Source organism: Cervus elaphus, chromosome 17 (assembly GCF_910594005.1).
Source record: "Cervus elaphus chromosome 17, mCerEla1.1, whole genome shotgun sequence".
NCBI lineage: Eukaryota > Metazoa > Chordata > Mammalia > Artiodactyla > Cervidae > Cervus > Cervus elaphus.
The window spans coordinates 5,586,957-5,659,045 of NC_057831.1; positions in this window are offsets into that span (position 1 = coordinate 5,586,957).

Consider the following 72,089-nt stretch of genomic DNA (forward strand, 5'->3'; position numbering starts at 1 on the left):
TTGCCTGAAATTGGACAAGTTAACTGTTTCTCTCTTTTTTTTTTAATTTAGAAATTTTAACATTAGAAACAGTTCCTCTTTTAGAATTATTTCTTCTCTATTAAGGAATGCACTCACAGAACGACTTACCAATTATCTTATGCTGTGAGTAAAGTTACTACTTTTCTCTTACTATGGTATTGAATAAATGAAGAAATAATGAAAATAATAAATTATTATGACATAGAAGTTGGACAGAGTTCCATTTTCTAAGCTCCCACCACCCAAGGGTCAAAAATAAAGACAATTTGGGGGAAAAAAAAAGACTTTCCCCTAATTTGATTGTTGAATCTTCATAAGGTAAAAGTTACGTTGAAAAACTTTTAAAGAAAGGTTGCTTTAATTAGTTTGTTTTTAAATAGCCCCTGGTTCTTTTTGCTTTCTTAAAATGAAAACACAATTAGGAAAGAATGTGAAATCAGTCAATAAAATTTTTCAGTGTGTTTCTGACTTAAATCCAGAGAAAGTTTTCAATGGATGCACTAGACATCATTACACCATTAGAAACCACAAAAACTGGAAGGAAAAGATTAGTCACTTCTCACATTTAGTGTGTTCACTCACATAATACATTCAGAGGGGCACCGTTTCCCAAGTTTTAAAAAATTCATAGATACTTTTAGAAAACCCCAAATTACCATAATTGCAAACTGAAGTAAACTAAACCTTCAGTTTCTTTCATTGGTTTCAAAATGAATAGACTTTCCAAAATTTATTCAAATTACAAGACCTAATTTCCCCCCTTCCAGTCCTTAGTTGTACTAGCAAAAGGTACAAAAAGCTTTTGTTCCTAGAATTCACCAACAACATGGATCACACATCTTTTCTTGCTTCAAGATTATACTTAGTTTGATCATGTATAAATTTATGTCCTTGTTAATTTTGTCCCTGAATTATCTTTCTTCTTATTTTGAATTACCATTGTGTGCAGACATGTTAACTGGAGATTTAATTTCTGGCTCTCAGAAATGCCTTGTTTATGTATGGGTATGAATATTCCTGAATTTGGGGGGAAGGGAAAGACCTTAATCTGGAGTGGTGTCCATAACAGGCATTGAAATATGGTGGGTTCATCAGGGGTCAACTTGCATAAGAGACTGCAAAGCCTGCTGAAGAGGACTTTTCCTATGAGAGAACAAAGGCAGGCAGGTGGAAGTCAGAAAGATGGACTCTGCTTCACTGAAAAATGATGACAAGGAATCTGCTCATAGCCGACTTCCTCGGGAACTCACGTGTGAGTCTTTTGGTGATGATATTAACTGCAGACTAAAATATAAGCAAAGTTTTATTTTTTTAAAGAGAGGCACTGTGGAAAGCAGCCCTGCTTTGATACCTTTGTGATTTGTGTAACATGAAAGAAGAAACAGGGAAGCACTTATAAATGGACTTGGTTCCAAGGTATAAAGAATATTACAAAGCACAGAACAGAAGTAATAGCCTGAGAGAGAAACATCATTATTTACTGGAGGCAGTGGTGCTCTGCTAAGGAGATGCTGGGTCAGAGTTCTTGATGCCTGATGGGAAGGTTAGGTAACTGTGGGCATACTTGGGACTGTGGGAAGTTTTCAGGTCATGTCTTTATACATACAATATATTTCCTCATGGAAGGCTATGGTAACCAACACACTTACTCATATGTACACCTGAGACATGTCCAGGACATCTCAGAAATAAGAGAGGAGGTGGGAGACCTTTGGGTGGACTATAAATCCTACCACAACTTATTAGTAGGACGTCATTCTAAGCCTGAGGCTGGTATAAACTTAGGAAACATTTCATTCTATATTATATGTAACTGAAGAGCCTCGTCATGAGAGTGGAAGAGGAGAGTGAAAAGCTGGCTTGAAACCCAATATTCAAAAAACTATATCATGACATCCAGTCCCATCACTTCATGGCAAATAGATGGGGGAAAGTAGAAAGAGAGACAAATTTTATTTTTGTGGGCTCCAAAATCATTGCCGATGGTGAGTACAGCCATGAAATTAAAGATGATGCTTCTTGGAAGGAAATCTATGACAAACACAGACAGCATATTAAGAAGCAGAGACATCATTTTGCCAACAAAAGCTCTTATAGTCAAAGCTTTATTTTTTCCACTAGTCATGTAAGGATGTGAGAGTTGGACCATAAAGAAGGCTGAGTGCTAAAGAATCGATATTTTTGAATTGTGGTACTGAAGAAGACTCGAGAGTCTCTTGGACAGCAAGGAAATCAAACCAGCCAATCTTAAAGGAAATCAACACTGAACATTCATTCATGCTGGAGCTGAAGTTCCAAAACTTGGGCCACCAGATGCAAAGAGCCAACTCACTGGAAAAGACCCTGATGCTGGGAAAGCTTGAGGGCAGGAAGAGATGGGGGTCACAGAGGATGAGATGGTTGGATGGCATCACCAACTCAATGGACATGAGTTTGACCAAGCTCCGGGAGATAGTGAAGGACGGGGAAGACTTACATGCTGCTATCCGTGGTGTCACAGAGTCGGACATGACTTAGTGACCGAACAAGAATCCCTCCTAAAGTGAATGTGACAAAACATTAACAACTCGTGAATCTAAGTGAAGGATGTGAAGGTGAATATGATACTCTTCACTCAACTTTTCTATAGATTTGAAAATTCCCCAAATAAAATACTCAAAGAACAAAGAGATGTATTTTCAAATAACTGTTTACATGGAAGACAACAGGTATCTAATCAGTAAGATATTTGTCTTGGTATATCTCTGCTCCTGCCCATTAAGAGCTATGTGCAAGTATCATGCACTCCTTATTCGTAAGATCCTAAACAGACACTTACAACAGTACAGGGATACCTTGTTCTGTTTTGCTTAATAGGCATTGCATTTTTTAGAAATTGAAGGTTTGTGGCAACCCCCCAAGAAACAAGTCTACTGGTACCATTTTTCCAACAGCATTGCTCCCACCACACATCAACCTAACAACATCTTAAGGTACTACCATGAGAAGTGGCCAATATCAGAAGATGAAGATCTGCTTGTTTTGTAAATGGATGGCCAGAGAATCTGAAGTACATAAAGTTTTCATCATTGAGAGATCTGAGCAGTTCCCCGAGGACAGAACCAGGAATAGCTGAGTCGCAAAAATGTCACATCTTTGTGAAGGAAAAAGAGATGGTAGCCTTTCCTTTTTTCCTAAGGAAAGAGATGGCAGCCACCTAAAGAACAGTGAGAAAGACAAAGGAAATCATGTGGAGTAAGAAGAAAGAGCTGAGAGCAAGAAGAGAGATTCCCAGATGGCAGCAGGCCTGAAATTTGAATTGATGTGGAATGTAGAGAGACGGTATGGGGGAAATATGTCTATTCATATTAGCATTTAAATTTATACAGTAAATGTTTAAACATATGTATACATATGTTTCTAAATGTTTTATTGTCTTCTCTATTTCACAATATATAAATAATCATCTAATTATTTTTCTTCCTGGTAATAGATGTTACCTACATACCTTCCAAGATATCACAGACATAAATTCAGGAACACATCAATACCAATATTATTGATTTGACATTTTTATTGTTTTTAAAAGAAACATCTTTTTTCTTATGGAAAATAAAGTTAAATTAATTTGACTTAAAAGTGTTACAATACCAAAGATACATCCCTTAAAAATTCAGATAGAATGGTTTCTAAGATATTGAAAACTTACCAATTAGTTCATAGTGTTTGTAATATGCTATACATTTATAAAAATATAGAAAACTTATTTAAATACTAATTGTTCATTTGGGATTTTTTTATAAATATATTTCCAAAACTCATTACTAAAGAGTTATTTTCACATAAGTCAGACATTGGTTAGAATTTGAATCAAGATACTTTGTGAAATCTTTGAATCAGAATTGTCAAAAACATGATCTTTTTGTTTAGACACAAAGAAAATTTCAATTTTTAATAACTAGAAATAACCACATTTCAACCCCTTCATCCAGATTCTTCTAGTTGATTTCCTTTCCCTAGTTCCCATCTCAAGGTTTAGTTCATGGGTATTCTGGACATAACCAGCCATCTTTCTAATATTTTAGGCACAAATGAAAAACTAAGGTTGAGAATCATAATAATGCAGTAAGTGCCCTACACATGAACCTTCAAGTTGTGAACTTGCAGAGATGCAAACGTAGGTTCTCATGTCCAGTCACCTCAGTGAGTGCCCGTGTCTGACACACACGGAAAACGTGTCACACTCTGCCGGCGGCTGTGTTCCGCGGTACTTTACCGTACAGTACTTGTTAGAGTTCACGGCACAGAATCTTTATCTGAAGCCCAGGATACCTGCGAGCAGGTGTAAGCAGTGGTGATGTAGCTGGTACTTCTAAAGTACCAGTTGTTGTACTGTTCTGCTGTACCACCCAAGGCATTCACTGCAAGATTAAAAATGTTTTGTTTTTGTGTCTATTTTTTATGTATTATTTGTGTGAAAAGTATTGTAAACCTATTACAGTACAGTACTATATAGCCAATTGTGTTAGTTGGGTACCTAGGCTAACTTCGATGGACTTCACTGGACTTCTTAACATGCTCTTGGAATGAAACTCATTTGCGTGTAGGGTACTGACTTACTGTAGCTATTCTTACTGAATTCCTTCTACGATCCAGGCGCAAGGCTGAGCAGTGTGTATATGTTATCTCGTCTAGCCCTCACAGCTCTATTAACTCACTGCCATCACTATGCCCATTTTACAGCTGAAGAATAAGAATAACGGAGAGGTTAAGTAACTTTCCTAAGGTTCCAGTTAATAAATAATGCAGCTGAAATATGACCCTAAACCATCTGAATCCAGAGCTTGCACTCTGAATCACTCTGCTGTTCTAAAAAAGAAAATCATTTCAATTGGTTTTAGTAAATTAATTAAAACATTTAATGATTCGTTAATGTTACTTTACTAGCAGATCAATAAACCAGTGAAAACATTCATAAAAAATTCATAGTCCAAGATATACTTTCCAGCTTTTTATGTGACACTACAAACTGTGCTCATTTCAAGCAAAAATGTTACTGTAAGTTAGAAAACACTGCACTATTTTAGTCAACCTCTATTTAACGGAGTTGCCAGTGATAACTAAATAGTGGAGGTTCTCTGTTTCCCAGTGAATTATATTATTGCTGCTCGATTAGTCACTTCAGCCGTGTCTGACTCTGTGTGACCCCATGGACTGCAGCCTGCCAGGCTCCTCTGTCCACGGGATTCTTTAGACAAGAGTACTTAGAGTGGGTTGCCGTCCCTCCTCCAGGGGATCTTCTTGGCACAGGGATCAAGCCCAGGTCTCCTGCATTGCAGGCAGATTCTTTACTGCTGAGCCACCAGGAAAGCCCATACTGTTGCTCCTCATAGGACATTGGACTTCCCAGGAGGCACAGTGGTAAAGAATCTGTCTGCCAATGCAGAAGATGCAGGTTCGATTCCTGGATTGGGAAGATCCCCTGAAGAAGGAAATGGCAACCTACTCCAGTATTCATGCCTGGGAAATCCCATGGACAGAGGACCAACCCTGGCAGGCTACACAGTTCATGGGGTTACAAAGAGTTGGACACTACTGAGCATGCATGCACATAGGATAGTAACTGTTCGTAATTAATAATCAACTTTGCAGTATATGTGTGACCATTAGCAAGTACCAGTTGAATTGTAAGCTCACTAATAATTGTTGTCAATTCCGTTTGAGTATTTTTATTATAATTATTAAATTTAATCAAGAATAATACAAAGTTATGAGTGAATGAAAACATGCGGCTGTTTCTATGAAAATTAAGTTGAAATCTTTGGAAAGATTCAATAAACTCCAATTTCTTAAAAAAATGAAAAATGTAGTTGAATTAAATATGATTAATATTGCTATAAAATAATGAAAAAATAATAAAGCAGCAAAAGAACTCTGAATTAAATTGCTGCACAATCTGTTCCACCTGGTCCTACATCATTCAACTAATGAACAAACTACATACATATAAATTTTAAATATGTATGTACCACTTTCAAAAACAGTTCTTCATTTATACACCTTTTCAGTTTCTTGCAAAATACTGGGGTGTAGTTTCAGCTTCTACTGTACTTTTCAATTAAAATTAATTTGGAACAACAGTGTTGTTCTATCTCTGACAACTGAGATAGAAAAAAGTAAGAGTTACTAAAACACTATTTATTTTGGATTGGCTATAGAGACATAAAAGTCAGTGGAAACATTTAACCAGTATCAATAAAAAAAACAAAAACACTCAAAAAGCTTCCATGACCTGAATTTGTTCACCTAACATAGAGAAGAAAACTGAGCGTGCCCCATAAAGTGATAAAATACATTCTCTCACATCAAACATTGATACAAACAAAAGAAATCTACAGCTGCTCCAAATTGTGCTAATATAAATATCGTCACTAGTCTGGAAGAAGGAAGGATCTGGGTGAGGACATGTGTGCCAGACTGTCATTACTGAGGCTGACCAGTTACAGAGACCTATACAGTCATGGAAACTATGAGCTAAGGGGTGTTTCCAGGACTGATGGAAACTTTGCTCTGCAAATTTATTTTTCACTAGCCATTGTTTGTTAATGAAATTACATGTTTATAAAAACAAAGGCTAAAAATATTTTCATAATCATAACTCTGCTAACCATTGCCAGCTTTTTATGCAACAGTTAGTCTACTCCCCAAACACAGTTTTACTGCCACACCTGGTCCTTCCTGACTTTCAGAGAGTTTTAGAAACTACACCACATTGCTTACTAGTCTGCACTTTTATTTCACTAACTCCTCTTCTTACGAGTATTTTTATGGGTCCATTCTTCTGCTTTCACACTATCTAGACCACTGTATTATTGCTTCCTGTAATTAAAATGAAAGATATCTTCCTTCAAAGGAAGGTTATTAAGTCCTGATAAAGAAAAGTGTTTGGAGTGAAGGACTAGGATAAATAAATGTCTGCAGACACTTAGGGGATCATGAGTTCTTCAGCGTGCCTAAAGTGCTGGGTGGATAAGAATAGGATGTGGAAGGATAAGGGACTTTGGGGCCCACTTATGGGAGAGTGTTAAAACAAATCCAACTCTAATGAGAAGTTTGCTAAGTGTATACTCTTTAAAAATGCCAAAATTGTACCTGCATCAAAAATTATGCTCCTTGATATATACAAATAAGTGTTTTTTTAAATAGCTAAGAGTTAAAAATTAACAATGGGAGTGAAAAAAAAATCTGATTTTAGGTAAATATAACTTAGGTCAAGCTCCAAGAAAAATAAAATCAACTTATCTAACTTGTAAGTTACAATATTCTCTCTTCTCAGTAGTTTTTGTTGCCTCTTACATTTTAAAGGAGACCTGGCTCTGTACATGGATATCTTCTTTTTTGTTTGTTTCCATCTGCACAACATGGGGTCTGGGCATTTTTCTTCATGATTTAAGACAGAAACTCTAAGAAAATGAGTGATTAGTAGATCTAAAAAAATAATGATTTCATATTTTTTAAATCCAGTATCATTTAGCTCCAATCTAAAATGGACCAGCTAGAACCATATTCAATATCTTGTAATAATCTATGATGAAAAAGGATCTGAAATATATATATATATATATATAAAACTGAATCACTTTGTGTACACCTGAAGCTCACACAACATTGCAAATTAACTATACTTCAATTTAAGAATAAATTAATTTAATTAAAACAATCAGCTATTAATTTCCACAAAATCTTAAAACCAGTGATTCTTGTGCTTAGTCATGTCTGAAACTTTGTGACCCTTTGGACTGTTGCCTGCCAGGCTGCTCTGTCCATGGGATTTTTCAGGCAAAAATCCTGGAGTAGGTTACCATTTTTCTCCTCCAAGGCATCTTCCCAACCCAGGGACTGAACCCATGTGCCCTGTATGTCCTGCATTGCAGGCAGATTCTTTACCCACTGAGCCATCGGGGAAGCTCCCAGACCAGTGTATATATTCTCAGAAAGAATTCTGAGCATCTCTTGGACTTTGTAAGGAACATGACTTCATGGAGACAGAACTCAGAAACCAATCAATTAAGGTGATTTACATATATATCATGTAGGTCAGAGACCCCAGGTAAATGGCCTGAGTTTCTTTCTTTGGTATATGCACATAACAGACTATCATTTTAAAACCTTGACTGACAACTGTTTTTATTGTGAAAAAAGGAGAAGAGAGTTGGCTTGAGTTTTAAATTTTGGTTTCTCAGCCTATCTCTGTTTGATTCCATTTCATCATTCTTTCTAATTCAACAATCACAGAAATCCAGAAAGAGGCCTTGGAAGATGGATAAATAGGGTACAAGCCTGCTCATCATACACATGTTCAAGTCTCTTCTGGCTTTCAGTCTTCAGTTTGAGGTAATGACCAACTTCTTTGTGGAGTTCAGGTCAAATGTCACTTTCTCAGAGAAACTTTCCCCAACCTGACTAGCCACACAACCCACCCCGACTTTATTCACTCTCTAACTCCTTGTTACTTCAATTTTCTTCACAGCATTGTGTCCATACAAAATAATATTTTACATTTACTCATTTATTTATAATAAGAGCTAACTTACTGAGCTCCCAATAGGAGTCAAGTACTCTTTTCAATGCTTTACAAGAACGGTACTAAATCATTTGACCCGTATATACTCCGATGAAGTTGAAACGAATGTTCTCTTCTTTATACAGAAACAAGCGCTGGATGTTAAATAGCCGGCCCGAGGTCACACAGGCAGAGCCCGGGTACCTCCAGGAAGTCTGACTGCAGAGCCTGGCTCCCCACAGAAGGATTATCCAACCTCCAAAGGGGCAGGGACTTTATTAATTTTCTCCACGGATGTGTTCCTGAGGCCAAAACTGTACCTAGGACAGAGAGGTTACTCCATCAATTCTGTATTTATAAATGCATGTATGAGTGAATAAGTGAATGAATAAGGGGGTGAAAGTTAAAGCATAGAAGAATTAGGAAACAAGTTAATTTCATAAAGAATGTCAATCCTGGATCAGCAGCATTCCAGAAAATTCAAATTAGCAAAGACAGCTAGGGTCAGGATGTGGGTAATTAGTTAACCTTAACAGGGGCACCGACTGTTCTCAACTTTTAAAATCGTTTTACTCATTCTGATCTACAAAGACTTCTGTGGTGAATACCTTCTTCCTTAGGTAGGGAATATGTAAAATCTTTTTTGAGTCTTTTTGATAAAATGAATGTTCTAAGCTCATAAATAGTTTGTATTTTTCAGTATTGTCTTTTAAAATCACAGAGGAGAAAGTCTGCATCAATATTCTGTTTCTCATATGAAGTAGTATGATTACTGTGTCAGAAAGATCTAGGTAAATGTTTGATTAAAATACTAGGAGAGATGCTGTCAGTGAAAACTGCTAAACCATAGCATGCTGTGTTAAGAGACACTATTCTTAGGAGGTGGTACAATTTCCATTTTAAAATTATTGGAGGTAGTTTATGTGCATAATTTGGAGGGCAAGATAAAGGACAAAGCAAGCAAGTTTTGGGAGAAAATGAACCTGCATAAATTGAAGTTACACAACTGGTTTAAAGGGAAATGGGAAGCTAAAAATGAGAGTTTATGCTACAATTTTCTGTTATGAAGAACAGCTTGTTGATTGGTGTTTAAATGAATTTGAGTTAATGACATTTTTTAAACTACAATCTTTAAAGTAGTGGTTTTCAAATTTTCACATAACCTTGTGTATTTGAGGGACTGATCATTGGTTGGAAGACTGATATAATTTCAGGGTTCACACTGATTTCAGGGTTTATAAACATTACTTCTATTAGAAAAAACCTTGTAAAACATACCCAAGTAAAACTTCAGTTAGCCCACTTAGGAAAATCAGAGCTAATCAGACTGAAGTCAGAAGGGGAACCAAACACTCCATTTGCTCTCTCCCTCTCCCCTTTGTGGCCGCCACAGGACTTGAAGACACCATAAACATAGGCATCTCTGCCCTGGCTGGATAAAACTAGCCACAGTTTTTAATATGGAGAAGTTTACAAAGCATAAAGTCACTACAACTTATCTAATAGAACAAAAAATTCGTTTAATTTTTAACTGTCTTTGAACACAAAAGTTAGCATGTATGAAGTATTATCTAATATAAAATTAGTTTCCTTATCATTGACCACCAAAAGCTTTATAAAAACCCACCAAAATTTTCTACCTCATAAAAAAAAAAAAAGTGCTTTAGAGTCAGTACAATCTATGATAGGTTTTGACCTCTAGCATAGGACCTGGCCCATATTAGATACCCCATAAACTGAATTCTATTATTATCTTCTGAAATCACCTCATCTGCACATATCTGATCTCTGCTTTGTCCCTTCTCCCTTCCATCTGTTCCTTATGAACCACTCTCACAGTCTTGCTTTTACCAACTCAGAGCTCCACATTCTTTGCCTTGATTTTATTCAGCTTCTAATTCACACAAGCTTCTACCTAGCTGTCAGTGACCACGTTCTCAGGGAGTACAGGCACATCTCAGGCACCTGCCCACTCGCTTCTGGCGAGGTACCAAATAGAAAGAGGGAGATGCTCTCAGCGCTGGTCTTCTACTGCAATGTCATCTTTGATTCTTTTCCTTTCTTTGTGTATTAATTTATAGGATTTCTTAACTCTCTGGCCGGAGAAGGCAATGGCACCCCACTCCAGTACTCTTGCCTGGAAAATCCCATGGACGGAGGAGCCTGGTAGGCTACAGTCCATGGGGTCGCTATGAGTCGGACACGACTGAGCGACTTCACTTTCACTTTTCACTTTCATGCATTGGAGAAGGAAATGGCAACCCACTCCAGTGTTCTTGCCTGGAGAATCCCAGGGATGGGGGAGCCTGGTGGGCTGCCGTCTATGGGGTCGCACACAGTCGGACACGACCGAAGCAACTTAGCAGCAGCAGCAACTCTCTGATACAGACCTCATGCTCTGGTAGAACCTTCCACTTCTACAATTAGTACCGGACCTCTCCTCTCTTTCCCAAGATATATTTTCACCATATTTCTAGTTGGGTAATATTTAATTAGTGTCTCTCTCTCCCAGCTAAACTGTTTGGTCTATGAGGGAAAAGACTCAATGGCAATTTGGTTCCTCCTGGAGTTGGGCAAAAATAGTAGCCAGTATCTGTCTCATCTATCATTTTGTTATGCACAAAGTAGGCACACAGTTTATATTGGTTGAATACGGGAGTGGATAAATGAAAGACTATCTTTCTTTTCTGAAAATGTGTTAAGTGTTCCAAACTACTTCTCTCTGAAATCTCCAAATAAATATCCTCCTTGAGTGAAGCCTTCCAGTAATTCCTAGTTGTCGCAGAATACACTGAAACTCATCAAGAACATTATACGGCTTCTGAAAGACCATGCAGGGATAATAACAACAACACACAACAACTGCAAGGATACAGAATTACTCTAATTCTCTCTCAACATCATGTCCTTTGGATGTCTTGAACAATACAGTAGTTAGGGGCACTGACCCCACAGTTGAAAATCTACAGGTAACTTTTAGTTAGCATATAACTTACAATCAGATGTAACCTACAGTATCCACAGTCCCACACGTCAGATTCACCCAACCACCAATCGTGCAGTACTGTCTCATGTAATATTGAAAAACATCTGCCTATAAATGGACCTGTGCCATTCAAATCTGCATTGTTCAAGGTTCAGCTGTGTTGTTTTCCTAATTTCCTAGTTAGTAAACTTCAAAAGAAAAATAACCAGCTTAAAAATGTATTTGTACTATCAGTGCTTAATAAAAAGTAAATTAATGTCATCCACTGGCTTTTTATTCTGAAGTTCAATAGTGTGTTGCTTCAGCTGAAATAAATCTCAAAGGAAACTGCCTGTTTTTTCCAACCTCCATCCCAATCCCAGTCCTCCATTTGCAAACAAAAAACATTATTTTTTCTGCTCTCCTTTCTTCTTTTATGCCCCAAGAATAGAAGGGGGAGAAAGTACTTATAGCCAGATCACATACTACTGCTGGACCTACTAATTTACACAATGGTTGAGTTTGGGGTTAAATAAATGTTTAAAAGCCAAAATAAAATCTATCATTTGGCATCAAACTAATGCTTGACTGACAGTCCACTAAAACTTTGAGTTCCATTGCTCCACAAAGTTAGGGTAGACTTCTAAAACCATCATTTGTGGTGAGAATGGTTTCTACATCAGGCCATCAGTTTTTCATTTATGATATTCAGCCCTTTTACTGTATGATCTGTTGCCTCAGAAATTTGGGACACTAAATAAGAGTGGCATGAGTGAGACCAAGGGAGAAGAGCTAATTTAGGAGAAGACACCATGGAAACCAGATAAGGCTAAGGAAACTCACATATCAAATGGACTTCTCACTGTCATCATCTTCACTCTTAAGATAACAATAGCAAATGACTAAATGAGATTGCATCAAGTTGACAAACTTTTAACCTCAAATGTTTTAATAGTCCTTTCCTTTGTTGATTAAAAAACCTTCTAAAGGTATTCCTGTATATGTAAGCTCATATAAAATTAAAGTTGATCATAAAAATTTTAACATACCATCTGACTTGAGAGCATTAGTTCTCAAAGCACTAGCTATGAGACAAATGAAAAAAAGCAAGTCTATTTTGGATTTAACCTACAGATTGATTGTCAGAGAATTAACAAAGATAAGAAATAAATTTTAATAGGAGAGATATGAAAAAAATCAGCTAATTATTTAAGGATATATGCTTATTTCTAAGACTGCCCATGTTCTGAGGACTACAGATAAAAACACTTCATGTTGCCTTGTATGAATGTCAGTGTACTACAATCTGACTGGTTAAATAACATCAGGAGTTACCACATCTGCATTCTAAATAGGCTCCTCCTAGAAAATCTTCTGTAGGTACAACTGGAAGATTTCCGGAAGCCCTTTGGAAGAGGAAGAATCTGTTTCTCTGATTCTGAGAAGAATCTGAGCCCCAGAGAAGCCTCAGTCTTGATCATAGTCCCTTTTGTTTTGTATCTAAATTCAGGTATCTGAATCATTACAAACTACTTCAAACTTAACTTTCCTTATGGAGACAGAGGTAAATGGGACCATTCTAGCATCATTAATGTTTACTGAGCACCTAGCAAATATGCGTGCTATATGTGGTTCTGCGTGCAGAGTAGGTAGAGAGCGTTAACAAGCATGGTCTGTGCCTTCCTGGGCACTCAGGTTCACTGGGGGAGATACTGAATTAGAAAGTTAAGAGATATCATGTGAGTTATTATAAATACTGAAAAAGGGCCTGAAGGAACAATGTGGTGGAAATACTGGAGAAGGTAGGGGGAGAGGAGGAAATCTTGGGGATTCACTATTATCAAATCCTAAACTGCCAAAATGGATATGTATGATACCACTTATAGTGGGATTTTTCATGAATTTTAAATAATAATGTGATCTTTTTATTGTTTCCTCTGGAATTTGATGGTTTCTTTATCTGCATATAAGGCTAAAGACAGTATTACTAAGAATTTTAGCTTTGGGGTAACTAAACTTACACCTTTTACATTGTTGATGCAAAAGCCTTTAGATACCATCCAGGCCAAAATTGGTTTCAATCATTTTGGAAGCAGAATATTCATACTTTTGGTTACTGGCCAAAAGCATGTTTTTTATCTGTAATAGTTTATGCACAAAAATATGCTAACTGTATCCCAGGACATTAGTAACTTAAGCTCCAACTTTTAAAAATGTAATCAGTTGTTTCTAAAACAAAAGAAGTATTTTCCTGGATCATAGTGTTGATGAGCACTGACTTTATTTTCTCATGTATTTTGAAGCTCTCATGACTGAGGACAATGTTTTGAAATGTTGTCTGGTGACTGTTATTCCTGGTCATTCTTGCTGCCCTGATGTTCTCCACCCACGCTATGAGGCATCCTCAGACTCAAGAGGGCAGAAACCAACCAAAAGCAAAGGTGATGAAGCTCAGACTTCAACTTCTAAAGCTAACACTTAATGCTCTCTTCAGAGATGACAATTTTTTTCCCATTTATTTTTATTAGTTGGAGGCTAATTACTTTACAATGTTGTAGTGCTTTTTGTCATACATTGACATGAATCAGCCAGGGATTTACATGTATTCCCCATCCCGATCCCCCCTCTCACCTTCCTCTCCACCGGATTCCTCTGGGTCTTCCCAGTGCACCAGGCCCGAGCACTTGTCTCATGCATCCAACCTGGGCTGGTGATCTGTTTCACCCTAGATAATATACATGTTTCAATGCTGTTCTCTCGAAACATCCCACCCTCGCCTTCTCCCACAGAGTCCAAAAGTCTGTTCTGTATATCTGTGTCTCTTTTTCTGTTTTGCATATAGGGTTATCGTTACCATCTTTTTAAATTCCATATATATGCATTAGTATACTGTAATGGTCTTTATCTTTCTGGCTTACTTCACTCTGTATAATGGGCTCCAGTTTCATCCATCTCATTAGGACTGATTCAAATGAATTCTTTTTAATGGCTGAGTAATATTCCATGGTGCATATGTACCACAGCTTCCTTATCCATTCATCTGCTGATGGGCATCTAGGTTGCTTCCATGTTCTGGCTATTATAAACAGTGCTGCGGTGAACATTGGGGTGCATGTGTCTCTTTCAGATCTGGTTTCCTCGGTGTGTATGCCCAGAAGTGGGATTGCTGGGTCATATGGCAGTTCTATTTCCAGTTTTTTAAGAAATCTCCACACTGTTCTTCATAGCGGCTGTACTAGTTTGCATTCCCACCAACAGTGTAAGAGGGTTCCCTTTTCTCCACACCCTCTCCAGCATTTATTGCTTGTAGACTTTTGGATAGCAGCCATCCTGACTGGCGTGTAATGGCACCTCATTGAGGTTTTGATTTGCATTTCTCTGATAATGAGTGACGTTGAGCATCTTTTCATGTGTTTGTTAGCCATCTGTATGTCTTCTTTGGAGAAATGTCTGTTTAGTTCTTTGGCCCATTTTTTGATTGGGTCATTTATTTTTCTGGAATTGAGCTGCAGGAGTTGCTTGTATATTTTTGAGATTAATCCTTTATCTTTTGCTACATTTGCTATTATTTTCTCCCAATCTGAGGGCTGTCTTTTCACCTTATTTATAGTTTCCTTTGTTGTGCAAAAGCTTTTAAGTTTCATTAGGTCCCATTTGTTTATTTTTGCTTTTATTTCCAATATTCTGGGAATATTGGTGGGTCATAGAGGATCCTGCTGTGATTTATGTCAGAGAGTGTTTTGCCTATGTTCTCCTCTAGACAATTGTAAGAATGCAAGCTTTGTAGAAAAGGAAAAGAATCTTCTAAATTATAACAATGATAAAGGTGTTTTAAACAGCAATAAGCAGAAACTGATAACCAAAAATATAGGATTTTCACCTTAAGCCACAGTGTAAGAAAGAAGCCTTTATGACTCCACAGTACTTCCCATGCAAAAGAAAGGAGACTGCCTCAGAGCTAGACAGAAAATGCCTAAAGAAAGTAGTAAGAACATGTAGACTTCTGTGCATGTGTGCACACACACACACACACACACACACACACACACACATCTCTCTCTGGGCTGAAATCCCAAGACAGGAAGATTCCTTCTCAGAGGCCCAGCAGAGAGCAGGGGCTGCTGGAAAAGGCAGCCGAGTCTTAGAAGGTCAAAAGAAACCAGTTGGGACCCAGAGGGGACCACCACCAGCTGGTGATAGGAGACACTCCCAAAGGGCAATCCCTGTGAGCTGTATTTAGCCTGGGGAAAAGAGCTGAGTTAACCCGACGTGAACTCTTCAACAATGACACTGTGAAAACAGGCTGACGCCCCGAGAGCAGAGCACACTAAATTCCTGGCAGACAGATGGGGACAAAAATTCTTTTCCAGCCAGAAAATATCTAAGTCCAGCCCAGACTGAGATCAGGCCTTGAGAAAGGGCAGGTGAAGGGGGAAAGGGAAAATGTTGAATTTGATTTAACGTTTATTTATAAGAGACTAACTTTATAAACCAGATGGCAATGAGATGCTTTGAAGTGGTAAGGTCCTCCCAACATCATCTGAGGAAGATTGTATTCTCTTATTTAAAATAATTGGGATTTCTGTGTATATGATTGATGTTGTACACTCTTAAATCTATTATATTTAAGGCAGTTATTTTATATTGTTGCATCTCAGTTCAAGGGTGACTATCATAAAGAAGAATGCCAAGATCTACTTATAGGTTATACTGACTCACTTGTAATGTTCTCCAAAATATATATTTCACCAAGACAGGGGTTTTAGTATGTATTGTTCTGGATACACCTCTATTTGGAAAAACACCCCACATATAATGGTTACTTGATGATTTTTTAATAAATAAATGAAGTATGAAATTGGTCTTTAATTATCTGATGAAAAATCCCTAAGGAATGTAAAGATCTCTAATGTCAAAGCTTTTTGTGCTGGTACCCTTGGTTTATTCCTGAATTTAATACGAATACCCAGTTTGATCAATATGAGTAAATCAGGAATTGCTATGGATTAAGCTGTGTCCCCTTTTCAATATTCACATTTTGAATTCCCAACCCTCTATGTGACTGAAAGGAGATAAGGCTTCAAGGAGGTGGTTAGGTTAAATAAGGTCATAAGGGTGGATCCCTAATCCATCAGAGCTGATACCCTTATAGGAAGAGGAAGAGGCACCATAGATCTGTCTCCATCAGGTGAGGACACAGCAAAAATGAAGCCGCCTGCAAGCCACAAAGAGGACCCTCACCAGAACCCAACCACGCTGGCAATGTGATCGCAGGTGTCCAGGCTCCAAAACTGTGAGAAAATAAACTTTTGTTATTTAAGCCACCCAGTCTACAGTATTTTGTAACAGCAATTCAGCCAAATAATACAGGAAATAATAGTTTTTCAGTACTAAAAATCATCATTGTGACCTATCTGAAATAAAATATGTAACAGCAATCTTCCTTGATACATTTAAAATATGATCACTTTTCATATATATTATGAAGATCATGCCTACAACTCTCTATACCCTGAACCAAGAGAACCTAACTCGAGGCTCTATTGCATATTCAGTCCCTGAACTAAAAACTTTAAGAGACTCACCATTAAAAGTTGATAGCTGACATCCTTGAAATTAACATTTAGAACTCAAACAGACATTTAATGGTCAAACACATATAATACTATAAGTAAACAAGCCTAATTTTCAAAGGTATAAAATTTCTAATTAAAAAACCCTGACCTTGCCTCTTCTTTGCCTTAAGATTATGTAAAATTTCATTTTCATTATCTTGCCAATTTCCTACCTTCTCTTCTTACTCCCACTGAGATTTTCTTAAGCCTTTTCTTTTTATGTATTATGAATAAATTCAATGCAGTTGTCGGGATTCATTCCAAGCAAAGAACAATGAAACTTTAGCTTTTGATTTTTATATTCATAAGTTGTTTTTGGAAAGGGACCATTTGAGAAACACTAGTAGTAATTGCCTGCTATGCAGAGTTGTGAAGCATCAGTACCCAGAATTGCAATTTACCAGAAAACAAAGCTCCAGGAGCCCCCAAAATGCTTTCAGTCTAGTGCCAAGCCTAAAATTCATTTGCTGGAAGGAAAGGTTCCTTCCACTGGAAAAGGCACATACCAAATGAAGAAACCTTCTCTGTTTGGGGAATGGCTTAGTCATGGGGCCCAAAGTAAAATACTCCTGAGGGCGGGGGGTGGGGGTTTGAGGGGGGGAGGTTATACTGCAGTAACAAAGGATCTCAGAATCTTAGTTGCTTACAAAAACGGTATATTTCCTGCTGATGGAATTTATTACAGATAGACTGCATTTTCACACTTTGATGTCATAACAGAAACAAGGATGATGAAGCAGCCTCCATTTACATTTTTCTGATTATCATGGCACAGGGAAAAAAGAAATGGGGAACCACACATTGGCTCTTAAAGTTTACACTCAGAAGTGACATATATCATTTCTGTTCATTTTCATTGGCCAAGGTAAGTCACATCTCCAAGTGTGATAGCAGTGGGTCAGGGAAATGTAATTCTTCCCTTGGGAGGAGCTTCAAACATCTGGGAACAATAATATAACTTACCACAACACTTTCCTATATAACTGGATACTAAATTATGATATATTCATTAACAGATAACTGTAAGTTTTAATTTAATATACTTCTCTTTAATAATATTTAATATCCATTGTATTTTTGTCTCCATCTTAACTAATTATCCCATTTTAAAGATGAAGCTAGTGATGCTTAGTGAAGTTAACTTGTTCTGTGTTTCATAGATAGCAATGAAGTAATTTACAAAGCTTTTGTAAATTGCCGTTATGCACACACTATCAGTAATCATTTGTTGGTTTTGTGCTTGAACTTATGCTCAAAGTTACCTTATTGTTTTTTCTTTCTAAACTGGGTTACCTTAAGGTACAGCAACAGAAGTCCCTTGAAAGAAACACCAGTCTAGCACTCACAAGAGAGCAGCAAACCTGAGAACAGGTTGAAGAGAATGCAGCTGTGGTCTCAAATGCGTTCATCTCAGCAAACCGTCAAACAACGACCCACTCACATAAACCACAAAGGGATCTAGGACAACAAGCTTAGCTTCTAAACTAAATTATTCCTGACATGCGAGCTCCGAACATTTAAAATTGAGCAGAACTCATTTTATCATTGCTAACACTTTTCATTTGTTCATTTGACTTTTCAGAAGAGTAAATAGATGCAAGAGAGGAGAGATGACAAATCTTGAGAGTCTTCTGAATTAATAATTTGATTCAATCTATCAGAAGCCTCCTGTCAGCTATAAAACCACCACAACAACCTAGGTTTTCTTTGTCAGTTAGAAGAGGCCCCACACAGCACGTGACTGGTGCCGCTGTGCCCTCACGGTGATAGCAGAAGTAGCATCTTGTGCACGCATGTAGAGCCAATGCCCAGAACTCAACGCATCAAGCCGATGAGCCACACAGAAACCTGGGTAAGTGGTACTGAAAAGCTCCCCATGAATAAGCCCGAAGGGAAATCCTTGGGCTTTTTGTTTCGTTGGGTTTGGTTTTGCTTAGAACAGGTTAAAGTGCCCTATCCTTTTTCCTTTTGACTTTATTTTACAAGACTTGTTCTGACTGTGGAAAACAAGTCCTGGAGATTCTCTCAATGACAATCTTGAGAAAGAAAAACAGAGCTGGATAAATCCATCTCCCTGAATTCAGCCTACACAACACTGCTACAGATACCAAAACAGAAATGCGGATCAATGAGGCAGGATAGAAAACCCAGAAATAAACCCATGTACCTGTGATAAATTAATCTACAACAAAGGAGGCAAGACTATACAATGGAGGAAAAACAGTCTCTTCAATAAATGGTGCTGGGAAAACTGGACAGCTACATGAAAAAAAATGAACTTAGAATATTCTTTAATGTCATACACAAAAGTAAACACAAAATGGATTAAAGACCTAAATAAAAGACCATATACTATAAATCTCTTAGAGAAAAACACAGGCAGAACACTCCCTGACATAAATGGCAGCAGTATCTTTTTCAATCCATCTCCCAGAGTAATGGAAATAGTAACAAAATAAACACATGGAACCTAATTAAACTCAAAAGCTTTTGCACAGCAAAGGAAGCCGTAAACAAAAAGACAACCAATAGAATGGGAGAAAATATTTGCAAATGATGCAACCAACAAAGGATTAGACTCCAAAATTTACAAACAGCTCATTCAACTAGATACCAAAAAAACAAGCAACCCAGTCAAAAATGGGCAGAAGACCTACATATACATTTCTCCAAAGAAGGTATACAGATGGTCAAGAGGCACATGAAAAGATATTCAACAACAGAAATTACTAGAGAAATGAAAGTCAAAACTACAGTGAGATATCACCCCACACCAATAAGAATGGCTATCATCAAAAAATCTACAAACAATAAATGCTGGAGAGGGTGTGAAGAAACCAATTTACATTCCCACTTACACTACTGGTAGGAATGTAAACTAGTACAGTCACTAAGGAGAACAGCATGGAGATTCCTTAAAAATCTAAAAACAGAGCTACCATATGATCCAGCAATTCCATTCTTGGGCATATGTCTGGAGAAAAACTTGATTTGAAAATATACCTGCACCCCAATATTCATTGTAGCATTATGTACAATAGCCAGGACATGGAATCAACCTCAATGTCCATTGGCAGAGGAATCGATAAATATCACGCTGCCATAAGAAAGAATAAAGTAACGCCATTTGCAGCAACATGGATGCACTTAAGACATTATCACACTAAGTGAAGCAAATTAGACAGAGAAAGACAAATCGCATATGCTGTCTCTTGTATGTGGAATCTAAAAATGAAAAATGATACAAATGAACGTATCTACAAAACGGAAACAGACGTAGAGAACGAACTTAATGGTTATCGGGGGGAAGGGGAAGGTGAGGGATAGATTGGGAGTCTGGGATTGACAAGTTCACAGTGCTATATTTGAAACAGATGATGGACATGGGCCCACTGTATAGCACAGAGAACTCTGCTCAATATTCTGTAATGACCTAAATGGAAAAAGAATTTGAAAAAGAATAAAAAAAAAAGAAAATACATTTACTGTAATTCCTGAGATTTCTTTGTTCTAACACCTATTGCTGGCAAATATAAGATTCCTTTTCCAAAGCTAATCTTACCTATAGATCCAAGTAAATTAAAAAAAAAATATTTAAGCTATTTTGAATATTTTCTTTATAAGGAAAGATGTGATCAACAATAGAAATGGCTCACTATAAATAGAATGATTAAAATATCTCCTTTGGTTTTTTAGAAGTTTTTATGACAATATTTTCATAGAATGTGAATTGTTGAGTTCTTGATATTACATCACACTTATTACCATGAACAAACATTTTCAGTTCAGTTCAGTCGCTCAGTCATGTCTGACTCTTTGGTACCCCATGGACCGCAGCAAACCAGACCTCCCTGTCCAACACCAACTCCCGGAGTTCACCCAAACCCATCTCTATTGAGTTGGTGATGCCATCCAACCATCTCCTCCTCTGTCGTCCCCTTCTCCTCCTGCCCTCAATCTTTCCCAGCATCAGGGTCTTTTCCAGTGAATCAGCTCTTCACATCAGATGGTCAAAGGATTAGAGTTTCAGCTTCAGCATCAGTCCTTTCAGTGAACACCCAGGACTGATCTCCTTTAGGATGGACTGGTTGGATGTCCTTGCAGTACAAGGGACTCTCAGGAGTCTTCTCCAACACCACAGTTCAAAAGCATCAATTCTTTGGCATTCAGCTTTCTTTATAGTCCAACTCTCTCATCCATACATGACCACTGGAAAAACCATAGCCTTGACTAGATGGACCTTTGTTGACAAAGTAATGTCTCTGCTTTTTAATATGAAGAAACTAATAACAATGAGAATGCTCAGAGACAATATTCATTTTTAATTTGCTGGTGTATGACATCCATTCAAATATATGAAATACTTGTTTTAATCAACAGTAGACTTGTATTTGTGTGGCTGGATATCACTGACTGAAATAGATACAAAACGCTTTTCAACTGAGTTCTTTACATAAAGATTTAAAACATTACAGTGTCTTTAGGGGAATTCAGTAATTTTAAAAAATATTTTATATGTAAATATTCCTGTGAATTTTCCATACTTATTTCAACAATTCTATGTAGCAGTAGTACAACATTGGGCTTCCAAGGGGTGCTAGTGGTAAAGAACCCACCCATTAATGCAGAAGACATAAAAGACCCGGGTTTAATCCCTGGGTTGGGAAGATCTCCTGGAGAAGGGCATGGCAACCCACCCCAGTATTCTTGCCTGGAGAATTCCATGGACAGAGGAGTCTGGTGGGCTACAGTCCATGGGGTCGCAAAGAGTTGGACATGACTGAAATGACTTAGCACGTATGCACACAGTACAAGATTAAACTAATAGGTAAAACAAAAATTTTAATACCTCCAGATTTCAAATATTTTGTTCCATTTTTGACTTTGACTCAGAAACCATGATCACTACTATTAAAAGGGAAATAAGCACAATATTTTTAAAGGAGAAAAAAAAGATCGATTATAGATGATAATTGCAGCTACAACTTATGACCAAAGAGTTACTTGATATGCAAAATTCTTTGAAAAATTTTTACAGACTTTGGGTCCCTAAGCAGGTCAAAGGAAAAGTCATCATGTTCCTTCTTTCTTCAAAACACAAAAGCAAGGCCACATTATAATTGTTTTCTTTAAGTAAAACTTAGGATTCAGAATTATCTCAGGATTGATGATAAATTTATTTAAGAAATTATTTGACAGTTCTGACTAACTTTTAGTAGGTCTAGTTTGGTTCTTATTGAAAATGGGCTTCTGTTGTTGCTCAGCTGGTAAAAAATCCACCTGCAATGCAGGAGACCTGGGTTTGATCCCTGGGTTGGGAAGATCCCCTGGAGAAGGGAAAGGCTACCCTCGCCAGTATTCGGGCCTGAAGAATTCCATGGACCGTATGGTCCATGGGGTCGCAAAGAGTCGGACATGACTGAGCAACTGTCACTTCATTTCACTTCACTTCACTTACCCCTAAAATAAGTCAACTGTAAGAGAAATCCAATACTTCTTAATTTTTTAAAAATGCTCAAGTCGCCACTTTTGCAAATAAATGTTCTTGATATACTTGAACTTCCGTATCTTCTGAAATGAAATAAGCATTTCCTACATGGTTAATCACAAGAAACACAACAGTAACTAAGTGGAAGACAAAGAGGTCACTACAGAAACAATTAAATCAGAAAAGTCCGAATGGCCCGCAGCAACCTCGGAGAGCAGAGGACTGCGTGTATACACAGAGGGCTCATTCACTAACAGCACGATGACAGACGACTTTTCTATAACATCTTGTGGCATCAAGAGTTACGCGTCAAGACTTTGATTTTCCAGCTGTCCCACGACCCAAACAGGCACATACCTACACATCCTCACACTGTTGCGCTCACCAAAGCCAGCAATTTCAGGTTCACCGTCTACTTAAATACAGAGCAAATGTTCCCTAGGTATTGCCCTGATATTTTTAATAATGGCTTTATCATAAGTCACTAGTGAGAACGCGTCTGAAATAGGTTCTTTTTTATAGATTCGTATTTTATGACTATGAAACTCATCTCCGCTGTAAAAATACTGAAGAAAGTAATGCATTTTGCAAGTGAAGCTGCAAACTTGCAAAAATTAATGAACCAAACAAGCAAATAGTTTAACTGTCTGGAATTACTGAAACTAGATTCTAAAAACTTACGGTATCTAGGTTCATATACCATTCATGGTGAAATAATTCAAGCTACTTGCTAATATCTTGATTTCTAGAGCTTTTTAATTGCTAAAACCATTTCATTGAAGTGACTGGTGCACTTTCCAAGTAAATAAGTTAAAAACATAATGATTTTGGAAGAGGTGAACAGAATAGAATCAGAGAACAAGGTTCTCTTTCAGTACAAGACAGTACACACCTGAGTCTAGCTCCCTTGATTTCCAGTGGAAAACTGTTATTAACAGTTCACATCCTGCTTCCCGGAGTTTTACTTTCCCTTTTGTATCATGCAGTACTTGGACACATCCTGGAAAGGTTTATGGAAGCATCGACCCCACTAGAAGTTTCTTGTATTTGTTGCAGTTTTGTGACTGGGCAAAGATACGGTCTTAGGGAGGTGGCAGAGATGTTGGTACGCCTGGCTGTCATTGAAAGGCATGGTATTGTCAGGTGGAAACCCAAGGAAGAGGTAGAAATAATGACGATGTGTAAAACAGCCCTGGACTAAAAGGTTCCCTCTGGGTTTCAGTGCAATGACTACTTTGGCCTCACTAAGGCCTCTTTCATTACTTAGCTGCTGTAAAACACATACATAGAGAGGGAGTCAGCGAATGGAGGGTGCCGCCCGGTTCACCTAAATCCTCTAATCCTCCTGTGCTAATATTTAGTTCTCAGGGTAACTTTGTCTTAACAATAAGTAACTGTTACGTACAGTACATGATGTTTGATATTTTGGGGATTTTAAAATGAATTAGCCACAATCCTGCCCTTGAAAAATTTTTGATGTGGGAATCCGAGAGGAGATGAAAAAGAAACACTTCCACAGCATTCTACAATTCACAAAGCAGAAAAGTTCAAGTGAATCCTTTTATTTAAGCCTCACAACAACCTTGTAAAATACCTCATGGATTATTCATTACATTTTATTGCTGATTCAAAGAGGTTCAAAGAGGCTAAGAGAATTGCCCAGCATTTTAAAAGTAAAGAAGAACCGGAAGTACGGTCCAAGTTATCTAAAATTAGAATTAAAACTTGACCATTGCTTTTTTTTTTTACAATATGTAACACATGTATATGTGTGTAGTTAAGATACAATTTTTCTATCTTTCCATGGAAATATTCCCCAAAACATAGCGATTCCAAAGTTCTATATAAGAAAAACCAGACTTAATCTAAAATATTCCATACCGTAAAAGGGATTTTGTCTTGCCATGGTGGGAGGGAGGGTGGTTAGAAACAGAACTTGTCACTCATTCCTCATAGAATGCCCTTAGATAAGATAACTAGGTCTCAGTGATTAATACTCTCCTAATATTCTGAATATCCCTTTTCTCAGCATATAAAGACTATATAAATGGCCACTGATTCCTTTGGGAATGATTGGAATGGGAGGCAGAGGGATCTGAGGAAGAACATTTATAACACAATATTGTGACAATATTGCAGAGTCTTTCTTTTCAGGGAATCCATATCTCTCTGCTCTCTCATTTTTCTTTTCTTTTTCTTTTTTTTTACTTATATCAGGTCTCTGTCATCCAAATGTAGAGTTCCATTTTTTGACACACATGTCAAGAAAGAGTCAATATGTTGTTCTTGTAGATGTTTTTGAGTCCTAGGGACAGTGTGATTCTTATGGATCAAACCATTTCAATCCATGCCTTGGTCCTGTTACCTATTATAGCATTTATATGTACTTTATGCCTGATGCTGAAGAGCTACCACACGGCTCTGCATTTCTGAGATTTCATCATCCCACTGAAATCAGGCATCCATTTCAATCACGGCATCTTCCACTGCCATCTCCAGCTTTAGTTATAGCAGATCTTCCCAAGGAAACAGATGCTCTCTTGCCAATGTGTGGTTGATGTGGTGGTTCAGTCACTAAGTCGTGCCTAATTGTTTGTGACCCCATGGACTGCAGCGAACCAGGCTTCCCTGTCTTTCACTATCTCCTGGAGTTTGCTCAGATTCATGTCCACTCAGTCAGTGACGCCACCCAACCATCTCATCCTCTGTCTTCCCCTTCTCCTCTTGCCCTCAATCTTTCCCAGCACCAGGGTCTTTTCCAATGAGTTGGCTCTTTGCATCAGGTAGCCAAAGTGTTGGAACTTCAGCTTCAGCATCAGTCATTCCAATGAATATTCAAGACTGATTTCCTTTAGGATTGACTGGTAGGATCTCCTTGCAGTCCAAGGGACTATCAAGAGTCTTCTCCAACACCACAGTTCAAGAGTGTCAATTCTTCAGCATTCAGCCTTCTTTATGGTCCAACTCTCACATCCATACATGACTACTGGAAAAACCATAGCTTTGACTAGATGGACCTTTGTCAGTAAAGCAATGTCTCTGTTTTTTAATATGCTGTCTAGGTTTGTCATAGCTTTTCTTCCAAGGAGCAAGTGTCTTTTAATTTTGTGGCTGCAGTCACCAACTGCAGTGATTTTTGAGCCCAAGAAAATAAAACCTGTCACTGTTTTCAATTTTCCCTCAACCTGTTTGCCATGAAGTGATGGGACCAGATATCATGATCTTAGTTTTTTGAATGCTGAGTTTTAAGTCAGCCTTTTCACTCTCCTCTTTCACACTCAAGAGGCTCTTTGGTTTCTCTTCACTTTCTGCCATTAGAGTGGTATTATCTGCATATCTGAGGTTACTGATATTTCCCCTGGCTCTTGATCCCAGCTTGTGAGTCATCCAGTCTGGCATTTAGCATGATGTACTCTGCATATAAGTCAAATAAGCAAGGTGACAATATACAGCTTGACATACGCCTTTCCCTGTTTGGAACCGGTCCATTGTTCTATGTCTGGTTCTGTCACTTCTTGACCTGCATACAGGTTTCTCAGGAGACAGGTAAGGTGGTCTGGTATTCCCATTTCTTTAAGAATTTTCCAGTATTTTTGGAAATTTCCTGGAGTACATAGCAATATAGTGGATTTTTAACGCATGATAAATTCTCTATGTTTCAGTTCCTCTAGCTGTAAATCAAGATAAATTAGATTATGCCATACTAACTATTGTCAAACCTTAGTGCTTGTACATAATAGATGCTTATGTTCTACCTATACTACTTGTTCATTGCAGGTCAGCAAAGGGGTTCTGTTACTGGAGATACTCAGTGAATCAAGCTGATGAAACAGCCACCATCTCAAACACTGTCTGCCAATGTAGCAGAGGGAAGGGATGCTCTGGAAGTGTGGCATTATTAACAATTAAATGCTCTGGCTTGTAAATTATATATGCCATGTTCTCTCACAGCTTATTGAACAGACCTACATACCCTCAACCAACTAACAAGGTGATCTGGAACACAATTGTGTGATGTTCTCAGTAGAAAATTTGAAATATTTGCTGACAAGCATTACTGTCTACCACATTATTATTCTAGGGAAGCCTGGTATCCCACTTTAATTTAATGAAGAGAACCACTGAGATTTCTGTTCACCTAGCAAGAAGATTTTCAATGCTGATCTCAGATGCTGAAGCTAACACACTGAATCCACATCCCTTGTAATTATACCTACATACATCAATCCAACCCACACTAACAAATTTCTTCCTTATTCATCAGCACTCTTGGAATTCATTCCCACATATATTACTAAGGGTCTACCACATTAAATTATCAAGATTTTAAAATTCTTTTTGATGTGCAGCTATTTTCTTCGGCTTCCAACTTCTAAATTATTTTTTCTAACACAGGATAGAATCTGACTCTAATATGGATCTGATGGCAATGAGAGGTGGACATGAAGAGAAACAGTATCCTTCATAGGTTAACTGCCTCGGGGAAAGTCCTTGAAGGATCTTTCCAGCAAGATAGCACTACTTTCATCTGTGAAGGGACTACTGATGGCAGGAAGCTCATTGAGAACCCAGATTCACACAAACTACCAATTGTCCCTAACTCTTGCTTAAAGCCACTCTCTCTTAATCATTGTCCTAAATTTCACACAGAGATCTAGTGAAGCTATCAATTCAAACTGTGTTGGAATTAAGCAAACTGCAAAATTCGGTTTTGTTTTTAACTACATCAACTCTGACACTGTAAGAAATTCTTACAACAGTCAAAAAAGAAAGTCTCATGTCCTCAGACCATGCCATAAGACCCAAACTAAAAATTTAGAACATTTTATTTTCTTTCTTTAAGCTGTTCATTACTTTTGGAATTAGTCATTGATCCACAGACATAGGAGTATCCCTTAGTCCCATCAAAATGGCTTATGAAAGCTGCTAAATAATGTGTCAAAGTTTGCCTTAAGCAGCCCCTTTTCTCCAGACAACCTCAAGTAATTATTTAAAAAACAGTTTTTCTACTTATATAATTGACAACCAGTATCTCATATTCCACCAGCTTATTGTTGCCTTCAAGTCCAATCTTGTGAGATAATAATACAGATTCCAAACTTTGTAAATCTGTTTATGGGAATAGGTTTCAATGCAGGAAAGAGAAATTGGTGTAGGTATTTCACACACACACACACACACACAAAAAGGAATCGGGTACTTAAGATTTTATTGGAATTGATGGAAGAGTGGAAGTCATGAGACTATCACCAGACTGCAAGGCCATGCCATGCAACTATTATCCAAATATCAGAAAACTGTTACTGCTCTTCTGAAGTCAGGAAACATCTGAAAACTGGTGTTGCTTATCGCAGCTGCCTATTGCACCAGACAGGAGTATGTGAAGTCTGGCCTCAGAAAAACTTGTGTCTGCTATAACCTATTCATGAAGCACTGTCATCACAAAATAAAAAGCATCCACCGAACCCACTTTCCAGATTTCATGCAAGTGCATTCATTTGGAATTCCTGCATGATAAGATGGTATTAAAATAGATTATTAAAATAAAATAAAATAGATTATTAAAAAAGATTCTAATTTGCTCTTTCTTTCTAAGTTAATCTCCTTTTTTTTTAACTGGTACTTGAGAAATTGATTCCAAAGTAAACAAATGAGTTGAGAAAATCTATGAAAAACAATAATAATAATAAAAGAAACATATGCTTAGAAATAAAAATGCATTGTGAATCTTTATCAGCACATATGTGGTAATGATATAAGCCTTGTGGGAAAGATCAGTAGGAAAGAACAATCATCCACAAAAAAATGGTGTATATATATAATAATGTAGTAGGAGATGACAATGGCTTCACAAAACAGTGATAAAAGGAACATTGCTCAAGCTACTGAAACAAACTTTAGCTATTACAGCAAAAATAAAAGGGCAAATTTTGAGCTGTTACTTCAGACCCAATATTCTCTAAATATATAAAGGTACAAGCCAATAAAAATAAAAATTGAAAAAAAATAAAATAAAATAAAATAAAATAAAAATTGTACACGTAAACACAATTTTCATGAATGAACTTCCTATGAATAAACAATCTTCTATTGCTCAGTCATCAGCCAAGATCTGTTGTATTAGAGTTCATCCATCATCCATGGGAAGCCTCATATTTTCTAGGGGTAGGGGGTGAGGGAAGGAATAGGTATTAAATACTTGAACACAAGACTGTTGCGGTCTTCTAAGAATCATCCTCAACTAAACATTGAGGAAAATTTTGCTTCTATTGAAAAAAAAAAAGTTAAGTATCCTTATTAAAGGCTCTGAAATTCAAACCCAAGTCTATTTCTTTAAGATTATAATAAATAAACTGATTAGAGGGAAATAGCTTCCTATAGAAAGAAGAGCAGTGGAAATATCTTACATGAAAATGGGTTTAAAAGTGTTTAAGGAACTATAGTAAGTAGGTCATGCATATTGTTGAATGAATGAATATAGTCCCCTGAAACAATGAGGTTATCCTGTAGTAACATTAAGCTAATGATAGTTTGAGTTCCTGAGTTCTTGATACATTTTCTTTGGTACAGTTAATATTTTTTAAAAAGTAAAAATCAAAATCACCTTCTTCTATTTTTCTTTGCTTCTACTTTTGGTCTATAAATTATTTTGAAAGTAAGATCAAACCCTAGTTTGCTCTGCCTTACACTGTGTGCCATCAGACTCTGTGTTTCTTCCACAATTTCAATCCTTTTCCCGCTGTGTGTCAGCACTCAGTCCTCCAGAATGAGCCAAAACTCCTAACCGCATGTGTCTGCCACTTTCTCAGCTCTACATTTCCTTGACCCCCTGCTACTTCCCAGTCTTGCCACCAACCAGGGAGTTGGTGAGATCACTGCCTCCAAAGAAAGTCAAAGGAAGAGGAGGGAAAGAAAAAACCAAAGAGGAGTAATTATTTTAAACTGTAAAATATAGAATGCTAATACTGAAAGAAGCCTGAAAGTCATCTAAAATATGCTCTTCAGATAAACTGAGACTCAGAGAAGCAGAATGATCTGCTCTCAGTCACTCATGGAGAGCTCAGAGGATAAACGACATCTCTTGGACTTTTAGAGCTTTTCCCTCAGCAGATGATGTGTATACCCTGTTCTCACTTCATCTCATAATCATTAAAATAAAAAATGCTTAATTATTTTATATTAAATAAATTAAATGTTGAGAGGAATGACAAATAGTGTTCTCATAGAGCCACAAAGCATTTCTTCATTGTTGCATTAATACTCACAAGTAATTATATACTATATACATCTTTCTCATATACAAAAAAATAAAAAATTTTAAGCAAATTGCTACTTTTTAAAAACTAGTTTCTTCTAATTGTCACCCTTTAATTTCAACCATGGGTCTATAGTCAGAGCTGTAAAACAGTAGAATGTTAGAATTTGATTAAGATTATGTAAGAACTAATAAAGTAATATGTACTTTATGACTCAAACATGTCGTTTGCTCTAAAGCTGTACTATCCAAAAATAAATACACAAGCCACATATGTCACTGTAACCACATTTAAAAAACGCAAAGGAAGCAGATGGAATTAACTATATATAAATTACTATAAGTTGAATGTGTTCTTTCAAAATTCATGTTGAAGCTTCATCCTCAATGTGATGGTATTTATGAGGTGGAGCCATTGGGAGGTGATTAGGTCATGAGGGCAGAATCCTCATGAATGAGATTAGTGCCCTTAGAGATCTTTTTTTTCCCCTTGTGGATCTTAGTTCCCCAACAAGGGATCAAACCTGTGTCTCCTTCATTACAAAGGTGGAGTCGTTTGGACCATCAGGAAAGCCCCTCGTGGAGTCTTTCTTAGACTCCAGAGAGCTCCCGCTCCCCTCCCTCCACCACTTGAGGACACAGCGACCGGGAACTGAGCCCTCACTGAACACCGGATCTACCGGCACCTTGGTCTTTAACTTGCCAACCTTCATTACCAACAGAAATAGGTATCTGTTGTTAAGCCACCCAGTTTATGGTATTTTTTTTGGCAGCCTTAACAGACTAAGATACACATATACATATATATATATATATGTACTAAAATATATGTGAAATATCATATCAATATGGAATCAGTAAAAAGTAAGTTCTTAATGAGCAATTGCACAATTTCATGCTAATAAATCTTCAGAAGCCTTGTGTGATTTCACACGTAAAACCTCAGCTGGGTCCAGCCGCCTCGTAAGCATCTCATTGTCACATGTGGCCAGTGCACCACATTTGCAGTACATCTCTAAGGCAAAAATGAATATTCAAGAAGTTCCAACCTTTGAGTACTTGGCAAATAAACTTTATAAAACTTTCCAGTATCCATAAAAGAACAGTCATGCTTTTTTAGGTAAAAAATAGGATTTATTAATTTATTCAATAAACCACAGGATCAAATATGACCAGAAATAAGTAATGCTCTTGACAAAAATGAGGGAGGTTTTTTCCAGACCAAGGGGAGATTTAGTGATGATTGCCTAAAGTGTCCATTATATTTCATTAATAATCTCTAATTATGGTCACATCTGCTTATCAATTCCATCTTTACTTTTAGAAACCAGAAGAGACTCAAAGTACTATAAAACACTATTTTCATGTTTTGGTCTTACATCAAAATGTATGTAATATCAACAAAGTAGTTTAGTACTTCTCAGGAGTATTTTTCCTGTGTGACCATTTCCTCACTGTATTCATGACCCCATTTACTTTATTTTTGCATTTTTATCCTAGCTTTTTCTTTCACCCTAAAATTTTCTTTCCTAAGGATATTTAAGGACAGGATCAAAGAATGGTATATTTCTGCAGCATGCATGCATGATCACTCATATCCAATTTTCAATGACCCCATGGACTGTAGCCTGCCAGGCTCTTCTGTCCATGGGATTTCCCAGGCAAGAATGCTGGAGATTTGCCATTTCTTTTTCCAGGGGATCTACCCACCCCAGGGATGGAACCCACTCTCCTGCATTGTAGTAGGATTCTTTATTGCTGAGCCATAAGGGAAATTCATATTTCTGCAGATGATACTTCAAAACAGTACTCTAATACACAGAAATTACTATCATAGGGATAATCCACAAAAATGTCAAGTATGTGGCTCATTGTACAAACATCAAAGAGTAGAATAAGACAGTTGACTTCCTAGTCATTTCCCACTCAAACAATTGCTTATAAAAACTGTAGGAAATGGTAGGTATGTATTCAGTGGCCATGTTTTATGGAATTTTCAGGGGCAATATTCTAGAGCCCACCTTTTTGAGAACTAGTTTCCTTGACCAAGTCTTAGAAGTGGGCATGATACCCAGCTGTGGCCAAGGACTTTTCCCTTTCACCATAAGGATTGATTTTATTAAAGATAGGCATGTAATCAAAGTATTTTTCTTCTGGAATCATCAGGAAAGATACTTCCTAATTCTCCCACTGCATGTGAGAACAGTGTACAGTGGGCTGTTTGCAGCACTGTACTCTGGATGCATACAGATGAAAAAGTCATTTTAAGTAAGCAAGTGTTAGTCACTCAGTTGTGCCCAACTCTTTGCAACCCCATGGACTGCAGCCCACCAGGCTCCTCTGTCCATGAGATTTTACAGGTAAGGATACTGAAGTGGGCTGCCATTTCCTTCCCCAGGGGATCTTCCCAACCCAGGGATAGAACCCAGGTCTCCTGCACTGCAGGCAGATTCTTTACCGACTGAGATACAAGGGAAGCCCAAAAGTCATTTTAAGAAGGAGAAAATGAGGCTAAAACATAAGAAAAAGTGTCATGAGAAAGAGTGGGAAATCTTAGTAATTTTGAGTTAATCAAAGATTTCTTAAACACCAAAAGTACAATATAAAAAAAAACCTGATAAATTGGACCACATTAAAATTAAGAATTTATGCTATTAAAAAGGTAGTATAAAAAATGAAAAATAGGAAGAAAACATTTGCAAATCACATATCTAAAAGAGATCTGTATCCAGAAATACTTTTAAACTACTAAAATTTAACAAATAAGAAATAAAAATAAAATAAAAAATAGGGCACAAGATTTGAAATATACTTCACCAAAAAATGAAGATATGCAGATGGCACATAACCACATAAAAAAGATGCTGAACATCATTACACATTATAGAAAAGCAAATTAAAGCCACAATGAGATACTACTCATGAGTAGTATTAAAATATTTAAATTCTAGTATTAAAATATTTAAATTTTAATATTAAAATATTTAAACTTTAAAGATGGCTCATACAAAGTGATAGCAAAGATGTGGAATTCTCATATATTGCTGGCTGGAAAGTAAAATGGCACATCTTTTGGCAAACACTCTGATAGTCTCTTGAAAATTAAACATACAACCTACAAACCATTCCACTCCTAGGTATTTAGTCAAAGTAACAAAAGAATACAGTTGGCTTTTCTTAACCATGAGTTCCTCATCCTTAAGTTCAGTTCAGTCACTCAGTCATGTCTGACTCTTTGTGACCCCATGGACTGCAGCACGCCAGGCCTCCCTGTCCATCACCAACTCCCAGAGTTTACTCAAACTCATGTCCATTGAGTCAGTGATGCCATCCAATCATCTCATCCTCTGTCGCCCCCTTCTCCTCCTGTCCTCAATCTTTCCCAGCATCAGGGTCTTTTAAAATGAGTCAGCTCTTCACATCAGGTGGCCAAAGGATTGGAGTTTAAGCTTCCAAAGAATATTCAGGACTGATTTCCTTTAGGATGGACTGGTTGGATCTCCTTGCAGTTCAAGGGACTCTCAAGAGTCTTCTCCAACACCACAGTTCAAAAGCATCCATTCTTCAGCACTCAGCTTTCTTTATAGTCCAACTCTTACATCAATACATGACTACTGGAAAATCCATAGCCTTGACTAGATGGACCTTTGTTGGCAAAGTAATGTCTCTGCTTTTTATTTTTTTTTCAAAATATTATAAAATTTTATTTTTTTTTTCTCATTTATTTTTTTTTTTTATTAGTTGGAGGCTAATTACTTCACAACATTTCAGTGGGTTTTGTCATACGTGTCTCTGCTTTTTAATATGATGTCTAGTTTGGTCATAACTTTCCTTCCAAGGAGTAAGCGTCTTTTAATTTCATGGCCGCAATCACCATCTACAGTGATTTTGGAGGCCCCCCAAAATATATAATCATCCTTGGATTCAACCAATTGCAAGTCAAAAATATTAAACAAACAACAACAACAAAAATAAATAAAAAAACAAACAAACAGAAAATCTCCAGAAAATTTGAAAAAGCAAAATTTGAATTTGTTCCTTGCAGGCAACTATTTACATAGCATCAGTTTTGTATTATATATTATAAGTAATCTAGAGAAGATTTAAAATATATGGTAAGATGTGCATAGATGCTATGCAAATACTAAACCATTTTATATAAAGGACTTGAACATCCAAGGATTTTAGTATCCAAGGTGTGTTCTGGAACCAATGCTCTGTGGATAACAAGGGAAGACTATCTGTACAGTTATTGTTCACTGAAAACTCAGTTGCATAAGTCTCAAGCTAAAATCAATCCATCAACAGGTAAATGAATAAACAATGTACAATCACATATCTATTTGCATCTATTTGTACAATGTATCTATTTGTATAATGAAGTACTAAATAATAAAAAAAATGACAGACTTTTGCATGCAATATGAATGAATCTCAAAATAATTTTCTGAATAAAAGATGCCAGATGGAGAGAGGCACATACTATATTATTCCATTTATATAAACATCTAGACAGTGGAAACTACTGACAGAAAGCAGATCAGTGATCGCCACGGAGAGTGGTAGACTGGGAGGACAGGAGGGTGGAATTACAGAAAGACATGAGAAGCTTTTGGGAGTCCTTGATACGCTCATTGTCTTGATCTTGGTGATGGGTTTCTGAGTGTATACAAAAAGTAATATACAATGGAAGAAAGAACAATATTTTTATTACACTCTTAAATAACTGCCATTAATAATGAGATGAGTGTGCTTGTTCAGAAACTTTTCAAATCCTGACATCAGATTGGACTTCATCACTGTCATTTCCTGTTCCACAATAATCTTCACGTAACACTTGCTTTTGTCACAACTAACAAAAAGCCAGCTAGGTGAAGAAATGATGTCATCTAAAGAAATGTTCAAGTACTTCAAACAATTGTTGAAACAACGTCCTGCCTAAAGCTGGTAGGTGATGTGGTTTTCAACAAATGTTATGAATTGAATTGAGATCTCCAAATCTAAAAGTTTTCATTTTTCTGAATGCAATTTCAAAAGTTCCCTAATGTTATAAGAACTCAGAATGAGACTGCTGATTTAATCAGGCATGGTGTGACCTTAGGTGAATTTTTGCAGTTTTCCAATTTTCAGTGGAACCATCTGAATATCCACTTTTGGTAATTTATTTTATGTTCCCACCTTTGCTATATAATTGAAAAGTCACACACAAACTACCACTGGAGTCTTTAAAGAAGCTTTGGAAAGAGAACATGGAGACTGACATTTTGAGTGAAAACATCTTTGAAAATTTCAAATTAAAAAAAAATACAGAAATATGGTATTATATTTATAATAATCACCTTTGCCTCTGTCATTATTGTAATTTATATATAAACCATTTCAGGCTCTATCTCCTACATTTTGTAACTTAATTAAGGAATTTTGTTTATTGTTTTGATTACGGTAAAGCAGCCTAATTTGGAGCTGTAATATGAGCTCTGTTAGGATGTCAGTTTCTGGAAGAAGAAATGGATGCATTCACAAGTTTTAATATCACAGAAAGAGTTTTTATTAGCAGGTTTTTGCCTAACCTTGCCTGGCCTTCAGTTCAGTTCAGTCGCTCAGTCGTGTCCAACTCTTTGCAACCCCATGAATCGCAGCACACCAGGCCTCCCTGTCCATCACCAACTCCCGGAGTCTACTCAAATTCATGCCCATCGAGTCGGGGACGCCATCCAGCCATCTCATCCTCTGTCGTCCCTTTCTCCTCCTGCCCTCAATCCCTCCCAGCATCAGGGTCTTTTCCAACGAGTCAATTCTTCGCATGAGGTGGCCAAAGTACTGGAGTTTCAGCTTCAGCATCAGTCCTTCCAATGAACACCCAGGACTGATCTCCTTTAGGATGGACTGCTTGGATCTCCTTGCAGTCCAAGGGACTCTCAAGTGTCTTCTCCAACACCACACTTCAAAAGCATCAATTCTTTGGCGCTCAGCTTTCTTCACAGTCCAACTCTCATATCCATACATGGCCACTGGAAAAACCATAGCCTTGACCAGACGGACCTTTGTTGACCAAGTAATGTCTCTGCTTTTTAATATGCTCTCGAGGTTGGTCATAATTTTCCTTCCAAGGAGTAAGCGTCTTTTAATTTCATGGCTGCAGTCACCATCTGCACTGATTTTGGAGCCCAAAAAGATAAAGTCTGACACTGTTTCCACTGTCTCCCCATCGATTTCCCATGAGGTGATGGGACCAGATGCCATGATCTTAGTTTTCTGAATATTGAGCTTTAAGCCAACTTTTTCACTCTCCTCTTTCACTTTCATCAAGAGGCTCTTTAGTTGTTCTTCACTTTCTGCCACAAGGGTGGTGTCATCTGCATATCTGAGGTTATTGATATTTCTCCTGGCAATCTTGATTCCAGCTTGTGCTTCTTCCAGCCCAGCATTTCTCATGATGTAGTCTGCATACAAGTTAAATAAGCAGGGTGACAATATACAGCCTTGATGTAGTCCTTTTCCTATTTGGAACCAGTCTGTTGTTCCATGTCCCTTTCTAACTGTTGCTTCCTGACCTGCATACAGTGTTCTCAAGAGGCAGGTCAGGTGGTCTGGTATGCCCATCTCTTTCAGAATTTTCCACAGTTTATTGTGATCCACACAGTCAAAGGCTTTGGCATAGTCAATAAAGCAGAAATAGATGTTTTTCTGGAACTCTCTTGCTTTCTCGATGATCCAGTGGATATTGGCAATTTAATCTCTGGTTCCTCTACCTTTTCTAAAACCAGCTTGAACATCTGGAAGTTCACGGTTCACGTATTGCTGAAGCCTGGCTTGGAGAATTTTGAGTATTACTTTACTAGCATGTGAGATGAGTGCAATTGTGCAGTAGTTTGAGCATTCTTTGGCATTGCCTTTCTTTGGGGTTGGAATGAAAACTGACCTTTTCCAGTCCTGTGGCCACTGCTCAGTTTCCCAAATTTTCTGGCATATTGAGTGCAGCACTGTCACACCATCATCTTTCAGGATTTGAAATAGCTCAACTGGAATTCCATCACAGCCACTAGCTTTGTTCATAGTGATGCTTTCTAAGGCCCACTTGACTTCACATTCCAGGATGTCTGGTTCTACGTGAGTGATCACACCATTGTGATTATCTGGGTCATGAAGATCTTTTTTTTTTTACAGTTCTTCTGTGTATTTTTCCCACCTCTTCTTAATATCTTCTGCTTCTGTTAAGTCCATACCATTTCTGTCCTTTATCGAACCCATCTTTGCCTGAAATGTTCCCTTGAGATCTCTAATTTTCTTGAAGAGATCTCTAGTCTTTCCCATTCTGTTGTTTTCCTCTATTTCTTTGCATTGATCGCTGAGGAAGGCTTTCTTATCTCTCTTGGCTATTCTTTGGAACTCTGCATTCAAATGGGAATAGCTTTCCTTTCCTCCTTTGCTTTTCACTTCTCTTCTTTTCACAGCTATTTGTAAGGCCTCCTCAGACAACCATCTTGCGTTTTTGCATTTCTTTTCCATGGGGATGGTCTTGATCCCTGTCTGCATGTACAATGTCACAAACCTCCGTCCATGGTTCATCAGGCTCTCTGTCTATCAGATCTAGTCCCTTAAATCTATTCCTCACTTCCACTGTATAGTAATAAGGAATTTGATTTAGGTCATACCTGAGTGGTCTAGTGGTTTTCCCTACTTTCTTCAGTTTAAGTCTGAATTTGGCAATAAGGAGTTCATGATCTGAGCCACAGTCAGTTCCTGGTCTTGTTTTTGCTGACTGTATAGAACTTCTCCATCTTTGGCTGCAAAGAATATAATCAATCTGATTTCAGTGTTGACCATCTGGTGATGTCCATGTGTGGAGTCTTCTCTTGTGTTGTTGGAAGAGGGTGTTTGCTATGACCAGTGCGTTCTCTTGGCAAAACTCTATTAGCCTTTGCCCTGCTTCATTCCGTACTCCAAGGCCAAATTTGCCTGTTACTCCAGGTGTTTCTTGACTTCCTTCTTTTGCATTCCAGTCCCCTATAATGAAAAGGACATCTTTTTTGGGTGTTAGTTCTAGAAGGTCTTGTAGGTCTTCATAGAACCATTCAACTTCAGCTTCTTCAGCATTACTGGTTGGGGCATAGGCTTGGATTACCGTGATATTGAATGGTTTGCCTTGGAAATGAACAGAGATCATTCTGTCGTTTTTGAGATTGCTTCCAAGTACTGCATTTCAGACTCTTTTGTTGACCATGATGGCTACTCCATTTCTTCTAAGGGATTCCTGCCCGCAGTAGTAGATATAATGGTCACCTGAGTTAAATTCACCCATTCCAGTCCATTTTAGTTCACTGATTTCTAGAATGTCGACATTCACTCTTGCCATCTCCTGGTTGACTACTTCCAATTTGCCTTGATTCATGGACCTAACATTCCAGGTTCCTATTGTCAAGCGAGTGTATACTCCTCAGTTCTTTGTCTTGTCACAACAAATATTTGGAGTGATGGACATTAAAGCCCCCTTGCCGGGTCACAGCTCTCGGAGGACAGACCATGTTATAACTCTTAAATAAATCAGTGTTACAGCTCTATTTATTTAGATAATAGCAGGAAAATCCATCTTTGAGGCGTGAGGGCACGTGGATCCAAAGACGCAAAGAGAAGAGCGCCCCATCGCGTGCGAGAGAGCCAGCTTTGGCTCTTCTTTTTATATGTTTTTTTCTTCCCCTTGGGCCTGTCCTATGCAAATTGGGCTTAGGCAGGAGCGCTGTTCTACCTGAAGTCCTCACTCTGGTCCTCGGACCTTCCTTTGACCTTCTTCTGTTCTATTTTCGCAGACTTTTCCCTTCCTTGTCTTTTAGCCACCGCCATTTTGGACTCCTTTCCCCTATTCTAACTACCTAACACTATGCAACATTGCTCTTTACAACATCGGACCTTGCTTCTATCACCAGTCCATCCACAACTGGGTATTGTTTTTGCTTTGGCTCTATCCCTTCATTCTTTCTGGAGTTATTTCTCCACTGATCTCCAGTAGCATATTGGGCACCTACTGGCCTGGGGAGTTCCTCTTTCAGTATCCTATCATTTTGCCTTCTCTTACTGTTCATGGGGTTCTCAAGACAAGAATACTGAAGTGGTTTGCCATTCCCTTCTCCAGTGGACCACATTCTGTGACACCTCTCCACCATGACCTGACCATCTTGGGTGGCCCCACACAGCATGGCTTAGTTTCAGTGAGTTAGACACGACTGTGGTCCTGTGATCAGATTGGCTAGTTTTCTGTGATTATGGTTTTAGTGTGTCTGCCTTCTGATGCCCTCTCAGAACACCTACCATCTTACTTGGGTTTCTCTTACCTCGGACATGGGGTATCTCTTCATGGCTGCTCCAGCAAAGCGCAGACACTGCTCCGCCTTCAACAGGGTTCAAATCCAGTTAAATTCTCATTTCATCTAAACAGCTGCTATCTCTTTTTTTGCACTTCTTTGCCTCAACTATAATAAGGCAGTGGTCTAAATTTGCATAACAATTGGACCCTATCCCAAGAACTTGAAGAGTGTTCTAGCCAAATGCAGATTAAATTGGCTAAGTAAAAATGCACTTCAAATTGCTGTGCTCTGCTTTAATAATGAAGCAGAACTCTTAGAAACAACTAAAAAGCAAGTTCTTCAATTTATAAGCTCTTCCTATTATACTGAAACATAGTATGAAGCTTTGAAAACATCTGCAGAGAGAAAACAGGATCAACAACGCTCCAGCTGTGGCCTCACTACTTAATAATTGTGCTTTTAGCTGACTCCACTACTCAGCTCCTAATTATGCACATTATTAGGGGGTTTGGAGAAAGGGCGCTATCTCTAATCCATTGATCCATCAAGTCTACCTTTTAAAAAGTGAGGAGGGGAAGGCTTTATCACCAGCGATTTCAATCAACTTTCCATGAAGTGCAACTCTGTAGTCTGGCTGGAACTTCTGTTTTAGAATTCAAGTGCTCACAGTACAGATCATAATATGACTAAATTCAAAAGAAACCCAGAAATCTCAGCTTATCTAGTAAGGATAAAGAAGGCACTCTCAACATCTCCCATTCACATTTTGCTTTATTTTATTAACTGCTTACTTTAATATTCACAGAACATAAGAAGATTGCCTTTTTCTCATTTTCAATGCTGTCCTAAACTGGTAAGGCTCTTGTAGGATGAAATAACCAGGCTCACACTGGTTCTTCAGCTGAAGGTCAAAGGGTGTGCTAAAGTCACCTCCCAAGATAAATACACAAACACTTGTAGGCTGAACAAGTTTGGGCTTAATTCTTGCCATTCACAAATTCATTGTTCTCTTGGGGTATATTTCATAGAACTACAAAGGATGAGAAATTTTACCTCAGAGAATTCTGTTTATAAGGAGTTATTCACATCTAATAATCTCAGAAGATATGAGCACAGCTGTGTTGAAAACTACCTATTAATTGTTAATCCTATGAGAAAAAATTAGACAATTATTTTTGAAACATGCCTCACATAATAAAAATTAGACTCCCACAAGTAATTCAACCTCTACTTATTAATTATAAAATCAGTAATTACTAAATTTCCAGCAGTAAAAAATAAACCATTCATCACTGGAGAGGTGCTGAGTTTTACAAGAGATGATCAGGAATATTCTCTGGCTTTAGAGCTTTTCCCAATATATATACACAGCTCGTTAACGTACTCAACATTTTCGGTGCAACTTAAGGTTTGTTTCTCTTTTCTCATATAGTAGTTAAAATTGTATTTCACATTAAGAAATCATTGATTATGAGTTTAGCATATTATTTTTTCTAACAAGTCCATTTCGCTTTTTGAAATAAGTCTTTCTCAGGACATAATAAGTTTGATTCCAAATTTTCATCATTGAGTAATTTTGAAAGCATTCCAACTTAAAAAAAAGTCTTATGACTAAACTCTAATAGTCCATAGATTTTAGCCAAAAGTATAGCACTCAAAAAGAAAAAAATGGAAGACAGAGTGTTTATCTTTACAAATGATTATATATGCCTTATAACAATATTTCTTTTAAAAATTAAGTATTTTAACAAGATAGTTATTTACATGTTGCTTAGAACACAAGTCCCCTTAGTGAGCCAAAGCACATAAATAACAGAATATTTTGGTTACTCCACCAGTTAAAGACATCTTGAAAATATACAAAAGTAAAACAAACTTAAATGAGCCACAGGAACATTCAGGCCCTTATCACCTCATAATAGCAGTATTAAAGCTGGGAGCCCTCTGTAGTTATATTTTTCAAGTCCTTCTGGTTATCTAAGTCACTGTTTGTAATGCTTTCTAGAGGGCAACTTTTACCCTGTCTCTTTTCCATTCAAAATCCTATGGTCGTTCCTCAATTTTTTCTAAATAAAATACTAATTTCAAAGTCTGACACTTATGGCCCTAAGTAACCTGTTCCAACCTGAACTCCAGCTCTCCAATGTTCAGGTGCTGACATCATTTCCAGCATAGTTTAGAAGCAAAACAACCTTTCCCTGCCACCTCCTCTATCCTGGGGGCATATTAAGAAAGAAGATTTGAGAATCACTTCTCTTCTTTCCACACCCTCATTTACTTCCTTCTGAGGAGACACAGTGACATAGCTAATTGACAATTTAGAATCTCCATGCAGGAGAATCTGCAAGTTTTCCTGTCCTTTCCTACTGTTAGGCAAGAAATTAGCTGAGAGGAACAAGAGTCAGCCCCTTCAGCTAAACACCCAATGTCTGCCTAGTCCCACAAAGCAGTTTACCAGCCTGGCCCCTAATACGCCCCATCAGCACTCCAAAATAGTCAAGGGGCCGGAGAAAACTTCACCAGGCGACTGGCGACTTGCCCTATGCTAGCACATGCCCACACATCACACTAAAGTAATCTTTGGCAGCTATTGGACTCATTAACTGCTCATAAATATTCCACTAATACATACATCTAATTATAACAGACTGAATTATGGGAAGGACCTCTGCAGTAGAGCATCTTGTTATATAACCTGCAGCTGTCAATCAAGACTGTCCATTAACATCCCCCTGGATTATGCAAATGACCTTGCCTTAAAAACTCTGTACCCCAGCCCTCTAGAGACACTGCCTCTCTCAGCACGGTCCACCTCGCTCTTCAATTGTTCCCTCTGCTCTTTCTTCGTGTGTGCTCAGTAGCTCAGCTGTATCCACCTCTTGGCAACCTGTCCTTTCTTCCCTCATCATTAGTAAACTTTCTTACAACAGGTAAGAGCTCAGTTTCTCCTCTGCATCCTTACCAAGAACCGAGGCCTGTGGGAGCAGGGGTCCCCAGACTCTCTTCCCCTAATACCACCAACAGTACATGAACTGAGCAGTCTCTGCTTTATCAGACCATCAAGGTAGCAATTGGAAAAAGGCAAATTCAACTCCTGGGGTAATTATTAGATGCCCCTTTGGTTGTTTCTCCTAAGCCTTATCCAGGCTTTGCAGTAATAATGTAAATCCCACCTAAACAGAAAGTTCTTAAGGGTTTAGTCTACAGCATCTTTGAATCCCAGCATGTAACCTCTTGCCTTATGCATAATGCAAACTTAGGGTTCATAATAAATAATCGATCTATTGGAAAATGTTTAAAACAAAGGCATTCTCTCTGTAGAACATGGTACAGCGCTATGAAAAACTGAATACTTAATAAACTTTTATTGAGGATAATCTGCATAATGATGTTTTCTAATATTATTTACTTTTAAATGCTTAGCAGCATGCTAGATAAATATTGTTAAAGCAAACAAACAAACAAACTTTCTCAAAATTAACCCAGGACTCCAAAGAGATACAATTTAGATATGATCTAAATTCTGCTTATATCCCCAGCATCAGGAAACAGCATACTAGATTGTCTTGGGTTTCAACATAGGTAATAAAGGAAAAGAAAAAGAAAAAAGAGGAGGAAAAAGATCCTATAAAGTTGTGACTACATATTGCTCTTAAATGAATCTGTCCACTAAGTATATAAGAATATTCATTCTGGATGGAGAATACAGTCTGGAGTTGTACAAATGATTTGAGTTTGTCTCAACTCTTGGCATCCCTAGGAAACTGGAATAAGCAAAATAATACTGTTTATGGAAAAATTTATCTCTAACTTTGATGAATGAAGGTACTTTTCTGTGATCAATGACTAGCAAGCAGCCAAAGATAACAAAGTTCAAAAAGAAAAATGACAATATGAAAGATACCAGAGAAAAAATAAATAGATCTGCAAGTACATCAAATATTAAAATTATGAAATAAATTAATATTAAAACAAATATGCTTCTCCTATTTAAAGAAAGAAATGACAAGCGAAAATATCTGAAGAAGCAAAAGCTATAAAAGATCTGATAAATAACTAGTTTAAATATAATTATTAAAATTGAAAATTCATTGGCCACATTTGAACATATTTGCACAAGACAATTAGTGAACTGAAATGTATATCAAAAGAAATTACCACATATGAAACAAATGTAAGTTTCAGATGATTCCATTTATGAAGTCTCACAGACATTCAAAATTAAGAAATTAAAAAGTGTCAGTCTCATATAACCTCTTCCAGGATATATAATGGATGAAAACACTGACCTACTGACTTCCTGGAGGTCAAGATCAAACCTTGACAAGGACAAAAGAAAGAAACAGCAGAAGGACAATTTCCTGAACAAAGATACAAAAATTCTAAACAAATTACTAGCAAATTGAATCCCACTATTTACAAAAGGAATAAAACCATGATTGATTTTAACTCAAAACTACAAGATAGGTTGAATATTGTGACCTCTATAAGTCTATGCAAACCAGGCATAGAAAGGGAGCTTATTCAAACAAACACACACACACACACACACACATGTAGAAATAAAAGAGAACTTTCTAAATATATGAGTTGTCTAAAATATACAGAAGTGCATGATGAACTATTGGAAATGCTCTTTTTGATATCATGAACATTACAATGTTGTTGCTATCAACACTTTGCTTTATCACTTCACTGGTGCTTCTATCCAATAGGGTAAAAGTAGAATTCAAATATAAGATGGTACTGGTATTAAAGGTCAATGGAGAAAGAAATGCACTATTCAATACACTGGTAACATACTTCAACAATTGGTTCTACACAGGTAAATTGGATCTCTGCAAAGCAACCCACACAAAAATTCTTTCTAGTACACAAGGATTTAAAATATTTAAAAGAAAACAAGGGAGAATATTGCAATACTAGAGTAAAGAAAATTTCTTAAACATAGCACAACATAAAAACTTTACCAAAAAAATTGATCAATTAGATTACATCAATTTTCAGAACTTTTGATTATCAAGAACATGTGGAAACTTATGCTTCAGTAAAGAAAGTGGAAAAGAGACCAGGGAGAAGACAAGATGGCAGATTAGAAGGACTTGAGTTCACCTCCTCTCATGAAAAACACCAAAATCACAACTGACTGCTTAACAACCACTGACCAAAAAAAAAAGACTTCCTACCAAAAAAGATATTTGACATCCTAAAACAAAGAAGCCACAACAAGATGACAGGAGGGGTGGTTTACCAACATAATCAAATCCCATTCCTTCTGGTGAGTGACCCACAAAATTGAATATAATTATACTTCAGAGATTTTTCCACAAGAGTGAGAGTTCTGAGCCCCACACCAGGCTCCCCAGCCTGGGGGGTCTGGAAACAGAAAGAGGAGACCCAGTAAATTTGACTTTGAAGGCTGGTGGAGTATGATCACAGAATTCCACAGGACTCGGGGAAATAGAAACTCCACTCTTGGAGGGCACACACAAGATCTTGTATGCACCAGGTCACAGGAGAAAAAGCACTGACATCATAAAGAGACTGGGCAAGCCCCACCTGTTAGTATTGAAAGGTCTGCTGCTGAGGTGGGGGGGGCAGGGCGTGGGGGTGTGCTGGCTAACACAAAAGACCCTCAAAAGCCAAAGCAATTCTGAGAAAGAAAAACAGAGCTGGAGTAGTCAGACATGCTTATTTCAAACTACACTACAAAGCTACAGAAATCAAAACACTATGATACTGGCCTGAGAACAGAAACACAAATCAATGAAACAGGATAGACTGCCCAGAAATAAACATACACCTAGAATCCATTCATCTACAACAAAAGAGGCAAGAATATACAATGGAGAATGGATGATGCCTTCAATAAGTTGTGCTGGGAAAGCTGGGCAGGTACATGTAAAGGAATAAAATTAGAATATTCTCTAGCACCACACACAAAAATAAACTCAAAACAAACACATGGGATACTATAAAACTCTTGGAGGAAAACATAAGCAGAACACTCCTACATAAATTGCAGTCTTTTTTTTATCTACTTTATGAAATACTGAAAGTAAAAACAAAAATAAATGGGATCTAATTAACTTAAAAGCTTTTGCATAGGAAAAGAAACCATAAAATGAAAAGACCATTCACCTAATGGGAGAAAATACTTGAAAATGATGTGACTGACAAGGGATTACAATTTATATGCAGCTCAATATGTTTTAAAAAAAATTAAAAAAATGAATAAAAGACCTAAATAAAAATTTCCCCTCCAAAAAACATACAGATAAAAAAAAAGAAAAGAAAAGAAAACATACAGATGGCCAAAAACACAGGAAAAGATGATCCACAAATTACTAGAGAAATTCAAATCAAAACTACAATGAGGTATCACCTCACCCCAGGCAGGATGTGCTGTGCGCTAGTTGCTCAGCCATGTCCGACTCTATGCAACTCCATGGACTGTAGCCCGCCAGGCTCCTCTGTTCATGGGAGTCTCCAATTCTCCAGGCAAGAGTACTGGAGTGGGTTGCCATGCCCTCCTTCACGGGATCTTCCTAACCCAGGGATCAAACAAAGGTCTCCCACATTGCAGGCAGACTCTTTACCATCTGAGCCACCAGGAAAGACCACCAGTCAGGATAGCCATCATCAAAAGTCTACAAACAATAAATGCTGGAGAGGGTGTGGAGAAACAGGAATCCTCCTACACTGTTGGTGGGAATGTAAATTGGTACTGCCACAATGAGAACAGTATGAGGTTCCTTAAAAGACTAAAAACAGAGCTATTTTTATGGTCAAGCAATATGGACCAGCAATCCCAATTCTAGGGCCCAGCAATCCAAATTCTGAGCATATATCCAGAGAAAACTGCAAGTTGAAAAGAGACACTCACTCCAGCATTCATTGCAGCACTATTTACAGCAGCCGAGATACAGAAATAGTATGAGTATCCACTGACAGATGAATGGATAAAGATGTAATACACATATACAATGACTATTACTCAGCCATAAAAAAGAACAAAATAATACCATTTGCAGCAACATGAATGGATCTAGAGAGTATCATACTAAATGAAATGTTAGACAGACAAATATCATGATTCATTTATATGTGGAACCAAAAAGATGATACAAATGAACTTATTTACAAAACAGAAACAGACTCAGAGACTTTGAAAACAAACTTATAATTACCAAAGAGGAAAGGTTGGTGGTGGGCAGAGATAAATTAGGAGGTTGAGATTAACATATATCCACTACTACATATAAAGTGAATTATCAACAAGGACCTATAACATAGCACAGGGAATGCTACTCAATATTCTGTAATAAACTACATGGGTAAAGAATCTGTAAAGGAATGGATTAGCTATACATCTGAAACTAAAACTAAAAACAATATTATAAATCAACTATATCCCAAAATAAAATAAAAATAAAATTATTTGATGCTTCTAACTGCTAGGTATTTTAACAAATTTTAAAGACTTCTATAGATCTTCTTTCACTGTTTAAGACCTTTCAAAAATCATTTAATGATTTACTAATATCAATATATCAAATTTTAAAGACTTCTATAGATCTTCTTTCACTGTTTAAGACCTTTCAAAAATCATTTAATGATTTACTAATATCAATATCCATATCCTTTTTATGCTGGTCTCTATAGCATACTAGGCTGCCCTGTGGTATTAGGTTTAGTACTAAAGAAACCACATGCAATCAAGAAGATGCAGCTTTGATTCCTGGGTTGGGAAGATCCCCTGGAGGAGGAGATGGCAACCCACTCCAGTATTCTTGCCTGGGAAACCCCATGGATAGAGGAGCCTGGCAGGACTATAGTCCATGGGGTCACAAAACAGTCAGACGGGACTCAGTGACTTAGTACATATGTAAGGCGGCTGCGTGGATGAGAGGAACAGCCCCACATCCAGGGTAAGGAGCAGGGACTATGCTTTGCTGGAGCCACCATGAAGAGATACCCCACATACAAGGTAAGAGAAACCCCAGTAAGATGGTAGGCACTGAGAGAGGACATCAGAGGGCAGACAGACTGAAACCACAATCACAGACAACTAGCCAATCTGATCACATGGACCACAGCCTTGTCTAATTCAATGAAACTAAGCCAAGCGATGTAGGGCCACTCAAGACGGACGGGTCATGGTGGAGAGGTCTGACAGAATGTGCTCTACTGGAGAAGGGAATGGCAAACCACTTCAGTATTCTTGCCTTGAGAACCCCATGAACAGTATGAAAGGCAAAAACATAGAATACTGAATGATGAACTCCCCAGGTCGGTAGGTGCCCAATATGCTACTGGAGATCAGTGGAGAAGTAACTCCAGAAAGAATGAAGAGATGGACCCAAAGCAAAAACAACATCCAGTTGTGGATGTGACTGGTGATAGAAGCAAGGTCCGATGCTGTAAAGAGCATTATTGCATAGGAACTTGGAATGTTAGGTCCACAAATCAAAGCAAATTGGAAGTGGTCAAACAGGAGATGGCAAGAGTGAAAATCGACATTTTAGGAATCAGCGAACTAAAATGGACTGTAAAGGGTGAATTTAACTGAGATGACAATTATATCTACTACTGTGGGCAAGAATCCTTTAGAGGAAATGGAGTAGCAATCATAGTCAACAAAAAAGTCCAAAATGCAGTACTTGGGTGCAATCTTAAAAATGACAGAATGATCTCTGTTCGTTTCCAAGGCAAACCATTCAATATCAGAGTAATACAAGTCTATGCCTGACCAGTAATGCTGAAGAAGCTGAAGTTGAATGGTTCTATGAAGACCTACAAGAGCTTTTAGAACTAACACCCAAAAGAGATGTCCTTTTCATTATAGGGAACTGGAATGCAAAAGAAGGAAGTCAAGAAACATCTGGAGTAACAGGCAAAATTGGCCTTGGAACAGGCCAAAGGCTAATAGAGTTTTGCCAAGAGAACGCACTGGATAGCTAACACTGTCTTCCAACAACAAAAGAGAAGACTCCACACATGGACATCACCAGATGGCCAACACCGAAATCAGATTGGTTATATTCTTTGCAGCCAAATGTGGAGAAGCTCTATACAGTCAGCAAAAACAAGACCAGGAACTGACTGTGGCTCAGATCATGAACTCCTTATTGCCATATTCAGACTTAAATTGAAGAAAGTAGGGAAAACCACTAGACCATTCAGGTATGACCTAAATCAAATCCCTTACAATGATACAGTGGAAGTGAGGAATAGATTTAAGGGACTAGATCTGATAGAAAGAGTGCCTGATGAACTATGGACGGAGGTTTGTGACACTGTACATACAGACAGGGATCAAGACCATCCCCAAGAAAAAGCAAAATGGCTGTATGAGGAGGCCTTACAAATAGCTGTGAAAAGAAGGGAAGTGAAAAGCAAAGGAGGAAAGGAAAGATATTCCCCTTTGAATGCAGAGTTCCAAAGAATAGCCAGGAGAGATAAGAAAGCTTTCCTCAGTGATCAGTGCAAATAAATAGAGGAAAACAACAGAATGGGAAAGATTAGAGATCTCTTCAAGAAAATTAGAGATACGAAGAGAACATTTCATGCAAAGATGGGATCACTAAAGGACCAAAATGGTATGGATCTAACAGAAGCAGAAGATATTAAGAAGAGGTGGCAAGAATAAGCAGAAGAACTGTAAAAAAAAAAAAAAAAAAAAAAAGATCTTCACCAACCAGATAATGAGGATAGTGTGATCACTCACCTAGAGCTAGACATCCTGGAATGTGAAGTTAAGTAGCCTTAGGAAGCATCACAATGAGCAAAGCTAGTGGAGGTGATGGAAACCCAATGAGCTACTTCAAATCCTAAAAGATGATGCTGTGAAAGTGCTGCATTCAATATGCCGGCAAATTTGGAAAACTGAGCAGTGGCCACAGGACTGGAAAAGTCAGTTTTCATTCCAATTCCAAAGAAAGGCAATGCCAAACAATGCTCAAACTACCGCAAAATTGCACTTATCTCACACGCTAGTAAAGTAATACTCAAAATTCTCCAAGCCAGGCTTCAGCCATGAACTTGCAGATGTTCAAGCTGGATTTAGAAAAGGCAGAGGAACTAGAGATCAAATTGCCAACATCTGTTGGATCATCGACAAAGCAAGAGAGCTCCAGAAAAACATCTATTTCTGCTTTATTGACTACGCCAAAGCCTTCGACTATGTGGATCACAATAAACTGTGGAAAATTCTGAAAGAGATGGGAATATCAGACCACCTGACCTGCCTCTTGAGAACACTGTATGCAGGTCAGGAAGCAACAGTTAGAAAGGGACATGGAACAACAGACTGGTTCCAAATAGGAAAAGGACTACATCAAGGCTGTATATTGTCACCCTGCTTATTTAATTTATGTGCAGAGTACATTATGAGAAACACTGGGCTGGATGAAGAAAAGCTGGAATCAAGATTGCCGGAGAAATATCAATAACCTCAGATATGCAGATGACACCACCCTTATGGCAGAAAGTGAAGAACAACTAAAGAGCCTCTTGATGAAAGTGAAAGAGGAGAGTGAAAAAGTTGGCTTAAAGCTCAATATTCAGAAAACTAAGATCATGGCATCTGGTCCCATCACTTCATGGCAAATAGATGTAGAAACAATGGAAACACTGAGAGACTTTATCTTTTTGGGCTCCAAAATCACTGCAGACGGTGACTGCAGCCATGAAATTAAAAGATGCTTACTCCTTGGAAAGAAATTATGACTAACCTAGATAGCATATTAAAAAGCAGAGACATTACTTTGCCAACAAAGGTCCATCTAGTCAAAGCTATGGTGGTCATAGCTTTGGTGGTCAAAGCAGTGGTCATGTATGGATGTGAGAGTTGGAATATAAAGAAAGCTGAGCACCGAAGAATTGCTGCTTTTGAACTGTGGTGTTGGAGAAGACTCTTGAGAGTCCCTGGGACTGCAAGGAGATCCAAGCAGTTCATCCTGAAGGAGATCAGTCCTGGGTGTTCATTGGCAGGACTGATGTTGAAGCTGAAACTCCAATCCTTTGACCACCTGATGCAAAGAGCTGACTCATTTGAAAAGACAGTGATGCTGGGAAAGATTGAAGGCAGGAGAAGAAGGGGATGACAGAGGATGCCATGGTTGGATGGCATCACCAACTCAATGAACATGAATTTGGGTAAACTCCAGGAGTTGGTGATGGACAGGGAGGCCTGGAGTGCTGCAGTCCATGGAGTCGCAAATAGTCAGATATGACTGAGTGACTGAACCAAACTGAAGTGAAGGCTTTGATATAAATCCCTTAATATTTTAAAATGCTATCACTAACTTAATAAAAATCAGTAGTGTTTATCAGTGGGAAAAAAAGGAAGTGGAAAGGCAATTCATAACTTAGAGGAAATATTTACAAACATATTACTTACAAAGGATTAAGAACCAGAAAATGGGTTATAGAATATATATTCAGTTCAGTCACTCAGTTGTGTCTGACTCTTTGCAACACCATGGACTGCAGCACCCCAGGCTTCCCTGCCCATCACCAACTCCAAAGGCTTATTCAAACTCATGTCCATCGAGTCAATGATGCCATCCATCCATCTCATGCTGTTGTCCCCTTCTCTTTCTGCCTTCAACCTTTCCCAGAATCACAGTCTTTTCCAAGGAGTCAGTTCTTCGCATCAGGTGGCCAAAGGATTGGAGTTTCAGCTTCAGCATCAGTCCTTCCAATGAATATTCAGGACTGATTTCCTTTAGGATGGACTGGTTGGATCTCCTTGCAGTCCAAGAACTGACTCCTTGGAAAAGACCATGAAGCTTGCACTTCATCAAAAGTCATTAAAATAGAATACATGGCAAGTCTTAAAATAAAAATGACCAAAAGCTTGTAAAAAATGCTAACTTTTCTAGTAATTAAGGAAATTCTAAATAAAAACACAATGAGCTATCTTTCTAACCTACCATTTTGGCAAAAATTATAAGCTTAATAATTCCACGATTGGTGAAGATCTAGGGTAATTGGAACTCATAAATATCCCCCCAGCATCAGACTTACCAGTTCATGTATAGTTGTATGTTCATCCTATGCCACAGTGAAAACAGACAACTATAACTATGTGGAGACACAAATATTAAAAGAAAATAAATTCATGGATGGAAAAAGCCAGCCAAAGAATATGGATAGTATGCTTCCGTTTTACTGTGCGGTGCTAGGTCACTGCAGTCTGTCCAACTCTTTGTGACCCCATGGACTGCAGCCTGCCAGGTTCCTCCGTCCATGGGATTTTCCAGGCAAGAGTACTGGATTGGATTGCCACTTCCTTCTCCAGGGGCTCTTCCTAACCCAGGGTCTGAACGCACATCTCTATGTCTCCTACATGGTCAGGCAGGTTCTTTACCACTAGGGCCATCTGGGATTCCATTTATATGATGGCAAAAAAAAAAAAAAAAAGTTATGACTCAGAAGCATATTGTTTAGGGATACAATTACACTGGATAAAACATAACACAAAGTTTCGGGAAACAGTTTCCGGAGGTGGGAAGTTGATGGACTTCAGAAGTATCCACGTCACTGGAATGTGTAAGGATTTTATGAGGTTAGACTGAAAGCGGCATGATAGCAGGGGCCAATACTTTCTCGTCTCCATTTTATTTCCTGAGTCTAAGAAAACTCACGGGATGCAGTATGCTGTATGTGCTCACAAACATTCATCAGCTAAATGAATGAATATGTGGCCTTTGTAAACTGTGAAGTAAAGTCGCTCAGTCGTGTCCGACTCTTTGTGACCCCATGGGACTGTAGCCTACCAGGCTACTCAGTCCATGGAATTTTCCAGGCAAGAGTACTGGAGTGGGTTGCCATTTCCTTCTCCAGGGGATCTTCCCAACCCAGGGATTGAACCCGGGTCACCCGTATTGCAGGCAAGACTCTTTACCGTCTGAGCCACCAGGGAAGCCCAGTAAAGCTGTGCAAATCAAAATATTCTTATTATTTACTATAGTTTAGCTTGTAGAATCACATAGGAGGTAATAAACTATAACATTCAGGAACACTGCTGAAAGTCTGATGTTAACTTGAAACTCTTTGGCAACATTAATTAAAAATTTTAGTAAAAATGTGAGACTTAAAATTTCATTTAAATGGCCACATGAGGACTTCAGAGGAACATAATTTAACAGACAAAGACAAGAAAAATGAAGGAAAATTTGAGAAACTTGAGTTGGTCAAAGTCTGCAAGTTCTACCACATAAGTTTTTTTTTTTTTTAGAAAACAGTTCACAAGTTGGAAGTTTGTGAAATGTGGTTAACATGGAAGTAATTGAGAGTGCTTGTGAACTGAAATGCCCCTCTACCAATGTGTCTCCAATTAAAAAAAAAGACATCAGATGAAGTTAATGTTCATTTTATTTGAAGTGTGGAATCAAGACATAGTAATCCATTGTACATTTGCCAGTTTCCTGATTTTCTGGCTCCATTATCCAACTGTCCTGCTGAGATGTTTGTATATTGTATGTGAAAAATATGTATTTGCATGTCCATTACAGCAAAGTCATATAATCCACACTATATATTGCTCCCGGCTGTGTTTAATGGAATCTATCCAACGAGTGAGCAAAGTCTTCAAGTTACAAACAATATTCAGAGGACTTTCATCTCAACCAGATACTATGCTTTGTTCATGTTATTTACACAGCATATTCCATTCACATATAATTTGAGACAGATCGCCAATAAGGAAGATTTGTTTAGAGGAAAAATTGCATGTTTTGAAGGCCAGGATCATTATTTTATTTATTTTTTGCTTATTTGCTGGTCATATCTCTGGAATTATGTCCAAATAATAGTCTGAAGATAAAATTCCATGAAAGAAATTTGTTAAAAAAAAAAACATGTTTTGTTCTGAGAACGGGTAGCAAACACATATTAACAAGCTCCCCTTGTATTTACCTTACCAACTAACTCTGAATCAATCTCCTGGATGTATTTGGGAGACAAGATGATGAGACATTAGAGAATTGCTTTGTCTATCATAAGACAGGATTGTCTAAGAAAAAGCCTATATCTGAATTAGGGTATCTCTTCAAAGTTTGGTTTTCCCTCTGCACATACACAGAACAGTTTATTGTGCTATAACTTTTGTTTTTTTAAGTGGCAACCACAGTTACTAGCCATCAAGATTTATTTTAGGGCTTTGTATGTTCTCTATAACATTTAAAAATCCCTATTAAGTCTTAGGTAATATAAAATTGGTATAACTTAAATAAATTTCACAAATTACTATAAGGTTCAGCAAACTATATAATATCTTATATTAAAATCTCTACACTTTTTATATTCAAGTGGTTTCTTCAAAAACACTGCCATCTTTAAAAAAGTAATAATAAATTCAGGCTTATCTTCACAATGCAAAATGAAGTTAGTGACTAGTTCAGTGGATCTTAGTAGATCACATCATATTCAATATTTTAATCAATTATTTAGACAGATTTAAATGTTTCATTTTTTACTACAAAGACATACTTTTAGAAATATTTCAAAAATCAAACATTAATATTATTACTTCACATAATAGTAATATATCTATGAGAGGTCAAATACCCATCAAAAATTGATACTTTTCAACAATAATTTGGTGTTTCAAATACTCAGAAGTCTGTCTCAATCGGATGAACTCAGGATAGTTGACCAGTTTTGTGTCCTGTTTTGTATGGTGTGTTCAAAATCTTCCAGCCCATCTCAGTATTGACTGATAATATGCAAACAAATCATTTTTTTCAGATCTCATGGATCTGTTAAATTGTTGAAGTTGTTTTCAATAAAAGTATTTTTTCAATTTTATTTATACAGATCTAGATCCAATCTGTTCAACCTGTTAATCATTGTCAGGTGCCAGATTCCAGCTGGTTCTGAATGTAGCCGTATGGCTTTTCTTTCCATATTCTTTGAGTTAAAATTCTACTACTTATTTGAATGCTATTTAATGTAACTCATACATTTAAAATAAAACCACCAGGTAAAATGAGTTCTGGCTTATTATAAAGAGGCTGTTAACAAATTAGCATTACATATACAGATGGTTGTGGCTCAGCAGCTCTGATTTAGACAAGAGAAACAATGACCTGAACTGACATGTATCACTATGTCTCAGCCTCTAATGTGTTTGTGAATAAATCCATGTTTCATCACATTATCCAATTGCTTTCAGTACTTCCGGAAGGTGTTCTATCAAGAATCTCCATGCTGTTCTTTGAGAAAACAGAATCTGCTCTTAACTAGGTAATCAATTAAAAGGCATTTTAGTACATCAGAAAAAACTGAAAGGTAATACTAATAAATGCAAATTGTATCACTTTGAAAAGGGATTCTCTGAAAATCACTTTCAATATTTGAGTTTTTGGTGACATACCTTCAGCTTACCCTCATCATGAAGGAGGGAAAAAAGTGTTATACACACACGAATTCTAACATAAACCAATGTGCATACTCATCTCTCTCTGTGTTGGGAGAACCTGAAGCAGAGCACTTTGGTAAACTTTGGATAGTTCTTTTGACCACATGAACATGCTGAAGAAACCTTTTAGATTTAATTTGTGTGAAATATATTCACATAATAAAAGTACTGTTTTGTACTATCAGTGACACACGTAAAGAGTAGCCCTGATCGTCAGCTAAACAAAGGTGGTCACCCATCCCTCAGGCTCTCCCAGCTCGAGCTCACTAAGGCTGAACAACAGGTTCAGAGGAATCTCACCCTGAACCCAGAGCAAGAGAAACAAGGCTAGATCGTCAGCTCTGAGACTCAGAGACTGCTGGGAGGCCAGGATACGATGATGCTGGAGACAGACTGAGGCTGTTGACTGTGAGTATTAGGACACAGGAATAAACATACAGGCTGAAAACATCCTGGTTGAATTTAGAGGGGGGAAGGAGTCTGGGGTCAAAACAGTCATGCCAAAAGGACTAAGTTAGAATGACATGTATCTAAGAATTGTTAGAAGGAATGTTTACAAGCATATTAGTATATGTTTCCAACCTTGTTAACAACATCCTTTTTTGTAATGTCACCTTCTTCAAGTTACAGTAGCTATAGAGTACCTAAGACACTGCCTAATACCTAGTAGACAGTTAGTCCTTAAATTAAAAAAAAAAAAAAAAAAAAACTTGCAAAGATCTCATGCATTTCATTGAAATCCATTTCCTGAATAAATCTCATCTAAAGGCCTTATCTAGTATCTCTTTTCCCTCAGTCTTTTCTGGTCTCCTCTGTTGAGTGTTCCTAATCCTTATGTAATTCCAGCCACTTCTAAAGCCCCAGATATAGCAATAAAATTATTGTCATGCCCCCTCCAGGGGATCTTCCCAACCTAGGGATTGAACCCAGGGAAGAGAAATGAAGCCAGATTACCCACCAACAATCGATGACTGATATATTGGACAAAAGCACCCTAAACCTCACAATTCAAGAAAGAGTAGCTTCAAAACTCAACCTAAATTCAGCTGTAGCAGGCAAAACTGCAAATTTTATTAAATAATTTTATAATTTCTAAAGTCAATAATCATAGTATAGAAACTCTAAATCTGTTGTGCAGGCAAAAATAATGAAGTGCTCACTTTGTCGTTTTCCAGGAAAGGATATGTATAAAAAATATTACAAAATATATCTAATTTATCATAATAAAACACCCTTGAAATATGGAAAAATATTTTTATTTTCAGATATTTACCATCATGTATTTAGATAAATACATGTATTTCACTTTTGGTGAAAAATATTCACATGATCCATGCTTGGGCTCAGTTGTGTTTGACACTGCGATTCTTTGGACTGTAGCCTGCCAGGCTCTTCTGTCCATGGGATTCTCCAGGCAAGATTAGGGGAGTGGGTTGCCATGCCCTCCTCCAGGGGATCTTCCCAACCCAGGGATATTCACAGCTACTATATATACATCAAAATATCCCCAAACAATCAATTTCACCTTTTTCTCAAGTGCACACAGAACCTTCTCTAGGATACATCACATCCTGGGCCATAAATCTAGACTTGGTAAATTAAAAAAAAAAAACTGAAATAATTCTAATCATCTTATCTGACCACAATGCAGTAAGATTAGATCTCAATTACAGGGAAAAAAAACTATTAAAAATTCCAACATATGGAGGCTAAACAACCCACTTCTGAATAACCAACAAATCATACAAGAAATAAAAAAAAGAAATCAAAATATGCATAGAAACAAATGAAAATGAAAACACAACAACCCAAAACCTATGGGACACTGTAAAAGCAGTGCTAAGGGGAAGGTTCATAGCAATACAGGCTTATCTCAAGAAACAAGAAAAAAGTCAAATAAATAACCTAACTCTACACCTAAAGCAACTAGAGAAGGAAGAAATGAAGAACCCCAGGATTAGTAGAAGGAAAGAAATCTTAAAAATTAGGGCAGAAATATATGCAAAAGAAACAAAAAGAGACCACAGCAAAAATCAACAAGGCGGATTCAAATTTTGAAATTCTGAAAAAGAATAAACATACATGTAAATGGACTTCCCAGGTGCCGCCTGGCAGGCTACAGTCCATAGGGTCGCAGAGTCGGACATGGCTGAAGTCACTTGGCAGCAGTAACACACATATATATACAACTGAATCACTTTGCTAGACGCCTGAAACACTGCAAATGGTGTGCTGTGGTTAGTTGCTCGGTCATGTCTGACCCTTGGCAATCCCATGGACAGGCAATCCCATGGACAGGCAATCCCATGGACAGGCTCCTCAGTCCATGGGATTCTCCAGGCAAGGATACTGGACTGAGTTGCCATGCCCTCCTCCAGGGTATCTTCCTAACCCAGGGATAGAACCCAGGTCTCCCACACTGCAGATGGATTCTTTACCATCTGAGCCACCAGGGAAGCCCAAGAATACTGCAGTGGGTAGTCTATCCCTTCTCCAGGGGATCTTCCCCTCCCAGGAATCAAACTGGGGTCTCCTGCATTGCAGGCAGATTCTTTATCAGCTTAGCTAACAAAGAAGCCCCCCCAAAATTCTGACATTAAAAAAAAAAAATTTTTGTACCTAGTCAAATGAAATTCTCAAGTTGAATGTTTTGTTCATATTCAAAATGATCTGTACTTAACTTTCTTGTTCTATTTCCTTTGGGCAACCCTGACTTCCCAAAGTAAAAATTAACGCATTATTTCAGAGGTGCAAGGGACTTAAGCCTACCAGCATCCAAAAGTCCGCAGTAAAAAATAAAAACTCATCATTTTATCAACGATATTCAGTAGTTTTATGTCTAAGCCCCTAGAACTCTGGATAATACTGAGTATACATGTAAATTGGCAAGGTGGAGATGATCATTAGAAGTGATGGACTGGGCAGGATACTTCTCTATAAAACTATTCAGGCTGTGTTTGCCAAACAAGAAGGGCTCATGCACTGCTACTGTAAATTATTTTCTCTCCCTAATTTTAGTATTTATCCTCCACCTGACAACTGCAACACACTCAAATACACAGAACAAGAAAAATTAACCCCACCTTCTGGAAGGAAACTTCCTTTCCTTTATTTTTAGGACATCTGCTCAGCCTAGCTATGATGGTACTGTTGAAGCACCCTTCTTCACTAGAAGATTACATGTGTGGATCTGCATAGATGAACGCTGGAGGGGACCAGCCCAGTGCACTCACTTGAATTGTCCTTTAGCTTTTCAGGCAGTTCAAGTGCCTTTGAAAAGAGCAGGAATAAAGTGACTGCTGATTAAGCAGAGGGGTTGACATGGGAATAGGTTTGTCGATTGTTTGAAAGTCATACTGCATAGACTACAACTTTTAAAATGTAAATGCGTGACACAAATACTGCACAACACAAAAGGATGAAAACGACAGAGAGAACCACAAAGGGCAGCTAAGGTTTATTCCAGCAAAAGAGAAAGATGTTTATCTGGTGTCAGGTGAAGAGAATTTGAAATGTTTGGTAGGTAGTATCTTCACTTAAAGAACCTAAAACTAATTTTATCTTTCGTTCCTATGAAAATTATTTCTTAGAAATTTTTAATTTCTAGATACGATTTCAAAATATGTGCTTTATCTGTTTAGTTTCCCCAAATAATTTTGAATGGGACGAAATACCACCCCCCAAATCAGCTTTTCTGGTAGTAGATCAGTTCAGTTTCCAGATTAAACAATGCTCAAATTTTACCTAACTCCAGGCTGACCAATGTGATCAGAAGCCTCTCTCATACAATTTGGGGGAGTGGATACAGAGGAGCAGCTCCCTTGTTGGTTAGGAAACCAAAGGACTGGTTACTAGTTGTCCAACTGTCTTTTGATTGTTCAAGGCTGATTTTGGCCACTGTTTTATCTTTAATTATGTTAACAGAAAAAAGAAATAATGGCCTTGATCATAAAGACAAAAAGATAATGCTTATTTTCTTCAATCAACCAAAAGAGTAACGAAAGAAGTCATGAAAATGAAAGTATTAACATTACCATAATATATATTTTAAATTTAAAATACTTCTAAAAATAAAAAAGAATAAAGACAAAGATAAAAAAAAAATCAGAGTGAAATAGTCAATGTATAGCAATCTAAAGGAGGAAAGCCTATTTTAAATTCTACCTCAGAACTTTTCATCTTCAAAATGCCCTAAAAATAGTCTTCACTGTTGCTTAACTAGGCATATCTCCTAAATTTAAATTTGAGGGAAAAAAAGAAAGGAAATAAAATAGATCTCCAGAGTCCAGATATCTGCAGCCCGTAGACCATTCTCACATGTCATTTCTGTTTCAGAAATAAAGCACATCAAAAACAGAATGCACTTTAAAAGAATCATAAAAGCATTAGCCAGCAGTGTAGAATGAACTGAATTATTTCTCAGGCAAGTTAAAGAGGTGTCTATATTGTACAACTCAACACAAACAACCTTAACTTCTTTGAAGATAATTTTGACGTGGATCGTCTTTAAAGTCTTTATTGAATCTGTTACACTGTTGCTCCTGCTATATGTTCAGTTTTTTGGCCAGAAGGCCCACGAGATCTGTTCCCCCATCAGGGATTGAACCCACATGCTCTGCATTGGAAGGTGAAGTCTAACCAGTGGACCGCCAGGGAAGTCCCTAAACTTCTATATTAGGCATTTTCTGTGCTTCAAATTTCTATCATGGCCAGACGAGTCAGTTCTTTTTTTACTGTCCTCCTCACAACATCCATATGGCAGCTGTTCCTCCCTCTTGCATGTTTCACCATGAGCTTCAAATCCATGCTGTCTAGGTCCTCTGCACCAGCTACTTACCCATGCAAGGTCATAACTGGCTTCAACGAAACAAGATGCATTCTAGGGAACAATCCAAACCCTGAGAAGGCATGTAAATAATCTTGGTTTGCCCATGCCCCTTACAATCCCATCTCTCTCTATATATATTCTAGATTAAATTATTTACACAAAAAACTGTCAACAACAACAAAAAATGGTGAGTGATTTTTTCCTATCATTTTATAAGAATTTGCAAACAGAGTTTTCATCTTTAAAAACCAATTGTATCCCATCCCTCTGGGAGGGATGGGATGGGATGGGAGGTGGGGGGGGGGGGTGTTCAGGATGGGGAACACAAGTAAATCCATGGCTGATTCATGTCAATGTATGGCAAAAACCACTACAATATTGTAAAGTAATTAGCCTCCAACTAATAAAAATAAATGAAAAAAAATAAAATAAAAACCAATTGTATAATATAACTGTAAAGATTATGACCAGATGCTCTTTAAATGGGTATTTGATTTGATTAAAACTCAGATAAATGGATAAATGTAAGTCAAAGGGGACACAGACATCTCTCCCCTATATCTCTTATATGTTCTCTCAAATATATTCCTCTCGGTTTCAATCCTCGGGAAACTGCATCATGTTCTAAGCAACTAAGAACATGTTCTAAGAAACAAAGGAGAACAATATATTCATTAAAGCAATACTAGGTGAGACTATAATACACACACACACTTCTCTCTCTCTCAAAGGAACCCAATTCTTTCTTTAAAACAAGCCTTTTCCTCTGAGGACCCCATCTCCACTGGATCAAATGCAAACAGTGGCTACAAGGATTTTCATACCCATAGTACCTCTACTTTTACCTGTCTTTTAAAATAAAATCCTACTCCATTACTTCAAATTAATTAATAATAAATTGATATGTGAAAAAAATTAAAAAACTGTTGCCATTATAGTTTTATACTAAGGAAAGAAGCAAATGTGATAGAGGAGGAAGTGATATTCTGAAAAATATAAGAAAGATATTTATTTGCTGAAAATGAGAATGAGATGGGAAAGGCTTTCCAGACATTTCCGCTAGCAACCTCTAGTTATTTTTTCTCTTAGAAATTTTATAAAGTACAATTTTTTAAAGTTAGTTTTTAATACCTACTATGGTATAATTTTTCTTAACACAGAAATAGAAAGGAGATTCCTCCATCTGATGGAGTGTCTACAAAATCTTAAACAATACTTAACAGTGAAGTACGGAAAGCTTCCTTTCAAGATTGAGATCATTCTCAAAATGGAACAGAATAGAAAACCCTGAAAAAAGTGCATGTACCTATCAACAATTAATCTATGATAAAGGAGGCAAGTCTACACAATGTTGGAGAGACAGTCTCTTCAACAAAATGGTGCTGGAAAAACTGGACAGCAATATGTAAAAAAATGAAAGCAGATCATTCTTCAACTCCATGTACAAAAATAAGCTCAAAATGGATTAAAGACCTAAATGTGAGACCTGGACACTATAAAACTCCTAGAGGAAAACATAGGCAGAACACTCTCTGACATAAATCACAGTGATACCTTTTTCAATCCACCTCCCATAATAATGGAAATAAAAACAAAAATAAACAAGATAGACCTACATAAACTCAAAAGCTTTGCAAAGCAAAGGAAACAATAAACAAAGCTAAAAGATAACCCACAGATTGGGAGAAAACATTTGCAAAGGATGTGACCAATATGAGATTAGTCTCATACAAACAGTTTGTGAGGCTTAACAGTATCTAAACAAACAATCCACTCAAAAAATGGGCAGAAACTTAAACAGACATTTCTCCAAAGACAACACAGAGATGGCCAATAGGCACATGAAAAGATGTTCAACATCGCTAATTATTAGAGAAATGCAAATCAAAACTGCAATGAGATATCACCTCACACCAGTCAGAATGGCCACCAGGAAAAAATCCACAAACAATAAATGCTAGAGAGAGTGTGGAGAGAAGGGAACCCTACTACACTGTCGATGGGAATGTAAATTGGTCCAGCCACTATGGAGAACAGTATGGAGGTTCCTTAAAAAACTAAAAATGGAGCTACCGTATGACCCTACAAGCCACTCCTGGGCATAATATCTGGAGAAAAACACGATCCGAAAAGAAACATGAGCCCCAGTGTTCCTTGCAGCGGTGTTTACAACAGCCAAGACATGGAGGCGACCTAAATGTCCATCAAAAGAGGACTGGATAAGGAAGATGTGGTGCATACGTGCAGCGGATTATTACTCAGCCATAAAAAAGAATGAAATGATGCCATTTGCAGCAACACGGATGGACCTAGAAAGTGTCACAGTGAGTGACGTCAGACAGAGGAGAAATAGATGACATCCCTTATGAAAGTAAAATTGTTAGTCTTTTAGTCATGTCTGACTCTTTGTGACCCCATGGACTGTAGCCCACCAGGCTTCTCTGTCCATGGGATTCCCCAGGCAAGAACACTGGAGTGGGTTGCTATTCCCTTCTCCAGAGGATCTTCTCAACTCAGGGATAGTACCTGGGTCTCGCTGCACTGCAGGCAGACTGCCTTACTGTCTGAGCCGCCAGGGAAGCCCACATCCCTTATAGGCGGAATCTAAAAGAAATGACAGAAATGAACTTACAAAACAGAAACAGGCTCACAGGCCTGGAGAAGGAGCTTGTGGTTGCTGGTGGGTGGGGGTGGGGAAAGGGATTCACGGAGTTTGGATGGACATGTCCACACTGCTATACTTAAACTGGATAACCAACAAGAGCCTACTGTGGAGCACATGGAACTCTGCTCAATGTTCTGTGGCAGCCTGGATGGGAGGTGGTTTGGCAGAGAATGGATACATGTGCATGCGTGACTGAGTTCCTTCTCCTTTCACCTGAAACTATCACAACATTGTTAATCGGCTATACCCCAATACAAAATAAAAAGTTTAAAAAACATTGAAATCCCGTAGATTACAACCATTTCTGTTCAACTGAGGCCCTAACTAGTACAAAATGGCAAGAAAAAGAAATAACAGTCATATGGATAACAGGGGAGAAATAAATCTATAATTATTATCTATTTCTACTTGCTTTTCTGAATAGAAACTTCAAGTCTTCAGAAAAAGATAACAATTTCTTCAGAAAAGTGATAATTAAAAAGTTTAGCAGTATTTCCGAATATGACAAGCAAAAATGAACGGTATTTATACACAGCTAAAATATTAAAAAGAATGAATTATTTTAAAAGATATATTGTAGAGTGACATCAAAGAAACATACATTTAGGAAGTTCCCTGGCAGTCTAGTGGTTAGGTCTTCACACTTCCACTGCAGGGGGCACAGGTTCAATCCTTGGTTAAGAACTAAAAATCTCTAAAAATCACATGCCACATAGCACAGCCAGGAAAAAAAAAAGGAGCCCTGTTATAATTGACATCAGTTAATAAAGTGTGGTTTGCTGCAAGAATAGATTAGCCACTGCAGCAAGCCCACACATAGCAGTGGTGAACTTGCATTGTGTCAGCACAGCTAAACTGAGGCTGTTTACCAGAACTTCCTTGCCTGCGTATTTCCAAGTTGAGTGGGCCACAGAGCATTTTGCCTGAGATCTGGAACCTGGTGGCAAAGCAGCAGGCACATGAGTTTTTCCTAAGGTCAGCACAAATACGGAGAAGGCAATGGCGACCCACTCCGGTATTCTTGCCTGGAGAATCCCATGGACGCAGGAGCCTGGCAGGCTGCAGTCCATGGGGTCGCTAGGAGTCGGACACGACTGAGCGACTTCACTTTCACTTTTCACTTTCATGCATTGCAGAAGGAAATGGCAACCCGCTCCAGTGTTCTTGCCTGGAGAATCCCAGGGATGGCGGAGCTGCCGTCTGTGGGGTGGCACAGAGTCGGACATGACTGAAGCGACTTAGCAGCAGCAGCACAAATACAGGTGTTGTTGCAACCCACACACTATCACCTGTCTGGCAGCCTGTGGGCCAGTGCTGGGCCTGCACCTCCTCAAGTCCCTCTTTCAGCTCCCCTGACCCCTGGGCCAAGGGCTTGTTAACTCCATGTGAAACGCATTCACTTCTGCAGATCATCCATCACTGTAGTTGGGGACTTGGAGGTGGAGGGAGACTGGGTTTTACCACATCTCATGGGATTCAAGTTCATGTGACTTCCCCCCTTCCTGTCCTTATTTCCCAAGTGATAGCTCAGAACCAGATACAGAAGCAAAAGCCTCAAATAACTGGTTCACCAGTCTTCAGAATACCATAAGATCCAATTTAGACAATAGATCTTTAAGTATACGTCTCTCTTCTAGTGGTTCTGCTTCTCTGATTGAATCCGAATTGATGCTTCCTTGACTTGTGACAACAGCAATCACATAGTGCAGTGAGAAAAAGCTATTTTTTCAATAATCTGTGCTAAATCATGTGGATATCCTTAAGGGGGGAGAAATAAATTTTGACTGTCACAAATTAATTCCAGAGGGATTCTAGGTAAAAATTAATATCCATATATATATGACAACTGATTAATCTGACCTGCTTTAAAATTGAGTACCTCAGTTCCAAAGACATTATAAAGAGAGTCTAAATGCAAACAACTCAGTACAAAAAGATAACTGCAATGTATATATCAAAGGACTTATATCAAGAACTTTTAATGGAGCCCTACACAGCAATAAGAAAAAGGCAACAATGCAGCAGAAATATGGGCCAAAAAAATCAATGCACATATCAAAAAAAAATATTCGAATGTCCAATAAGCATATGAAAGGGTGCTCAACTTTTTCAGCTATCTGAAAATTGGAAATAACCCAGCAGCTCATCAAAATATAATAAATAGTAATTTCTGATGTGTGCGTACACGTAATTACACACAATACAATTACACTACAGTTACACATAGCAGAATGAACACACAAACATCGCATTGACTAAAAGACTCCTGCTAAAACACCATACCTATTTAGTGATTCCATTTATATGGATTTCACAAAGAGCAAATGAAGGGGCTAATCTGAAAAAGGACACAAGTGAACTTCTGAAGGGTTGTTAATGTTATATTTCTTTGCCTGATTACTGGTTGTGTACGTGCAGGCTAAGTTGCCTCAGTAGTGTCTGATGCTTTGCAACCCTATGGACTGTAGCCCAGCAGGTTCCTCTGTCCATGGAATTCTCCAGGCAAGAATACTACAGTGGATTGCCGTGCCCTTCTCCAATGGATCTTCCTGGCCCAGGGATCAAACCCAAGTCTCTTATGTTTCCTGCATGGGCAGGAAGTTTCTTTAGCACTACTTGGGAAGCCCGAATATTGGCTACAAGCATGCATTTCTAAAAATTCATCAAGGTATACTTAGGATTTATGTAATTTGATGTATGCATGTGGTACTTCAGTTAAAAATAATACCATTTATCAAGCAAAATCACAGATCATTCTTTTGTCTAAGGTCAAACACGTAGTGCTTACAGAGCCCAGACAACATCAGTAGTCTGAGCCCACTGTCCACACTCTCAAACTCTATGACATCCATCAAGTCCCATCTAATTAACAACCAGAAGATTTTTTTTTAATAAGACTCAATATCCATTACAAATCATAATTTCTTTGGAAATATCTGCTCCATTTTCCAGGAAATCAACATAAAATAAAACTTATTTGAATAAAATCTGATCCTAAGTTGGGAATCACTTGCTTTAAAATTTAATAGAGTTAAGTATAGAATTACTGTTTAGGGCAACAGGACAGTAATAATAACAAATACTAGGAAGAAACGAAATACATATTTTTGACCACAAAAATTTGGAGTAGCCTAGTATGACATTTTCACAAGTTTCCAATCCTTTAAGAGTCATCCAAGTAACAAATGTATTTCATGCCATCTCACAATGGAAAAATATGGGCATTTGACACAAAACACTGGGTAAATCTGAAAGCTAAATGATCATGACCCTATCAGCATTGCAAGAAACTTTTGAAATTAATGCATTTGAGAATGCAAAGAGTGTTTTGGATTAAAGGAGATCTCAGTTATTAATATGCTGAGAGGTTCACTTGAGGTTTTTAGATGATTTTTGAGCCAAGTTTATTTTTTGAAAGTGTGTATAAAAATTTCCATTCCTCTGAAACTCTGCTGCATCTTTTAAAAGCATAACCATCACCCAACTGAACAATAAATGTCTCAGTATAAAAACAACTTTTATTTCCTCATTCATCTAATCATTCATTCAGCCATCCGTCAATCCCATTTTAAGTATCCGGTCTGTGTAAGAGCTAGACACGAAGGGATAAATAAAGCAGGGCCCCCGTCATGAAGCACTTCCCAATCTCAGATGAGCACTATGACATAATGTGAAGAGTTATAGCTGAAAACCAAAAGTGTTGACTACCATGATCTAAAATATAATTTCTTGAGAGTCATATTATCATAGGAACCAACATTTATCGAGTGCTTGCTATGTGTCAAACATAGAAGCTGAGATTCCGATAGACCGAGCCAAGTATCCAATGTCATCAAGCTAGTAAATCCAGCTCCAGCTGTGAGTGTCTGTAGTCCTTAATCCAGACTGTTACACTAAATTAACCTTGACAGCCTCTAAAACATGGAACATCATAAATAAAAAACAACTTCCAAGTAACTGCTGGAGATGATAACACAGGGATATATCTCAGTATAACAATTACACTGTAGTTTTGACTATAAAGCTAGCTTCACTAACTCAGGTGGTAAAGAATTTACCTGCAATGCAGGAGACCTGATCCCCGGATTGGAAAGATTCCCTGGAGAAGGAAATGGCAACCCACTGCAGTATTCTTGTCTAGAGAATTCCATGGACAGAGAAGCTTGGCAGCTACACTCCATGGGGTCGCAAAAAGTTGGACACAACTGAGCAACTAACACTTTGACTATAAAGAACTCTCCTTTTTCTGTGACATTGCTATTAATCCTTCATATTCTCATTAAGTTCCCAGACAACTATTTCACCTGGATTCACACTGTCTAGATATATACATCAAGCCTAAGGGTTAAATGACCAACTTAATCCATTGAAAGTGAAAGTCACTTGTTGCGACCCCATGGACTATAGAGTCCCTGGAATTCTCCAGGCCAGAATACTGGAGTGGGGAGCCTTTCCCTTCTCCAGGGGATCTTCCCAATCCAGGGATCGAACCCAGGTCTCCCGCACTGCAGGCAGATTCTTTACCAGCTGAGCCACAAGGGAAGCCCTAATTCAATGTGTTACCGTCAAAAGGAGAAAGCTGACCCACGGAGCCCTGGCCTGTGTGGCCTCACTGCCTCCTGCTCCGGCATAAGGATCTGTGGCTGTGTTCAGCAGACTGCTGGCAGCCCCGGTTATGGAGATGGGAAGGGAAGATTGTTCCCCTTCAACCACGGTCCACCCACCCCCATCCTGGGTCCATTTACAAGGCTGAATACCCAACAACAGAACCTCATTACCGCAGACGGAGCCCTTCAAAAGGGGGCAAGGGTCACATTAGCGCCTTTGTTCTGAAAATTTTCTAAAACATTCGGTCTCTTTCAGTTTCCCCCATCTTTCTCCTTGGCTTGCCCTCCCTCCTCCTTCTGTAAATCCACCCTTCTCTGCCTTGATGCGCCTCTCCTATTATGTTGTTTTCCCCCTCAAAGCAGAACTTAGCAAGTACGCACTTAGTAAAAATTCGAACGGTTGTTTGAGTTAGATGTGACACTGTGCAAAGGAGATGGGAAATTAGCAACCGCCTCCCGCTAAGAGGACCACAGACATCTCTGCTAGAGTCCTAACACAACATACCTTGCTAAGATCTCTAGGTGTTGGAAAGACTACCCCATAGGAACACTAGTAATAATTCTCACTAGCCTGTTCTCATGTAGAATCGGGGTATACACCATGGCACAATGCGGGCAACTTAATACAGCAGCATCTGCCTTCTCTGCATTCTTCACACTGTTTCTCTTGATGCATGCCAAAGATTAACAGTGAGTTAAGCTAATCTGATGATGGCCCTATCAGAAGCCATCATAAAATCTAATGTGACCTGTTTCTGAGGCTTTCTCTACCTCACTTTTACGCCACAGTCTTTTCTGACAGAAACTATAACATTTCTGCTTATGAGTATGGGTATTCATGCTCCCCATGCTGCGATGTTATGTCATGAGCACCAACTGTCACCCATCCACGACAGTGAAATCACCAAATCACACTTTGGGAAAGATCTCCAGAAGGTGGAAAGGTGTTAAACGTGTCCTGCAAAACATGAGCAAGGCAGAACTACGTCTGAAAATCGTTACGGCATCTGTGTGTCTACCTACACCAGCCATCCCTGCCAGTCTAAACTCGTGAGGAGCAGGATGTTATATAAATAAGGAAATGTACCACAGCAGCTAAAGAATGGCTTGTGTCCAAGACACAGAAGAGAGAAGTGAGTATCTTAAGTATGTAATGAAACAGCATAATTACTTCTGTTACTCAGCCAGTATCTATTCTTATTGATAATTATTCTATCTGAAGTGATTGCATGTTGTGTGTGCATGCTCACTCAGTCATGTCCAGCTCTTTGTGAACACTTGGACTGTAGCTCACCAGGCTCCTCTGTCCATGGAATGCTCCAGGCAAGAATACTGGAGTGGGTTGCCATTTCCTCCTCCAGAGGATCTTCCCACCGTAGGGACTGAACCCACGTCTCTTGCATCTCCTGCATTGGCAGGCGGATTCTTTACCACTGCACCACCCAGGAAGCACCCTCCCTAACACAAATCTCCCTAGTGATAAAGAGAAATGAAGTTAATTATTGGATGGCAAGAATGAAAGATGAATTTGAGATTTTCAGAGGCAATTTTATTAGTTTCTTTGCATTGTTAATTAATTGCTTGGTATTCAGTGACTTCCCTACTTTAAAAAATTAAGTTAGCAAAACTCTCTCAAATCTTGTGCTTTTCTTTTCTCAAGAAAGATACAAAGTGATACATTTTAAATTTTCTTTAAAAGAAAAACTGAGCTCCCAATAAAAGTCTTGCTGTGTTATTTTCTCCCATTCACCAATTTAAGTTCCAAAAGTTCTTTATAACTTGGTGCATTTACATTTAAATAAAATGTTTGAAACTATTTTTATAAGTCATTTTAATAGGCATCTATAAGTGGTCTTATGGAGAGATAATTGGAAAGAAAAGTCTCCATGTTCCTCTTCATATAATACTTTCAGAGTTATACCAAACAAATGAAAGCAGAAAATACTGACGCTGAGAAAATCTATGTAGTTACAATGAATAGGGAAGACGTAGCATCTGAAATAGGGTTTGAGCTATTTAGGGAGAGTCTTTTTGTTGTTGTTTTATCAGTTTCTTTCAAATGGCGAACTTCATTTGTGAGTAACTTTTTGTTTTTCACTTACAACAAATGATTATTTTCCATACTTCTAAGCTGATCTTGAATATATCTGCAAAGTTTATATTCTGTGATGAGACAAATTTCCTGCTAAATCAGGATCTCTCTTTCCACTTTTTGATGTTGGGTTGCCTTGATTGGACCAAAAAAAAAAAAAAAAGGGAGCTGTCAATCTGTTTTCTTTTCAGGTCTTCTCTGTTCCTTTTGAAATTAGTTACAGCCTGCTTTTTGTAGTGTTGTAACCAGCCTGACCTAATTTAATTACCATGACTTGTGTGGTTTAAAGATAAATACTTTTATTCAGTCTGTCTACTTTGTGTAAGTCTCCCTCCCTTTCATACAACCCTCTATATTTTAGCACTGAAAACCCCTGTTACCTCTTTCTTCTGGGGCTAACACAGAGTTAGTTTCATAGTGGTGTCTATATTCACAAGTTTTCTTTCATGCCATGTTTGCTTTCTCCCTGCTATGCTGAATCTGTGTGTGCTGGGAATCCTGGGCTTTTGTGGGATCCAGACTAAACATTCTTTGACTTGAATCACAGAGCATCACTACTGTATGTGTCTCTGGGCAAACCCAACGGCTCTAATTTAGAAATAGCAGGGGCAAAAAAAAAAAAAAGAGAGAAAGACTGAAAGGAACATGGCAGGGACTTGGGGTTTAGAGACACTGAACTGAAAAATCTCCATCCACGGAATGTACTACCAGGCCCAGAAGAAGCTCAGACATTCACTCAGGCTATTTAAAATGGAAAACCTATTTCTGTTATTTCAGATTCACTGCAAGTCTTGTAAAGGGGATGCCTACCATTTTACTGGTGTTTTCTTCCGGAGAGGAGAAGCCATGCAGAGGGACTTTCAAGTGAAAGGATGGCAGGCGGCGGCTGTGGAGCTGGGTGCTCTAATAAAGGGAACCGCATCGTAACACGAGCAGGGACTCACCAGCACCAGGGTCTGGCAGAGCGGTGCTGAGACGACGGAGTTCCTCTGTTAGCCTCCGCGCGCTCACTTGATAACGTACCATCTGAGGGAGCCCTTTAGTTTCCACAGAAAGGAACATATGCTGAATACTTATGGGGAATAAAACCAAGTGTAAAATCATATCTGAGTCCTGAACAGAGTGGGTCCCGCTACCGGCGCTGTGCAGCCCTTTGCCCGCCCCTGCAGACCCCCATCTTAAAAAAGGTTCCCACAGCACGTTGCCTTTGCAAACCTCCGCACAGAAAATGTGAATGGGGCCTTTTCTGCTACAGGCAACACTATCTGAAATGGCACAAAAACTTGCTGTTCCGCAAAACAGACCATTCTCTTAAAAAAAAAAAACCCAGAGAAAAAGAAATTCAAGAATGCTGTTTCCCTTTAGAAACTCTGGTTTGCTTGGGAACATGAAAAGAGATTTTTATCTTGCAAATTAAGTTTAAAGAAATGATTAGGAAGACATCATTAAGAAAAAAGTTCTATTTGAACTGTACAAATAATATTGTACCTTAAACAAACAGAAGGAAGCTTTTTTGTAAATGCCAAAAGCCAAAACCCTGCAGATTAGCAATGAAACAGATTCATTACCTCAGTTTTCACAATGCACTGAAATTGCCAAGAAAATAGTTCCTGCCATGCTGGTGTTTAGATAGTACAAATCCTTTAATCATTAGCAAGAGAATACTGAGCGTAAATATAATAAAACAATGACAAAAATCCCACCACAAGAGGTCACAGTTTATATCAAATTAATTAGTATGCTCAAGTTACATTTAATTTGGGGAAGCAGGTATCATTGTGGCATCTTCAGTAGTTTACAGTTAGTACTGAATTTTCCTCAACCCTCTATGAGTTATAGCTCCTTCATTCACTAGAGTCAGAGATGTAGGAAACCTGCTTCTAAGTTAATAACAGTGATATTAATCACAGAAAGTACAGCAGGAAGCTGGTACCAACCTGAGACAGCAAACACTACCACTATAGGAGGGGGGCGATTTCTGATGCTATAATATCTTAGCTATAAAGGGAACAGGCAGTAACTAGATGGAATTCACAAAACTGAGGAAAGAAGCTAAGACTTAGCACACACCAAGCTGCATAAATTCTGAACTGCACACAGTCTGAGACAAAAGTACATGATTTTTGATGGTGCTTACTAATCAATTCAAGTTTAACCGTGTGGTTTAGCAAAAGTTAAATATTAATATAGCTATTATTTAATTCATTAATTTCTCCAACTGTGACAAGCTTCAGAAAGTCTATCCACAGGATTAAAATAACATATAGATAAATTAGCAATACAAAAATAGAAGTAAATACAGAAAGATTAGGAAAAAGACATCTTAATTACTGCTGGAGTATATAGAGACTCTTTCTCAACAAAATTCTTTCCCTAAAATTTATGTGAAATACCATACAATAGGAGAATTCTAAAATGAAGATATTAAGGGGCAAACTTGAACTACTGAATATTAAAATATAAGAAAGCCAGAGCAATTAAGTTCGAAATAGTTCAGACTATTCAGAAATAAATGAGCTAAACAGTAAAAAATAATTAGTTCAAAAATAGAATCAACTATATATAAAACTTGGTTTACAAAAAACTGGTAAAATTTCAAGCAGCAGAAAAAATACATTATTCAATAAGTGATGTTGGGATAACTGTCTAATCTGGAGGGAAAAATAAACTGAATCCCTACATCACTCTCCTCAGCAAAATTAATTCCAGGTGGATGAAAAACTTAAAATCTAAAGAAAAGAAAAAGAGAAAATAACCCTTGAGGCACAGGAAGAAAACATACACTTTAAAATACTCTTGGTATAGGGAAATCCTATTTAAGCAAGACTAAAAACCAGAAATAATAATAATAATATTGATCATGGTGACCCCGTAACTGTGAAATGTCATAAACTTAAAACATATTTTAAAGTTTAGGAGAAAATATTATTAAATAAATGTGGAAAAAGGAGATTTTTAGTACCTGATGAATACAAGAGCATTTGCAATAAGAAAAAGTGAATATTCCAAGAGAAAATTAAAGGAAGCAGATAGTCCATTTAATCGACATAGCTAATAATAAAAATAACTGATGAGCTTCAAGCTCTCTGCTAAAGAAATTAGATGCATATTACTGAAACATCACAGAAAATGTATTAAATTTCCATGCACTAATATCCTACTATACTAGTTTTGTAGATAAGAAAACTGAAGCTCAGAAAGTCTCATATCCAAATTTATGTAATTAAGAAGTAGCAGAGCAGGAACTTGATTTGTCAGACTCTTAATCTGTGCTCTTAT